Raw genomic sequence first — 72089 nt, forward strand, 5'->3', positions numbered from 1 at the left:
CCCTTTTGGGGGTCATCTTCTTATTAATTTTTCTAGATGTTGCAATATGCATTTTTATGTTATCACAGTTTATTTCCAAATAAAATTAGCAGTGTAGAAACTTTAATAATTTCAATTATCCTCTTCCATTATTTGTGCTATTATTGTTTTACATTTTATTTCACTGCATAGACTCTCTTCCTTCCAGTACATAGATGTTATTTTTATTTTAAATGGTCAATAGTTTTTTTTAATATATTTTTTATTGAAGTGTAGTTGATTTACAATGTTGTGTACAGCAAAGTGATTCAGTTACACATACATATACATTCTTTTTTAAAATATTCTTTTCCATTTTGGTTTATCATAGGATACTGAATATAGTTCTTTGTGCCACACAGTAAGGTCTTGTTGTTTAAATGGCCAATAGCTTTTAAAATTCAAAATTATATTAATATGTAAAATAATAGAATGAATTATTAACATATGCCTACCCTTTTGGTACCCTTTATTCCTTCTATGAGTCTGAGTTCAATCTGGTATCATTTTCCTTCAGATTAAAAATATTCTTTTATCATTTCTTGTGGTATATGTCTGCTGGAGATGAATTCTCTGTTTTTACCTGTTTGAAACATCTTTACCTAACTTTATTTTAAAAGAATATTTTTACTGGGTATAGAATTTTTGTTGTTTTCCCTTTCTATAATAGGAAAATTCTGAGTGAAAATTGTATTAAATTTCACATCATAAAAATAGAAGAGGAGAAAGAAACAAAGTTCCTTAGGATGTCTTGTGAATATTTTCTGAATTCTTATATTTAAAACTCATTTTATGACAGAATTGAAATTTCCATTTTAAATTCTAATAGAACTTATGAATTGATTAAATTTGGGTTTACTGTAGTAAAAGGTAAAATTTATATATAATGACAGGAATCCTTTCCATAGCAAGTAAGTTATTATTTCATCTATAGAGTTTAGAGGTAAGAAAGTAAAAATATCAGGAAATAAGGCAATGGATGCTTGAATATCCATAGGTTTTACTTATAGGAATCAACAAGGCCAGAACATTATTGTCGAAAAGTTCTTTGAAGTCTGTCTTAAATAAATACAGTGATGTCTTCCAGTTACAAAGAATATGAAAATATATGAATACAATTGAAGCCCATTTAAATTATTTGGCTTTTAGCTGAAATTTATTTAAAGTATGTTTTAGTTGGTTGTGGTAGAGATTGTGCCGTTGCGCCTAGTTATTTGTTGCCCTCTTTGTGTGTTATTTGTGTATTCCTACCTATTGGTATAAGAGCCACAGTGCCATTTTGTAGGAGGGGTATGCATTCCCATCCCACTGAGTCAGGTTTTGTCGCCGATCTACTTAAGCTAATGAAATGTGAGTAGCAGTAGAGGTGACTGTATGTGAGCTGAAACTTCAGGAGGCATTGTATGGTTCTTCCACTGCTGTTTCTTTCTCTTTGTCCAAAATTAGAATAATGGCAACTGTGTGCATCTGCTCACTGAATTGTTATTTAGAAACACCGCACCTGAAATTTTATTTGAGTATAATTTAAATATTTGGAAGCTATGGTTGACACCATACTTTTATAATTTTAACACATGTGTGGAAACTGATAATGAGTTGACAGTTATTTGGAGAAATAAGGCTATCGTATCAGGGCAAAGTTTAAGATGTTCTAATAAAAAGACCCCCATGATATAATGGCTTGAAGAGAGAGAAGTTTTTCCATTTCTCATGTAACTATCAGTCCAATCTAGCCTGGTGGGGAAGCTATGCTCCCTGAAATCATTAAGGGACTTGTTTTCCATCCATCTTATTCTTTCACCAAATGGGTTACAGATCTTTTCTGGATGATGGAATTGGGGCACTGATTTATCTCTATTTACAGTTCACAATAAGGGGAATGAGAAGAGTTCTGGGACATGACATTCTCTCTTAAATAAACAATTTAGAAGGGTGCACAGATGATTTTCACTCATATTCCACTGCAAAAGATGGTACAAATGTAGTCTCTAGCAAGTTTCCCATGATTCCAGCCAAAACTAAAAGAAGAAACTCTATTACCATGAGGAAGAAGAGAGTTGATAAATGTAGACAGCAATCCTCACCTCACTATAAGATGGGAATCCAGATCATTAGGGCTCCATACACATTGCATTTTTCAGAATTTTTGAGTTGAAAGACACTCTAGAAGCTATTACACTCAGCCTCCTGTGAGAGACAAATATCTATCTTAATCTTTAGCTTTCTGAGAACAGAAAATTTAAAGTTCCTCTTAGTTGTCTACTTTGTTACCCTGAGACACTAAATCATGAAGTTCTTTACAGTGCTTGGCACATAGAAGATGTCTGATTCAAAACAATATTCAATGAATGCATAATATATTTATTTGGCTTTTAGGAGAGGGCTTGTTAGAAAACATTCAATAATGTTTGTTGAATATGGAATGAGTGGGTGATTAGGTAAATTCTCAATTGTTAAGTGTAAATGGGCTTCCCACTGAAAATGGTGAACTGAGCATGTGGATTTATTTCTTCTGCCTCCAAAGACTGAATAAAAATGACAGTAAAAGAATAAAAATCAAGTATGATCTTAGAAAAAAATATAGCTTGGGCAATCTTAAGCGAGTAAGATATTTCAAACCTTTTCTTGAATGATGAAATATAGAACAGCCATAGACTTGAACACTCTTAGAGAAGGATGCAGCCAATAAGACTTTCAGGTCTCAGCGGCTGCAGGGATGAAGCATGGGAATGAGAAGGGGTTGAAAATGGAGGGGCTCATATAAAGTCTGTATATCGACCAATCAGCTCTACCCAAATCCCTTTCTTCCCTTACCTCCTAAGAGAAAAATAAATCAGTCGTGGTTTTTTTTTTTTCCCCAACTATACAAGCCACTCCCCTAAACTGAAGTGTTTGTTAAAGAAATTGAATCAACATCAACCTTAGGGCCTGTGGTGTGGAGTGAGATAGATGTCCCAGTGCAAAGCTTCCACACCCTGTGGTCTGGGCTCTCAGAACAGAGCCACTAGCCTCAAATTGGCAAAGAGCTTGTGAATCCAAGAGCCTCACAGCACACATGGGAAAGACATGGAGATACCGCCACAAGAATAAAACCACTTTTTAAAAAATTGAAGTGTAGTTGATTTACAATGTTGTGCTGATCTCTGCTGAACAGCAAAGTGACTCAGTTATACACATATAGACATTCTTTAAAATATTATTTTCCATTATGGTTTATCCCAGGAGTTTGGATATAGTTCCCTGTGCCATAAAGTAGGACCTTGTTGTTTATCCATTCTAAATGTAACAGTTTGCATCTACCACCCCCAAGCTCCCAGTCCATCCCTCTCCCTCCACCCCACCCCCCTTGGCAACCACAAGTCTGTTCTCTATGTCTATTAGTCTCTTTCTGTTTTGTAGAGAGGTTCATTTGTGCCACATTTTAGATTCCACATATAAATGATATCATTTGGTATTTGTCTTTTTCTTTTAAAATGGCTCTTAGGAATGGATAAAAGACAGAAAAGGAGCTGTTACCTTTTTCAATGGACTGAATTGTATCCCCCCCCACCCTCAAATTCATATGCTGAAGTTCAACTCTCAATGTGATTATATCTGGAGATACCGTCTTTAGGAGGTAATTAAGGTTAAATGAGACCATAATGGTGTGGCCTTAATTTGATAGCACTGTGGCCTTATAAGAAGAGGAAGAGCTCTCAGCCATGTGAGGACGCAGCAAGAAGACAGCCATCTGCAACCCAGGAAGAGAGCTCTCACCAGAACCCAACCATGCTGGCATCCTGATATCGGACTTCTAGCTTCCAGAACAGAGAGAAAATAAATTTCTTTATTGAAGCCACCCACAGTTGGTGGCATTTTGTTATGGGAGACTGACACACCTTTCCTTATGAATCCTTCTTTGCTCTTTGATTTTTAATAATTTGTAGATGTCTACATTGCTTTGAAAAGCCGTGACAAAACAACAACAACCAGAGCAACAAGAAGAAATAAGCATGACCTTCCAGCTGGTATAGAGTAGATCAACCAACTTCCCTTTTTAAAGTTGAAGGACAGTCCCAAAGAGCAAAGGATTTACCTATGGTCACCTAATTTGAAATACAGCCTGTTTAAAACCTACGATTTTTTGGTTCCGAGTCTGTCATTTCCAATGTTTGCTACATATTCTGTAATATACTTACATTTAAACACATTTACTAATTCAAATATTTTAGCCAGTTTGAAAACTTATACCACATTCTGATTTAAGATTGCTTGGTTATATACGATGACTGCAGAATATTTTGGTAGCTTGAAAGGGAAATTATCTGTATGGATTGCTTACACGAGGAAAATAATATGAGATATATATAACATAACATAAATTTCCAAAGAGTTTAGAAATAGGTGAGCATTTTCATGTGAATATTTATGAGAAATTGCCCAGTTTAGTGAAAACTTATGACAAAGTTAGGACTGTGGCTCTTTTACATATTATCTGTGTGACAATGGTACTCATTGAACTTTTCTGGGTCTCAGTTTCTTCATCTGTAACACGAGGATAAGGCTTGAACCCTACAAGGATGAACTAGGTAATGAATAATTTTTGATGAGGTGCCTCATAATTTTGTTTTTTTGATTGCTGACCTTATTTTTCTCCCTGCTCTGACAAGTAGTTAGTTTCACATATCCGTTCATTTCCTTCCTGAATCTGTTGAAGAGGACTCAGAAAAATAGATTGAGAATTCTAGAATATTTTACTAATGCAGCCCTCTTGATATTCCCTTAATTGGTCTCAGACGCTATTTGCTAACTCTTGAATTCAATATAGATTCTTTGCAAAAGAAATAAAATGAATTTAACATTATGTAAAAGTTGTGTTTTTCTTTTCTAGTGTTAGTTTAGAGGAATCATTTTCCTTATTTTGTATTACAAAAAGATCCTGTACTGTGAATAAAACTACTGTAACAGTCATACGAAAATATCAAGCAGATAACATTTTGTGTACAAATGCATATTAGTCACTATTAATTACTCGTCGGTTTAGGGTAACAGCAGTCCAGCCAAGCATCTCCAATTATCATAGAAAACGCTCCTATTTTCTTTCCCTTTGTCACTTTTACATCTCTTGTTGGAGGAGTTGCTGACACAACAGGGGATGCTTACGTCCCAAGCAAACTAAATTTTCAGGACCAGCGATCCCAGGGAGGTACATGATTCATTGCCTTCTCTGCATACCTGTTTTCTTTGAGCATGCAGTCAACTGTGCTTTTCAGTGTTCGTTGGGTTGTGCCAACCTCCTTGAACCCAACAATTTCCTGACTTGAAACCTCATATGATCTCTTTCCGTATTTACCCTTTGTATTGAAGGAATTTATGTGGTTGATCTCATTTCTGAAAATAGGAAACAAAAAGGAAGAAAGATTAGAGTTTATGGTAAAGTTAATTACCCACCTACCTGTTCCCACAGACTTGGCCTTCCCCTCCGACTTCTCAGGGTCATCAAAATACAGAACCTGTTGGGTTGCAGCATAGCGTAGCTAAGAACGAGGACTCAAGTGTCAGACTGTACGACCCTGGATATATAATTAAGTCCTTTATTAAGGAAGCATTTGTTTCCTTATTTGTGATATTTGGATAGTAATATTATTACAGCATAGAACATTTGTAAAAAGAGAAGAAATAATGGATTGAGGGTGCATGGCATTTTACCTGACTCATAGCAAGCAGTCAGAAGTGCTGGCTCTTATTGCCATAGCCCTGTGCTTAAAAGAACTTTTTATTTTTTAAATACGTATTTGTGAAATAAGAATGAATGCTGGCCAGGAGAATCCCACTATACCTTACTTGTGGGACTATTAATAAACGATTAATAAAAATGCTTAATATACTTCTCTGTAGAAGCCAATACTAATTTTATTTCACAAACAGTTGTGTTCCCAGCATCTATGTGTAGTGCTAGCAAAGTAGACACAAACGCAACCCTTTTGCTTTTCAGGAGCTCACAATCTAGTAGAAGTGATGGACCAATAAATAAGTTGCAAAGGTTTAAACAATGAAATAAATTACAATGACAAAATTCCTATTGGTGCTGAATTTGCCTCCTGGACAAATACAGAAAGTCAAAGTCATCAAGAACATAATGCAAATGTGAGTTTTATTTTAGTTTTGAATTGAATAATCTAATGAATCAGGATCAATCTCAACACATCTTAAATGCTCTATTTGAAGAAACTCATATTTTTTGGGTAGAAGACAGAAAACCACTGCATGTATTATATTGCATTGCCTTACATGGTTTAGGGAAGTGAGGCCAAAAAACATCTACCGGATATTCTACTAACTGTTGTTTATGTGAGCCAACAGAAAGAATTAGTTTGCACATCCATATCAAATGCCCACACTCTCCACTCCCCAATTCTTTATATAGCTGTCATGAAACAAAGATATGCCTAATTGGCTTTGCCAGCAGTAAGGGATAAGCTTTTTTTTTTTTCCATCTTCATTGGCCGCAATTCTCATTCCTAATTTGATACAGAACACTTAGCTTCCTTTAACAAAGATCCCTGTTCAAATGAATCTGTATACAGATGCATTTTTGCATGTAGTCTCCAAAAAGCAATGGCATGCTGGAAGTCTCTGGTGTTGTGGAAACTTGTGATTTAGGACACGTGACTGGCATTTCTTTTAGGGGTGTAAGTGGCTCAAGTGGCTCAAGATAGAATGCCACTCTATGCCTGGTATTACATTATGCACCGTCAGAAACCCTGACACTGATTTATTATTGTTACTGATGTGTATTACACCATCTAATATCTTACATGAAATAGACTCTAACTCAGTTCCAAACATTGTTTCACTAATAAGAAACAACCCAGACATATTAACATAAAGTAATTGTATTCAGCATAATTAAATTGTCTTTCTAACATTTTAGGGAACCCCACTTAAATTTTTCCTTTATTCTGTTCTCATAGCTTTCCCTTAGAAGTCAGACTTTAATAATAGGACAAGATAGCTGGGAGTGTGCATCCTAACTTCTATTGTTCTTTGTATAATAAAATTAAATTTGGCTGAATCTGTAAAATAGTGTTAATATGTAGTTAAACTGTACATTTGAAAATCTTGTGACTTTTTACCCAAGTGGTGGATAATGCTATTCCGGTCATAAATGAATGGGAACAACTGAGAATTTTATGATCACAAGTTAATTTTTTAATGTTGTTTACTACAGAGTTTGTTATTGAAGTTTATTTCTGAGCTATATATTTATTTACAGAAATATGTATGCAGTAGAGAATGAAGAAAGTAGAAAACCTTAGTGTTTCAGGAGGATTTTTATGCCACATTACACTCAGAGCACTGCATTCACTGTTTGTTCCTGTACTTTTTTGCACTTTTAACCACCTTTTTCCTTTTCTTCTTAGGATAGTCTCTTTTTTTTCAGGATATTCTTTTGAGAGTAGATTTATCTGTTAGGTCTCTTTTGGTTCCAAGGGATACATAGTTGAACCTAGCTTTCTTAGGCAAAAGGGGCAATTTATTGACTCATGAAATGCACAGTGTGTAGGGCTGCCTTCAGGTGAGGCTTGAGTCAGATGCTCAAATGATGGCATCTTCTTTTTCAGTTTCAAGATTCAGGTTCCACTTGGGTCTGTTCTCATACAGCTTCTCTCCTTGTACTATCAAAATGGTTGTCTAATGATGCGTTATAGTTTCAAGTCCAACTAAACAGAGGAAGAATCTTTTTCCTAGAAGATCCAACCCAAGTCCATGCTTCTGTTTCGTTTTGATTGACTGATGTGCACGTCTCTGAACCATTCACCATCACCAGGCTAGTGGTTTACAGTTGTCATATTTCCACTTTTGAGTGGAAGTAATAATACACTTGGCTAAGGGTGACCGGAAGGTAAATGCCCAAATAATATTCTGGAGCTAATATTGGAAAAAAGGGAAGGGTATGCAGAGCCTGAAAACAAGCAAACACAAAAAGTCCATTGCAGAAGGGGCTCTCGGGTGTTCCAGCCAGTGACAATTGAGGCTGTGGTATGAATGACTGGGCTGAAGAATGATTAAGTGTAGGTACCCTTGGAGATACTCAAAACTTTCCAACGTGTGCACCTAATATTCCTAGAATTCAGTTTACCAGAGTGACTGTGGTCACTCCCTGAGGAATATGATTTTGGGCCACAGAGGTTTTCTCAGTCTGGAATCGTAGCCTGAATAACATGCTACATGGAATGTCAGCTTCCCTTTCTTCTCTTTTCCTTCACCTCTGCTATTTCCCTTCCGTTCCTCTTTAAGGTGTGCCCTTTCTCACCCCTTCCTTATCACATTTAGTGCTCAGATAACCATATTGTGGTTCCTACTAGCCTAGTGCAAATTTCACATAAGCTTTTCAGGATATAAACGTTTGAAGCCTGATCTTGATTAGGGAAAGAATTGGCAAACTGATTTCAATGGCAAGAAGTGTAGTGAATGCAGAGGCCTCTTTCTAGGGTCAGTGGAAATCTTTTACCAAATCCACGTATGAAGCTCACATGTAAAGCCAGCCTTGATGAGAAAGAAAGAGGGTCTTGGTTGAACGCAGTTGAATACAGATCATATTTTAGAAGACTCCAGAAGATTTAATTTTGGAGTCATCCCTCTACCTTGATATCTCTCTAGGAAGGGTACTGAAATAATACTGTATTCTCTAGGTTTTTTATTCAAAAAAGTAAGCTTTGAGGTTTTATTCCCTTAGAGAGTCAAGAACAAATCAGCCTTGTAAAGAGATATTTTAAAGCAGCATTTCACAGATTTCGATGTGTATGCAGATCACCTGAGAATCTTGTTAAAATGCAGATTCTGTTTGTAGATCTGTGATTCTGCATTTCTAATAGAAATGCAGTGGGTGATGCCAAAGCTGCTGATTCCCAGACCACACTTTGATAGCAAATCTCTAGTAACTGTGCAGATAGAGTAACCACCAACCACATGTGGCTATTTACATTTAAATTAAATAATTTAGTTCTTTGTCTCACTAGCCACATTTTAAGCACTGAATAACCATCATGACTAGTGTTGCAGCATTGGGCTGCACAGAACAGAACATTTCCATAATCTCAAAAACATCTATTGGGCAACTTTGCTCTGGAGGATGGGCAGTCCAACTCTAGATTGAGTGCAATGCTGCAAACAGGACATGGCTTCTTGAAATTTCAAGGTAGCTCTATTTCCCAGAGAAGTTGTCTATGTTTTCAGAAGGTCCAGAACCAAAGGTCTAGCACTTACTAAGCCCTGGTGTAACCTAAGCTACAGGAGACTTCTCCTGAGATCTTTTCCTGCTCGTACACAAGATTCCCAGCACCCATCACCACACCCCAGCAAGACAAGTGCATCCAATTTAGTGCTTGGTTTCAGTTATTGGCCATGATTCTCATCTTGGTACTCTTGATCCATATTTTGATTAAATAATTAAAAAACTGTAGAGTAGCTCCTTATCTATCGAGAATTCTTATGTGGCAACCACACATATTGTAACACAGGTAAAAACTAAGAATTGAAAAAGGCTCTTAGTTATCAAACAACAACCACAGACAAAGACTTAGCAATGAAACAACTAAACATGTACCTATAAAACACCCTATGCATATGGCAATAAGTAGGTCTTGGTGGTAGGGGAAGAATCCAGTTTCTGTCCTCAAGGTGGGCTTATGAAGCTTTGACCTTACACACAGTTAGCTCTTGTGTTATTAGAGCTTATTAATTTCAGTGTCTTAGAGGAACAGGGTATGCAAATGTCCCAAGTGACGCTTAGCTGCTTCCAATTTAGCTCCGAAGCTCTTTTCCAGCGTGTAAATGTCAGTATCTTATGCATGGCACTTGAGAACGCCTCCTGAGCACAGGAGGACTTGTGTCATTCAACCAGCCCTGTGCTTCAGATTCGCTTCAACACGGACAGGACCTTTGTGGTGATGAGTACAGGACACACTTCTCAACACTTCTCTGTTATGGAGACGTGGTTTGGAATTTTGCGTCACACCGTCTCCAGTGCTGTTCTTCCAGAGCCACATGAATCTTTAGTATTTCTGTCTCCTGAGAGCTGGCATGACAAGTATACATTTGGCCTTTGAGTGTGCTTACGTCAGATCACTGGCCGCGTGAGAACATGGGGTGAATTCTCTCAAGTTCCTGTAAGGATAAGTGCAGTGCCTTTTGGTTAAGGTTAAGAGCCTCAGTGAGATTCTGCCTCACAATGGGATGAATGCACAATTGAGAAAGGAGTTAGAGATTAACCAGTGTTTCCTCCGCTGAAATGTTGTCCAGCCATGAGCTGAATAATCTCAGGGATGCATGTCGGTGACTTGAGGTGGGGGCCAATAAATATCATCTTTCTTCCCTCCTGAGATTGGAACCAATGGGCACTAGAGTCAGATCAATAAAATAAAAATATCACTTTTATGATTTTTGATAAGGCTGCTGGAGAGTGGGCCTTAAGGGTTGTAGAAGGCAGCTTCTGATATGACCGCCAAAGATACCCACCTCCTGGCATTCAAGTTCATGTGTAATCCACTCCCCTTGAGTGTGGGCAAGACCTAGTAACTTGCTGTAACCGATAGAATATGGCAATGGGGATGATTATAAACGTAAGATTGTAGCTTCCATCTGGCCAGTGGGCTCTGTCTATTGACTCTCTCCCTTACTGGCACTGATGAAGGAGACATTCAAGTGACAAGAAATTGAGGGCAGGCTCTGGACAACAGTCAATGAAGGATGGAAGCTCACAGTAAAATATCCTGCAAGAAACTGATTCTGTCAACAACCATGTGAGCTTGGAAGCAATATTTCTCCAATTGAGATTTCAAATGAAGCCTCAGCTCTGGCTGACCCCTTGACTGCAGCCCTAGGAGAGACTCTGCAGCAGAGGGTCCAAGTAACCCATGTCAAGATTTCTAACCCACAGAAACTGTGAGCCAGAGAGAGAAGAAGAAATATCATATATTAACACCTGTATGTGGAATCTAGAAAATTGGTACCAATAAACATACTTGCAAAGCAGAAATAGAGACATAGATGTAGAGAACAAACCTGTGGACACCAGGTGGGGAAGGAGGGACGAGATGAATTGGGAGATTGGGAGTGGCATATATACACCGCTGGGTATGAAATAGATATCTAGTGAGAATCGGCTGTGTAGTGTGGGAAACTCTACTCGGTGCTCTGGGATGACCTGGACGGGAGGAAAACCCAAAAGGGAGTGGATATGTGTATACATATGGCTGGTTCACTTAGCTATGCAGCAGGAGCTGGCACAACCTTGTAAAGCAACTATACTCCAATTAAAAAATAAACATTAAAATAAAAGAAACTGTGAGATAGTAAATTGTTTTAAGCTGCTAAGTTTTGGGTAATTCTTTCCTAAGCAATAGGTAACTAATACAGGTGTGTTTGCCAAGTGGACTTGCTAGTACTCTGCCCCTAAAGTAGATAAATATACTCCCTTACTCTCTGGGGGTACTGAGTGACTACATACCTCATCTTCTATAGCTTGTAGAAACAGAGAAGACAATATGCTTTTTTTAGGCAGGTGGATTCCAAATCAACTGAGGAAGAGAGGGGATTAGTTCCTTTTACCAAACTTACCTACTGATAAGTTTCTCCTCCCACTGGGGAAGAATGAGGGTTGAGAGAAGCCAGGACCTTTACTTCAAAGATGGTTTTCTCTCTATGCAAATGCAAGCAGATGAGCTTCCTTGAGTCAGTTGGTTACCTAGTGTTCAGGTAAGTAACTCCACTTTTACAGGTAGGAGTGAGTTGGAGTCATAAGCCAAGAGTATTTAGGAAAAATCTCTTCTCATGTAAGTGAGAGTAGTTAAAAAAATAAGTACTTTTCTATCACAGTGAGAAACTCAATGAGTCCCTGGCATAGAAAAATCTCCCTTGTGCTGATTTGAAATCTCACATTTTATTTTCTAGTCTTAGATTAATGTCTTTTATTAAATGAAAATTCTGAGCCCTGTCTCAAGAGTCAGGTCTCAGTAATGCTTTAAGATCCATCTCTTAAGATGTGGGATACAAACACACACACACACACATACACACACACACAGGAATATTACTCAGCTAACAAAAAGAATGAAATAATGCTGTTTGCTGCAACATGGATGGAACTAGAGATTATTATACTAAGCGAAGTAAGCCAGACAGAGAAAGACCAATATCATATGATATTGCTTATATGTGGAATCTGAAGAAAAAAGATACAAATGAACTTATTTACAAAACAGAAATAGACTCATGGATGTAGAAAACAAACTTATGGTTACCAAAGGGGAAGGAGGGGAGGGATAAATTGGGAGCTTGGGATAACATATACACACTGTAGTAATAACCTATAAGGGAAAATAATCTGAAAAAGAATAGCTGTGCTATACACTGAAACTAACATGACATTGTAAATCAACCATAGTTTCAAAAAAAAAAAAAAAAAAAGAACCATCTCTGCCCTCAAGTGACTTACAGCCTGGGAGGAAGATATATTTGAAAACAAACAACTAGAACACACTATTGATTCCCCTGGAAGCTGGCTCTGAGGTGAAGTTTAATATGTAAAATGTGTATTGGGAAAGGTCCTTGGAATCAATACACGCGGAAGGGAAGGGGATGATGCAGTACTGGGCAGAGGGAGTTATTGAGCTGAGAGGGAGAGTCTCAGCTGATTGCATAAGAGGCTCTGGCATGAGAATGGTGCACTGGAGTTGACCAGATAGGCTGAAATAGCTTGGCCTTATATGCCACTGGATCCTTCATTGGATGTGGGCCACCCTGACAGAGAAGTGATCTTGAGAAAGGTTATTATCTGCACCTGAGGGAATCCCTGCAGGGCTGACAGCTAAGAGCAGTGCGCCACCAGCCCTCCTAGTACCTGAGGCAACAAGTCCTTCCTTGATGAGGTAATTTAGAAGGCTGGACCCTCAAACCCCTCTCTCAAAAGGTAGGAGTAAGACTACATGACAACAGCTCTCTCCAGTGTAGACATCCCACACAATCCCCTCTCTCCACACTCAGGTCCATTTTTATTTACTCCAAGTGGGGGAAGTGGTTTAAAAAGCTCAGGTTGGTTATTTATTTATTTTTTTAATTTTAAAAAAATTTTATTGAAATAGAGTTGATTTACAATGTTGTGTTAGTTTCAGGTGTACAGCAAAGTGATTCAGTTATGCATGTATATATCAGGTTGGTTATTTCCTTTGCTTCTGTCTTCTAGCCTAGATCAGCCACACACCCTCTATGGCATCTTGTGTCTGTTGAAGGGGGTGAAGTTCCCATTGGAACATCCTTCTGTGCATAATTAGGTGCAAAATGGCCATTCAGAGGAAGTCCCTGGCTGTGAGACTGAAAGGTTACCTGGGGTCAGTCTGCAAAGTAAGCTGTATATTACAGTAAGAAATCTGCGCTTTGGGGTTACTGAGACACTATTAGAAGATTATTCTCCACAGCATCTATGGGCCAGGTCACTGGTTTGACCCAGGTAATGGGCGAGAGTGTAGAACATGCGCGGAAGGAGGGAGAGATTGGAAGCATGGAGACAAAATTAAGAGACCAGAAAGCTGTGGAAGAGAGTGGTGATGAGGTCCAGAGCAGAGCAGAGGCAGAACAAGAGCAGGTATGGGGGTTCTCAGGGGGGATTTTGGAGATTAGACTGACAGGATTTGAAGACTGAGTAGGTATAGGAGGTGAGAATGAAGTTAGACTGAATAAGTTTTTCAACTTGAGCTAATTTGTCTGGGGGTAGGAGCATTGAAACTCTTTTCTATTTGGCAAAAATGTATTTATTCTAAAAACATGTAAGATATGCTATTAATGAGGTAATATTATATTGTTTTCATGTGCACATTTGTTTCCAAACAGTTTTTCAGGCATAGAAAATTTGAGTGGACATTAAAACATTCCAAAAAATTAACTCACAGTTGATAATAAGAATGGCAATCATTTCCCGGGTATTTTCTAGGCATTGGGGCACTCTCCTTAATTCATCTTATGATACTTCACAATCACACTACTATCCTGTAGATTATTATTACGCCACTTTACAGATGGGAAAAGGAAAATGATGTATCCACAATTGGAATGACCATGGTCTGACTTCAAAGCTCATGCTTTCTTCTTATAAGCAATTCAAAGCCTTACTCAAGATGGTATCAGTCTTTTCCCGGGCCTATCCCCTGGGCTACTCCATCTCTGCTGTTAATGTGTATTCCCCATTACTGGCAACCAAAGGGTTAAGGGTGAGGTAGCTGATTCTGCAGGCAGTCTACGCCAGTAATTTGTGGTATGGAATGTTGATGTGCTGAGAAAAAAAGATGTTGTAGTTGCCAGGATTTCTTGCATAGAAACAAAACTTCCATTCACATCCTACTGAATTTTTCAGGACCTAATTAGATGTGCGACCACATATTACAGTTTGTTCACTCAGTAAGAGCCCAGATGGATACTGATAAAGGTTAGGAATAGGATTTTCAGCCTTTTTAATTTTTTTTTGATCTTAAGAATTACAGATTTGTTCAATGTTAAACTTTGATTTAAGTAGTACCTTTCAAACTCATGTGTCCTCTCTCCGGTTTACCGTATAATATGTTACCTTTGAATAGCACTCTGTGTTTTACCAATAACTCCCTCACATGGAGTCCCACTTGATCTTCCAATAATGTAAGACTGAGTGACTCAGAGGGCTGAGCTGTCAAATCTCACCCAGCTACTAAGAGTCAGGACCAAGTTTCATACTTGGCACTTCCAATTTCAAGTTCAGTACTCTGAAAAATTTTTTCACCACATTTAGGAATTTTGTTGGCCAAACAGTAACCAAAACCACATGATGTTAATTTTATTTTTCTCATTTGTTGTATATCAACGTATAGAAGAATTATTTTAATTCTATTACTGTTAAAAGTAGAGTTTGAGTGGAGTGAATGAAAGTTTGGGTGTTTTTTTTTTTTAATTTTTTTGCTTGACCTAGAAAAACAAAACAAAACAGAGAACAGGAAATAGATTCATTTTTTATAGTGCCATGGTACTGATGACATCCAGTTAACTCAAGGATTTGCATAGAGTTTGCATTGTTTTTGTGAAATGTTGTGGAAGGCTATGCTATTGAACTGAGTTATGACCTTAGAATTTGGACTTTGAAATAAAGACAAACAGATAAGTCTTGGTGATATACAAAGGCTGGCCTCTTTTGCCTTAGATTTGCAGACAGGGATTTCTGTGTCATTCCATGATTAAGGGTGCCAAATGTAGCCAGGAACTGTTTCAGCAATCATAGATGTTGTTTTTCCAATTGGGCCAATCTGCCAGACTGGCAGACAGAAAACTAACAGAAATATTAAATATAGACAGCTTCTATAGCTGAATCTTGTTTTTCCCTCTCTCTGCTGGAAGCCACGATAAAATAGTAGCCTGTGTGGAGGTCATTAAAAGCATACACAGATACACACACCTCGTTGTGTATTTGTACCGTTAAATTAAGTCTTTGTGGACTCCATAACTGGATGCCAAAACAGTTGTTGCAGACGTACTGGGTGACTGAGGCAGTCCTTCATTCACCATGTTCTGCCCAGATTCTCTCTCCTGGCTCCCAGTCACACTGTGAAGGATTCCATTCTCTGTTGATCCACACACCTTGGGGAACCATTTCAGGGGAAGCGCCATGCTTGAATTTCCAAATTCACACTCTTGAGGTCTTGTAAATTTGATGGATGTGTGCTTGGAGAACTTGATAAAAGAGTTGGTTTTATTTCCAGGATTTGTTTCCACGCACGGTCCACAAAGATGCATAATTATGTGCAATTCTTTTCCTGGCCACAAATGTAACAGAAGTGAGCTCAGTTAGTTTCTGTGACCACAATTTATGTAGAGCAAAACCCTCTCCTCAGATTCAGAGAAGTGATGATGCAATGATATGGCAACATACACATGTGGCTTCCCCAGATGCTCCTGGAATACAAAAGGGCCTTATGCAGCATGCGTGGCACCTTGATCTTCCTTTTTTTTTCCCAGCATGTAGGCCTCTCACTGTTGTGGCCTCTCCCGTTGTGGAGCACAGGCTCCGGACGCGCAGGCTCAGTGGCCATGGCTCACAGGCCCAGCTGCTCCGCGGCATGTGGGATCTTCCCAAACCGGGACACGAACCCGTGTCCCCTGCATCAGCAGGCGGACTCTCAACCACTGCGTCACCAGGGAAGCCCTGAGCTTCCTTTTTAATGAATATCCTACTACTACTTTCTCAGCTTTCTTAGGAGGAAAAGAGTTTTAACAATATGATGTAAAGAGAACTTCTGTCTGGTAGAATTGATCAATATTCCCTTAGGAAAAATATCTTGCAAATAATTTTATCTCATAGGTAGAAAGCATACAGAGAGCAGTGGGTTCCATCATACCTGATTAGAAATGACATTTTCCACCTCCTCTTTCCTTTCCATCAGTAAAACTGGCAAATGAGAGGATGATATATTTGGAAATCTGTCTTCTTTACATAGGGCTTGAGAAATAGTACTCGCCAATACTAAAAGTAGCATTTAATGTACATGTTTTTATAAGGATTGGGAATTAGGACTTTTTTCTCTGTTTAAAGAGTTTGGATTATCTGATCCTTTGATCAAAGTAATGAGTGATTTTCAGGAGCAGTAAACAATGTCGTTTTTCATGTAGAACTCTTTGCTTCTTGCCAGGCTTAGAGATGTGACTCTGAATTGAAAAAAATTCCTCCATTTCCCCTTTATTATGTCTGAGAGGTGGAGAACAAGAAGAAGGGGTTAGAAAAATTTTATGCCTCAAGCACTTCACACACCAGAATAAAGAGGATAATCATATGTTGGCAGTGTTTATTAACTAGTATGGTCCGATTTCTCAACCTAGATTCTTTACTGTTTTATATATATACATATAATATATGTATTATATATATAAAATATATATATACACACATATATAAAACAGTGTTTATATATATATAAAACACTGTTACGTATATATATAGCAATGCACTCCCTATACTCGAAAGGGCATTTGTGGCCTAGTCATCCTACACATGTGGGAAGACACCACTGCAATCGTTCTCTTCAGTATGGGATATTCCCTTTGCATGGAAGACCCCTTCTGCCCTGCATATAAATGCTTGGTTGGCGGTGTAGAACCATTTGGTATATTTTAGAAATTACTACTATTAATTTTCTATGGAAGTTTAACATATTACCACAGTTTTGTGGCCTAAAACAGCATAAATTTACTGTCCTACAGTTTTGCAGACCAGAAGTCTGATGTGGATCTCACTAGGCTAAAATCAAGGTGTTGGCAAGCCTGGGTTTCTTTCTGGAGGTTTTAGGGGAGAGTCTGTTTCCTGGTCTTCTCCAGCTTCTAGAGGCTGCTGACATTTTTTGCTTCATGGCTCTCTTCCATTTTCAAAGCCAGCAATAGAGTGTTAGGTCCTTCTCACATTGTATCACCCTGACCTCAGCTTCCATCATTGCATCTCCTTTTCTGACTTTGACTTTTCTTTTGCCTCCTTCTTCCATTTCTAAAAGTCCCTTGTGATTACAATGGGCCCACCCAGATAATCCAGGATAATCTCAAGGTTAGCAAACTTAATTGCATCTGCAACCTTTATTCTCCCTTGTCATGTAACATGACATGTTCATAAGTACAGGGGATTAGAGTGTGGACATCATTGGTGGGGGCATTATTCTGGTTACCGTAACCTCCCCTCATTTTAGATTTCCTAATGAAGGACAAAAGTTGAATTCTTGAACTGGATTAGCAAAAGTTAGCTGATCTTGGCAGAACTGAAACTGGTATTTCTCGGGTAAATGCTCAGGAACCTCGTATCAAGCCTGGGAATCATTGTATAGAGTAGGTATGTATGACTTCGTGAGGGCATTCTGCAGAATCACGTCAGAACCAAGACATGTGGTCTCTGGGATTCCCAGAAGACTGTTGTAAATGACACTGCCCTTTTCTAATACTAGTACAGTAGCCTTAAAAAGGAGTAAGTTGACAGTTACTGGCTACGTATTCTTTGGTTCTAAATGCATTGTCATTATTATTATTTATACAAATGATTATACTGCATGAACACTAGTAATTTACCAGCATGTTTGTCTTTGAAAAGACAACATGGTTCCTGAGAGGATGCTCCAGGCCCCTGGGTTTCTACCTTTGCTCAAGCACCCACCGAACCTTGCCCATCTGCAGGAGGAACGCTTCCATTAGATTGGACCATTTTAGAGGGTGTTTCAGACCAGGCAGCTGTCTTGGTCCAGTTGTTGAGATGCGCTTTCAAGTCTCCTGAATTGTGCAATTTCCCCTTTTCTCATTTGAATCTTAAAATTCTAGCTGTGTATTCAGATTTTAGATTTGACCTCTCCCCCTCTGCCCAGACTGGACTCTCCTGGACTTGGGTACTGAACTCAGCTCTTTTGGGTTTACCCATTATCTGTGATTGGGCCAGTAATCCCAAATTGGATTTTCAATATTCTTTTGTTTTCTCTATTCTTACCCCTTCTTCTACCTTTCTTCACACATCTGGGACCTCTTAAGGCATATAAAACTCTCAGTCGGGTCTCACTGACCTTGCCAGATTCTATCTCAGCCTTTCTAATCTTTCCCTTGCTGATTTCCCTTAACTTTGACCAGACAATGGTAAATGACTCATTAATGTAGAAGAAGATGCTTTAATAAGAGAAGTGAGGCAAATTCTGAAAGAGCACAGTACACGTAATTTCTCAGAAGCACTTTATAAGGAATTGGGAGTACAGGGAGTTACTTTCTCATATGTTTATATCTGCAACAGCTACAGCAGGGCTGTGATAAAGAAGGAAATCTCAATACCATTCACTGAATAGGGAAATGGTCATGATCAGGAAAGAAGATTTTGGCCACAGAAATTTGAGTCACTGTATTAAAAAATGTCTCCCTTTAAACTGACAGGTTATTGTTTTTTTAATAAAAAGACATTTTTTTTTGGCTTTTAGATGGAAATGTTTCTCAGATTTCTAATTACCTAGAAGTAGTTTTCTCCAGGATCTTTTGGAAATGAAATGAAGGATACAGAGAGGAAGAGAAAAATAGCTGAAAGCCAAAAAAAAAAAAAAAAGCTAAGGGAGTGTTGTGTTTCTTTGGAATCTTTTTAAAACTGTCAACAGTGTTTGGGGCAGTTTGGGGACACAGAGACACACTCTTAGCAGTAGCTGGAGTCCTATTGCCTGATCTTGTCCTACCTAAGGGTTAACTTGCAGATATAAACAAGCTCCCCTTTCCACTACCCAAGGGATTGACTTCAAAGTTGAGGTTCTCTACACCCTACAATTTGAATTTGCACTACTTTTGGTTCAACTGTGAAATTGTGGTATGCTAGAGCTTAACTCAGCCAGGCTTACTTTTCCTGTTTTTCCCTTGCAGTCAGTTTGGCATTAGCTACATCTTAAAACTGGTTTCACACTCCATTGTATCAAAGGTTAGAGGTCAATTTGAAACATGGCAGGAGTGGACAGTAATAGCATTTGGCACCTAGATCCCCCTTTTATACACTGTGAAGAATTTTAGAAACACTAACCTCAGTGGGGTTCTCAGATTAGTTCTGTTTTGAATTAGTCCCTCCAATCTGGGTGGTAAAATGCTAGCAGGGAGTTTAAATGAACTTATTCAAGCTCAGAAACAGAGCGCTTTTCGAAACTGATATGCATATTTAGAATGTAATTCTTCATTGCTTTTCTATCACGCTCCCTTCCTATTGACCCTCTCTGGAATCAAATGCATTCTCTGACATTTGTAAATCTTCTATACCTGGAAGGAAATGTCATTTAAGTACAATATTTGTCTATATTCTTCCTCTGTTTGGTGGATGGAGATTTTGTTACTGGACAGAGTGCATCAGGACGGGAAGAAGGGAAATATCTTGTTCATGATTGTTTATAAAGTTATTGGAATAAAAGGAGCTGCAAAGACTTCCTTGGGAACTAGTCATCGGTGGTCCAGGAGGGGGATTCTGGAGGCTTGGGTTTGGAGGGAGAACAGTTCATAACTGATGCTGAATATTCACATAATAATTTCTCACTAGGAAATGATGCTGGACAGCCCCCGCCGCCGCCCCCACCTCCCGCCGCGCCCCACCCCCCACCCCCCGCCGCTGCCCTGCAAATTAGATAGGGGCTCAAGACAATCTGAAAAAAAAAACCTCTAAACTGGTATCTGGCCCTGAAAGTTTCAGCTGGAAGGGAAGTGGCTTGGTAAAAGATGCTCTTTTTTTTTTGAAGATGAAATGTAAAAAAAAGTCTCAACATTCTTTTTGATGCTTACTGAGCAGTAGTGGTGGTATCTCTCCTTCTTGATGGATTACTCATTCTGGGAAGAAGACTTCAAACAGTGGGAACTCCTGAGGCAACCATCTACTTTGTGTCTGAATAGTTCTTTTTCAGAGATATGCCGTCCCTAGTGACACCCTGGATGGCTGCAATCTAGAAGTGCCTCAGGGAACACTTCTCAAACTGTATCTATTGTGAAGGACTAGGTTTTACTCTTTAATCCCAAAGAAAGAAAAGACACACAAACACAAGTCTGCTGATCAGGCAAATCAATTCACTAAAAAGTTTCTAAATAGTTTCTTTCAATTTTTATACTTCCACCACTATGGACAGGTAATAACAGTTGGAAGACCAGCGTTAGTGCCTGGAACAAACTTTGAATAGCACTGACCTAGGTCCCTTGGTAGAAGGTCATCTTAGTTCTACTCTCTGGACCAGCTAACATCCCTGCTGAGCCATGTGATGGAAACTGATATTCAAAGTCCTCTCAAGTTGCTTTGTGAAGGAATTTTCAGTAACAGTCCTGCATGCCACCTTGCTCACAGACCAAAGTGCCCTGAAATAAGGGCTTGCTTCATTGCATTCCTTTCATTAGGATGTGTTTTCCTGCTCAGAGGATACCCTTTGGATTTCCTGTTTCATCTTGCTTAAAATGTTTGAATTCAAGAATTTAGAGAATTTGGCAAAAGTCCCAAATTCCTTTTGAATTTCTCCCATGTGACATAAGGACAAATATGCAATTGAGTATCAGAAAGAATAGGGGTACGTAGTTCGCCAGGGTAGATATGTAACTCAACATTAATAACAATTCTGGGTTATATTAATTCGCGTTCATATATAGGCAATGGGACTTCTGAGCTGAGGGAACAATTGCACAGTTTTAATACAGGAAGTCACTTGTCTCCATATACATAGAAACGTTACTTTAAAAAGGGTGACAATAGCCACAAAACCTGATAATAAATAAACCTGTTCTTAGAGTTTTATTCTGCAAAACCAACTACTACAAAGCTGTGTCTTTCCAGTGTGTGTTAGTCCTATGTCTTAATTGTACAACTTGAGGAGCTTTTAATTTTTGTTGTAACCTCTTTTTTTCTTTCTACTCAATTTTTATTCCTCCTAGCTCTTTTTGTTGTGAAATTAAGAACTCAGTGTTAGTCAACAGGGACGTATTGGGTCTTTGAGGGATCTTTCTGAAGTCATTTTTGACATTTAGGACAAATCCTATTCTATGATTACTGAGAATTTGACAGAGTCAAACTCTCCCTCATATGTATTTATAGAATAACACGGGAACTGATTGATTGGATTTTCATCACTTAACTAAATATAGCTTCGACTTAAAAACAATGAACATCTACTTGGCAGTTAATCTTATCCTAAGGCAAAATAGAGTTGGTAAACTTGCAAGAATCCAAGGAATAAAAAGGAAAACTTGCTAGTAGACAAAGCAAAAATGTACTAATCTCTCATCTTTTATTGGAAGGTAGGTTTCAGGTGGCATGTCATAAAATAAGACAATTAATTGAATTAAGGGTCTCTTCACAATATTCAACTAACATTTAGCTACCTCTAAGCACTTTAAGGAAAGAGAAATAAAAAGTATTCAACCTATCAATTTCCAGAAAAATAATCTCTGCCTAAACACAAGACATAAAAATTCACTTTAGGAGTGACTTGCCTGTCATGTTAGGAAACTTATCTGGATGCCCTTAATTCTTTTCAGATGAATACAAAATAATTTTCTACATCTGTGGAAGGCGTAAAATGAGAAAGTCTCATAAAACACCATTAATAATCAGCCCAATGCCCTCCAGTTATTGGCAGAGTTTGATAAAATGGAGCTTTTTGGTGTTTTCCTCTTCTTTTACTTTTAGAGAGGAGAGGAGCGGAGAAGTCCTTTTGCCTGGCAGAAGAATGGGGAATGGATCAAGGCAGGGAGGTATCAGATTAACACTGACCCCACCCATGTGTGGGTGGTGACCCCACCTCTCCATGAATCAGAACACCTCACCTTAAAAAAATCCAGGTGTAGAAATTAAAGGAGAGAAACCTGTAAACCTCACCCTGTGTTTCTGGAAGCCTTACAACAAAATAAAAGTTTCCATTATCTAGAGTAACTTATTTAGGGAAGAAGCTTATCCAGAGGATATTTCTACCAATTTTAGTTTCAATAAAACAAGGCAAAAAGGAAAGCTAAGGTTCTCAATTTTTGCATCATACTTTAGGGGAGCTCCATGGTGGTCAATAGGTTTATTGATTCCCCGAAAGATTAAAAGTGCTGACTCTTTCATTAAGTCCCCTTCCCAATATCCCATCCTACTTTTCATCCTAGGACCTGTGCTAGGGTTGTGGGACAATAAAAGCAAGCCCCTTCGCTTCATCTGTACCCAATCTGGTGAAGGGAGGTAGACAATTACATACAGCACATAAGAAGAGGTAGGGATATTACAGGAGTACCTAGGAGAGGCATATAATCCCAGGTTTAGAATTTCCAAGATGGCGCCCAGGAGGTGGTGATATCTCCGTTGGAACCAGATCAACAGAATGCAGTTTTTAGGTGGGTATCTTGAAGGATGAATGGAAATTAACCACATGAAGACTTCACACTGGAACATAGCTGAACAAATAGACATACTGAAAAGGCAGGTTGGGTTCTGGGAACTGGATTGGAGGAAAACAAGGCTGGAGGGAAGCAGAGTATGTCCTAAGTCTACAAAACTAGAGATCTTAATCCTAATAAAGAACCACTGAAGACTTTTAAGGAGGAGCAAGACACAGATTTGTGTTGTGAATAGATTATGTGAATGGCAGGGTGGAAAATCGATACTGGGGTGATATTAGTCCAGAGTTCTCACCAACTGTGCATCTCTGAATCCCATACCTATTTTGACCTGTTTCATGTCAGTGACTTGTGACCAGTAATCTTTCCCAACTTTTCAATAACGCACACAAGGAGGAGTGGGAAGAAGAGGAGACAGCAGAGAAGGAAAGGTAAGCAAGCTCAGTCTCTGGTAGAGAGAACTACAGTCGTCCCTTGTGTTGGCAGGGGTTTGGTTCTCCCCCGCCCCATATATCAAAATCCACGAACGCTAAAGTCCCTTATGTAAAACGGCGTCATAAATCAACCCTTCCTATCCGCGGGTTCCACAACCTAGAATTCAACCAAGCGCGATTGATTCATTGAATGTTGGATGCAGAACCCTCCAATAGGAGGGTCTACTGTACTTTAGCCAGGGTCTATGGCTGCAGGCTCCTCACGCTACTTGAGCAAGCTGAGAGGGAAATACAGGGCTATAGAGTTCATTCACCATGCCCTTAGCGGTCTAGTCTTCCTTTGAACGTGGATTGTGGCCGTCTCTCTAGGCTGCTGCGACCCAAAGTGTGATCCCCTGGATCCGCAACATCAGAATCACTTTGGATTTATGGAAATGCCAAATGTATCATTAATACCCTAACCTGGACCTACCAAATCAGAAGCTGCATTTTAGTAAGATTCCCAGGTAATTTTTATGCTGTAAAGTTTGAGAAGCAATACTTTAGAGCAACGTTTTTCAAATTTTTAAACCAAGACGTTCTCGCATAGCCAGAAATTCATTTTTCATTGCGGCCTAGAAAATGTGCACATGTGCACACATGCAGCTGAAGAAACAATTTTCAGGACGTTAATGCTGTATATTTTATGCTATGCTATCCAAACAAACAAACAAAAATACAAAATCTCCCCCCAAATCTGCTCAACATCTACTCCTGTGACTTCATAATTCACGAATAGTTTGTGACTTATTTGGTTTTTGCTCCCAAAGAAACCAAAGAAGTATAGCCCTGAAATAGAATATTGGAAGTAGTTTCCCTGTTTGTAGGAAAAATAAATTAAATGGAAAACAGTTTGTCAATTTAAAGATTTTTTTCCTATGCATTTTTTGTTTTTAAAGAGCTGGCTTTTGCCAGTAAACGTAAAGAATAAAGGAAGAGGAAACAAATATTTATGGGAAAAAAATTAGTAGAGCCATGTTTAGTTTAATAACTTAAAACATTAGTGATGTGCTTTGGGTTGAAATTTTATGTATCATAAAATTATTGTTTCTTGCTGAGACATTTTTCTGGATATGGAAAAGATTTGGCCATGTGATATCATTCCATGTATTAATATTTAATACCACCAGATTACAGTTGAGAGTCATTGTTCTAGAAGAGTATTTCTCAAACCATTTTTGATAATGGTGTGGATTGGCAGAGCAAAAGACCCCACAGCCCACTTATTCTGTCCATTCCCACTCTACAGAGGGAGGAGAATATAGTAATAAGAGGGAATGTGTCACTGTACAAGCAAATTTTTGTGGTTTGCCTTAGCAGAGTGGTAGAGATGACTCGTCTTTGAATCACAATGTATACATGACTTAAAGTCTGGTGATTGAAAAATTATGGTCCTCAAATACCGTTGATGGAAGCATATATCACTCTACACTCTGGGGTTAACCAAAAGATCCACAACAAAGTCCAATGTAAATGAAGAAGCGAAACCAAAAGTAATTCGTAAGTACACGGCATTTGGAAACCATGACCAAGTTAAGACCACATCGATAACCAAGTATGCTTCCTGAAAACTGCAGACACTCCACAAGTTGTGCTCAATTAGAGTTACACAACCTTGCCTGCATTACATGGCAATGTAGGACCCTGAATTAGAGTCATCTAATTATGAGTTTAGTAGAGTAAACCCTACTAAAGCAAGAGCTTAATTGTAAATACACCATTTCAATAACTTTAACTCATTCATTTAGTAGGTGGCCAACATGTAATCTTTGAATGTATGTAATAACAGTATGTGAATTATGCATCTTTTAGCTGTAAGAACCAAAGAAAGAATGTACATTATCAATGAGGCCCAATGTGGATTATAATCCAGATTTTCAGAACTACCACTAGAGAATCATTCATTATCAAGGCCCCAATGAGCTATCTAGTGACAACTCTGCAATTTCATGGCTTTTTAAGGTCTTTTTGTTGTTGTTTTTTTAATTTTATTTTCTGTTTTTCAGAGAATACAGGAAAACCCACTGAGATTTGCCTGGGAACTAAACCTAAGTAATTCCACATAGTTCCACACTCTTCACCTTGTCTAGGCCAGGGACTGCTAAAAGGTTTCATCTCACGAGCGAAGTCTGATTGATTTGTAATGGATGTCTGAGGGGTTGTGTTGAAGCCAGAAAGGGGTATCTTGTTTGATTAAGGATGTTGGCCGTGGGCATGGGACAGCAGAAGGGCAGCTGCATGCCTTGTCTTGCCCTTTCTGCTCCAGACTTTCTTTTCCTAAACTCTGAGGCAGGACATTGGTCCTCTCTCACTTTGTTGAGGTCTGCTTCTGGCATATTATTGATTAATTAAACTTTGACTTTCTCCTCACCGTGTCCAGATTCAGCTAAGGTTGCCAGATAAAAGACAGGATGCTCAGATAAATCTGAATGTCAGGTAGACAACAAATACATTTTGGGATAAATATGTCCCAAATACTGCAAAGGACAAACTTATGCAAGAGACATTGTTTATCTGAAATTCAAATTTAATTGGTTACACTGTATTTTTATTTGCTAAGTCTGGCACCTTAAATTCCGCAGTTAGGGTACTTGACAGTGTCTGAGTATCTGAATTTATATGTTACTTACCTTCAACTTCTTCAGGGTATGCAAACTCCCTTAGCACCAGAATAGTTTTGTGTAGCCCAGAGTGACCCAAGGTAAATATGCAAACTAATCCTGAATTACAAAAGTTTGATAAATCCTAGGAATGTGGCAAAGGAGAGTGGGGGAGAGATTTAAAGGATTAGGGGTCAGTGGAATGTACGAGTCAGGAATGTTCAATATTGTAGGCTGGGATTAAGCTATTTGGAGGAAGCTGAGGTGGGTGAAACCAGTTGGTTTAGAGGTGACTGTCAGGGTGGGATTTAAAAGGAGAAAAGCAGTGCAGCATTGTGTTTGATTCTTTCAAAGCTGCAACTACTTCCACATTAGGAGTTTCTGGGAAAGGGGGAGGGAGTAGGAACAAGGCATTTCTTAAGATTCAGGCTGGCACTTGGACTGGAATGGAGATTATAATTCTATGTGTGATTCTGAAATACGGCGGCGATAATCTTTGGAGTCCTGCCAAAGCATTCCAAAACATATTCTTAACACTTTAGAAAAGAGGGATGGGGAGAAAACATTTAAGCACAGAATGCTCGGAGAGATTCTTTGTACTCTCTTCTCTCTCCTTTTTTTTCTTTCTATCTCATCTTCATTCTATCAGTTTTCTGGGAGTAAAATCTAATTGTTGGTGTTTGTGTCAAATGAATTATGTGTATGCATGTATGAATATAGTTTAATTTAAAACCATGATCGCTTTTGATTATAATTCAGAAGCATCCTAAGCTTTTAATGCAAAACAACAGAAAAACTGGGAACCAGAGTTTAGCCAAAGATTAAATTTGTGACTAGCCATGGGAAGATTTACAGTTAAGCACTACTATTAAGACTAATTTCCCCAATGGTTCCACTAGATTTTCTGCATGCTGAAGAGTTACACTGGAGTATGTCAGATCTTAGTCATCTTGGTAAATTGCATGAAATCAACGAGGTATGTGACGACTGTAGGTTGGAACAGTGATTTGAGTTCTGTATTATGTATCTGAATTTGAAATTAATGTTTGACTTTAAGGCTTCTTAGAAAATCCAACACATCTTTCTTTTGTCTTATCGGTTTGTTTTATTAAGCCTTGAAATAACCTGCAGAGTGTCCAAGGAGTGCAAAGGAAATGGGGTTAAGGATATTCATCTGATCACTTTCACATCAAGTCTAGATATTCAGCAGTTTAGGAGGAAATGCAGCTACCAGCCCCCAAATGAAGCTGCTGGTAAACTGGCTATCTTACCTTGCCTTCTAAGAACTCTCTTCCCTCTTCTCCTTTTCCCTCTTCACTTTCTCTCTCTCTCGGTAATGTTTTCGCACTATGTAATGGTCATTTTTGCATTACTTACTGCAGGGTCCCCAGGAAGGTGAAGGCAGAGGAAACAGATTATGTGCCAGGGAGCTGGATTTCCTCTAAAGCCTTTTCCATCGAATGAAGCTTCCTCCTTTCACAGGTTTATAAACAGCCCTTCCTGTGATTTTGCAGCATGGAATATGGTGAGTCCTCCTGTCAGCTCAGTGCAGCCAGGTGCTCAGCGTCTGCTGCAGTGAGCTAGTGCCTCTGCAAGCTGCGTGTTTGCTATCATACTGGCATTCTGTCATCCTCCGGGGAACCAGGAGGCTCACTGTAACGTACAACGCTCCCCACTTGGTCATGCAGGTAGCAAGAATATCACATTAATATGAAATGCTGATGCTCTGCTTCTGCGTTGCTATTTTTTTCCCTGATAAGCCTATCACAGTGATATCAAAAGCAGCAGGAAGCCCAGCCTTGGTGGTACATTACTGCTTTGTGGCCAAGAGGTCCTGGAGGATAGAGCAGAGAGTTTTTCTTTTCCCGGAGGAGTGAGGGCAAGTCCCCTTTTCTTCACATGATTTCGTTTTTCCATATAACTGTTGAATTTCTGGCATGGTAGGAAAAGCATAGTGATAGAAGTCTTTCTGGATGGAGAAACTTGCTAAGCCCATGCAGATACATGTATAATGGAAAGCGTTAGCAGTCAGTCCTTATTCTAAAGGTAAAAACAAATATTGGGGAAATCATCCCATATGCATGATTACTAAATTCTGGATTGTCCAACTACTGCATGTGGCATGAAATTTAGATCAGTGGAGGGCAGAGCAAATGTTCTACCTGAATAATTATGAATTTCATTTGTAAATTACATTAATGAGTTTTCACAAATGGCAGATTTGGTGATATCAAAATTAACCCTGTCTCATATTTCTTCATGATTGTATCCCAATCTAAGTGTATGCCAGATACACCTCATTTCATATTCTTTATACAATAGAAAACTGTGTACGTTGAATTTTAATAAAGCAAACTACATTTTAACTCTGTGATGGCAAAACAGATGTGTGAAGATTGATATTAATTTAATGATTACTATGTGCCAGGCACAGTGCTTAGTTCTTTATATGAATTTTCTAATTCGAATCCTTACAACTCCATTATTTAGGTACTATAATAATTCCCATTTGATACATGTAGAAATTGGCCCAAAGGTCGAATAACTTATCAGTACCTAGTGATGAAGTTCAGATTTCAACTCAGACAGTCTGATATTCCTGGGCCCAGGCTATAATGGTGAAAAGTGATCCTACATAGTTGTCACTATGTAGGATGTATGTTGTAAACCTCAGGCTTGCTATGGTTCAGACTGCATAGTTGTTCCAACGAGATAGTTCCAACTAGATATTCCATTCTAGGGAATTGGGATCTCATTCTACCCTCATTGCCAAATCTCCCTTGTAGGACTTTGGGACTTCCCTGGCAGTCCAGTGATTAAGACTTCGCCTTCCAATGCAGGGGTTGCCGGAGCTGGTCAGGGAGCTAAGGTCCCACATGCCTCGTGGTCAAAAAACCAAAACATAAAAAAAAAAAAGAAAAAAAAGAACAATATTGTAACAAATTCAATAAAGCCTTTAAAAATGGTCCACATCAAAAAAAAACTCTTAAAAAAAAAAGACTAACATCCATTTGGTCAGGCTTTTGTTCCTAATCTCTGTATTTTGGACTGCAGTTAGCTTGGACACAGGAGGCAAGGCATTCAGTAGCTTTGCTGAATAAATGAGTAGGGTCTTGATAAACGTAAATTAATTTTGTAGTGTTGTTTTTGTATTTTGCCAGATGTAAAGGGGTTAAAGTAACATTACTGTAGTTAGCAATAGTATTCTCTCTGGAGTCTTTATCCTGACATAGTAGCAGAAAAAGTACCTTAGTTAATTTAGGTTTTCCCGTGCTTTTCTCATACACTGCAGCTATACTGGGGGTGAGTTGAAGGCCCTAACCAGCTAAAATAGAACTGGGGGACAATGCCCAGATTCTCCTTTCAGGACTGAGGTATCCATTCTCCCAGCTACCAAGAGTGTTGTCTCTTGACAGCTCACAGCTGCACTCCACCCTGGGACTTTCCCATGGTTGTTACTTTGGGGACCTCCTTTCAGCCATATTAACTGATATTTTATAGATATTTATGAGTGTTTATTTCTGTCCCCCGTCTTTTACCCTCTCTCTGTTCCAACCATCTAAACCTTCTTCATTCATTGCCTCAGGGGAGGGCAGCAGTCAGACCAAAAGCACAAGTGGTGAAGACCACCCACCGTCTTTCTACATTGAAAGACCACACCCCAGAGGGAGTAAAAAGGCTTCCGATTTTAGTTAGGAGGCTAGTTAACCCTTATGGTGAGGATCAACCCACTTCTCTCTTCTCATCATGTCTCTTCTGCTCCCTTCTCTTCCCTTCTCCAGGGGAGAAGAGTGTTGGTTGAAGAATTCACTTCTCAAGCCCTCACAATGACTAATATGATCTTTCAAAGATGTAATCTCACTACATCTAGCACTTTATTGTAGTTGAAATCTCTTTGCCGGCCACAATTCTGTTAAAGCATCATCAATCTCTTCTTTTTTTTAAAAATCTAGGATTAAAAAAAAATACACTGTTCTGCTCATGGGGTGTTAATAATTATTTGTTGTTATTTTTCTTCTTATTATTGAACTTGTTGACTATAGCCAGGACACAAAATAATAAAATGCATATCAAGTATAAAACTGACATTAGATTTTTGAAACTCATTGTTGACCATATCAGCCACACTGATAAGAATATGCAGTCCTCTCCTCACAGCTGCTTGACTTAGGTTTCTCTTATATTTTGAAACTTATAAACATCTTTCTTAGTATCCACAAGAATCTATTTATAATGTTCACACACTTCAATGATTCACTGTAGCCACCACTTGTAAGTAAATATCTCACTTCCTGGATAGATAATGAGATATCATGAATGAAGCTGGTACTATGAATGAAAGGGTTACCAAGGAGAGGAGGCAAACCAAATCCAGGATTCAAGTATACCTTCTTTCCTTTCATTGGTCCCTGAGATGAGTAAGGAAACTGCCCAGGGGATTTGAGGGAACAACCTTTCAGCTTTATCACTAAAAGGGAATACTTGATCAATAGAATTAAGGTGTTCAACCATGGTGATTGTTAAGGAAGTGCATGTAAAACTAACAACCATGTACCATGTCATGGCTCTTAAACTGTCAAAGATGAATACAACAGTAATTTCTATGGGTTCAGGAAATGGACACCTTTTGCTCAGCTAGTAGAACTGTAAGTTGGTCTTCCCTTTCAGAAGAGTAATTTGTAATTTGGGACACAAAGCCTCAAAATACTTGTTTTCCCTTTGATTTAGTAATTTCATATTCAGGAATTTATCCTAAGAAAATTATCAGAGATGAGGCAAAGAGTTATGTACAAGGATGCTTATTGAATATTTATTTATAACACTGGAAAATTAGAACCAACTCAATGTGTGGCAATAGACAGATGGTTAAATATTATCATGATTATGCTATGAGATAATATGCATCAATTCAAATTTTTGAGCAACATTTAATGACACAGAAGAAGCTATGACATTACATTAAGTGAAAAGTACCATATTTAGGATAATCCAAATTTTATAAGTAAGGAATAACTATTTTGGGTATAAAAAAATTCCAGAAGGAACCAACTCTGCCAACACCTTGATCTTGGACTTCTAGCTTTTAGAACTAGGGGAGAATAAATTTCTGTGGTTTAAGGAAAAAAAAATTCCAGGAGGAAAATAAACCAAACTGTGAACAATGATGTAGTAGAGTTGAGGAGTTTTAATTTTTTCTTTGTAATTTCTATACTTTCAAAAATTTCCAGATCAGCTATGTATCACTTATAATTATGAAGGAACAACAGAAGTATTCTCATACAAGTGATATTTGTCTTTGGTGATGACATTAGTGCCTTCACATGGAGAGGAAGAAAGCACTCCATATGTACACAGTGCCATTCAATGATAGACGTATCTGAGGATCACTTCCACAAAGTGCCCCACCAGTCTCTGTCCTGCTCTCAAAGTCCCAGTTCTGGGTTTCTTTGGCATGCATGTACTGTGAGTACAGCATTAAAAGCTCAATCTCTTCCTTTGTAGGGTGACAATGGGAATTGATCTTTTGTTATTCCTTGAGGATTACTTGCTAAAATGCTTTGTTCATAACTATGCATGATTTGGAAACTTCCTTCTCTTCAGAAACAGCAAACATGTTAAACTGTAAGCAAAGTAAAGAATTTTGCAGACCATAGTCTTTCTCAACTGCTGTGGCACGAACTTAGACTTACACTCACGGGGATATTTTTGAAAAAGGAATTTGAGCATCATGGAGTGGAGAGAGAAAACGACCACTTCCATAGAAACAATAACATAAAGTTCCTGATTTCTGTGTCTACTGAATTAGAAAAAGAATTTAGTTACTGTTAATGGAAACTCATGCAGTTATGAATGCAATGTCAGGTTGCAATGTTTAGTATTTCTCCAAGGAAATTGTTTTCTTTATCCCTTTTTAATTTTTTAAATTGAAATATAGTTGATTTACTATATTATATTCAGGTGTACAAAATAGTGATTCAATATTTTTATAGATCATATACCATTTAAAGTTATTACAGGGACTTCCCTGGTGGTCCAGTGAATCCATGCTTCCACTGCAGAGTGCACGAGTTTGATCCCTGGTCGGGGAACTAAGATCCCGCATGCCATGTGGTGTAGCCAAAAAAAATAAATTAATTAAGTTATTACAAAATAATGTCTATATTTCCTTGTGCTGTACAATATATGCTTGCTGCTTATTTCTTTTATACATAGTATTATGTTCCTCTTAATCCCTTACCCCATCTCACCTCTCTTCCCTTCCCTCTCCCCACTGGTAGCCAGTAGTTTGTTTTCTGTATCTGTGAGTCAGTTTCTATTTTGTTATATTCCTTCATTTGTTTTAATCAGGTTGTTGGTTTGTTTGATATTGACTTGTATGAGCTGTTCATATGTTTTGGATACTAACCCCTTATTGGTCATATCATTTGCAAATATTTTCTCCCACTCAGTAGGTTGTCTTTTCATTTTGTAGATGGTTTCCTTTGCTGTGCAAAAGCTTTTAAGTTCAATTAGATCTCATTTGTTTATTTTTGTTTCTTTGGCCTTAGGAGACTGATCCAAAAAAGTATTGCTACAATTTATGTCAAAGAGTGTTCTGCCTATGTTCTCTTCTAGGAGTTTTATGGTTTCAGGTCTTACATTTAGGTCTTTAATCCATTTGGAGTTGATTTTTATATATGCTGTGAGGAAATATTCTAATCTTATTCTTTTACATGTAGCTGTCCAGTTTCCCTAGCAATACTTATTGAAAAGGCAGTCTTTTTTCCATTGTATATTTTTGCTTCTTTTGTCCTGGGTTAACTGACCATGGGTTTATTTCTGGGCTCTCTATTCTGTTCCATTGATCTATGTGTCTACTTTTGTGCCAGTACCATGCTGTTTTGATTACTGTAGCTTTGTAGTCTGCAGTCAGAGAATGTGATATCTCTAGTTTTATTCTTTTTTCTTGATTGCTTTGACAATTGGGGTCTTTCATGGTTCGATAAAAATTTTAAGATTATTTATTCTAGTTTTGTGAAAAATGTCACAGGCATTTTGATGGGGATTGCATTAAATCTGTAGATTGCTTTGGGTAATATGGATAATTTAACAATATTAATTCTTCCAATCCAAGAACATGGGATATTTTTCCATTTCTTTGTATCATCTTCAATTTCTTTCATCAGTGTTTTATAGTTTTCAGAGGATATAGATCTTTTATCTCCCTGGTTAAATTTATTCCTAGGTATTTTATTCTTTTTGATGTGATTTTAAATGGGATTGTTTTTTGCTTTCTGGTAGTTCATTTTTAGCATATAGAAAAGCAACAGATTTCTGTATATTAATTTTGTATTGTGCAATTGTGTAAAATTCATTTATTAGTTCTAAAGCTTTTTAGTGGAGAATCACTGGTTTTCTATATATAGTATCATGTCATCTGCAAATAGTCACAATTTTACTTCTTCCCTTCCAATTTGGATGCATTTTATTTCTTTTCCTTCTCTGTTTTCTGTGATTAGGACTTCCAATACTATATTAACTAGTGGTAAGACTGGGCATCCTTGTTTTGTTCTTGAATTTAGAGGAAAGGCTTTCAGCTTTCCACCATTTAGTACGATATTAGCTGTGGGATTGTCATAAATGGCCTTCATTATGTTGAGATATCTTCCCTCCATACCAACTTTGATGAGGGTTTTTTTGTGAAATGGTGTTGAATTTTGTCAAATGCTTTTCCTGCATCTATTGAGAAGATCATGTAATTTTTATTCTTCCTTTTGTTAATGTGGTATATCACATTGATTGATTTGTGAATATTGAACCATCCTTGCATCCATGGAATACATCCTACTTGATCATAGTGTATGATCCTTTTCATATATTGTTGGATTAGGTTTGCTAATATTCTGTTGATTTTTCTGCCTATATTCATCAAATATATTGGCCTGTAATTCTTTTCCTTTGTAGTGTCTTTGTCTTTTTTTGGTTTCAGGGTAATGTTGGACTCAAAGAATGAATTTAGGAGTGTTCTGTCCTCTTTAATTTTTTGGAATAGTTTTAGAAGGATGGGTATTGCCTCTTCTTTATATGTTTAGTAGAATTCCCCTGTGATACTGTCTGGTCCTGAACTTTTGTTTGCTGGGAGTTTTTTCAATTACAAATTGAATTTCAGTACTGTGATCAGTCTATTCAGATTGTCTGTTTCTCCCTGATTTGGTCTTGCCAGATTTTATGTTTCTAGAAATTTGTCCATTTCTTCTAGGTTGACCAATTTTTTGGCATATAATGGTTCATCGTATTTTCTGACAATTTTTTTCGTGTCTCTGTGGTATTGTTTTTATTTCTACTCTTTCATTTTTTAATTTGTTTATTTGGTCTTCCCTCTTTTCTTCTTGGTGAGCCTGGCTAAAGGTTTATCTTTTCAAAAAACCAGCTCTTGGTTTTATTGACCTTTTCTATTGTTTTTGTTTTTTTTTTGGTCTCTATTTTATTTATTTCCTCTCTGATATTTATTATTTCCTCCCTTCTGCTGACTTTGGGCTTTATTTGTTCTTCTTTTTCTAATTCCTTTAGATGGTAGGTTAGGTTGTTTGAGTTCTTTCTTATTTATTGAGGAAGGCCTGTATCACTGTAAACTTCCTTCTGTTTTTGCTGCATTCCATAGATTTTGGTAAGCTGTGTTTCCATTTTCATTTGTCTTGATGTATTTTCTGATTTCCTCATTGACCCATTTTTTTTTTTTTTAGTAGCATGTTTAGTCCCCATGTGTTTGTCCTTTTCCCATTTTTCTTTCTGTGATTGAGTTCTAGTTTCATACCACTGTGGTCAGAAAAAATGCTTGATATAATTTTTATTCTCTTAAATTTGTTGAGACTTGTTTTGTTGCCTAGCGTGTGGTCTATCCTTGAGAATATTCCATGCACATTTAAAAAGAATGTGTATTCTGCCGTTTTTGGATGGAATGTCCTATAGATATCTACTAAGTCCAACTGGTTTATTTTGTCATTTAAGACCACTGTTGCCTTATTGATTTTCTGTCTAGAGGATCTGTCCATTGATGTAAGTGGGGTGTTGAAGTCCCCTACTATTATCATATTATTATCAATTTCTCCCTTTATGTCTGTTAATATTTGCTTTATATATTTATGTGTATCTCCCTTTAATTTTGATTTACTCCTTCCAAGATTTCTCCCAGCACAAGTTTTGCAAAGTATCTTACAGAAAATAAATGAGACAAATAAAATGCTATAAAATCACCATATGTTTTCTAGGAATAGAGGAATTAATGTTTTTTCCATTCATTTTTCCCTCTGTTCCCCCATCCTTCCCTTCCTCTATTGCTCTCATTTACACTCTTGTTCTCACTCTTTCACCCTCTTGCTCTCTCTTTCTTTGCTTCCTGATTTAGGTTGTTACATAAAGTCTGATCCTACTTGGCCCTTTCAAGGTAAGAATATATAAAATCATAGTTTTAAAAACAGTATTTTAACATGCATAAGCCATAACTGCTGTAATAGGAACATGTTCTCCTGTGTAAGATGGCATCATCTTTTAAGATTTAACTTGTGATATGTAACTTTGCTTGGACAAGGATATTCATAAAAAAAGTGCCTTTCTTAATTTTCAGATTTGGAGATGCCTTGTGGCTGTTTTTAAATGGTTTACTCACTGTGGATGCAAAACTAGGGAAAGTCTTATTTCTTGTTTCTTTCAATAATTTTAGCAAACATCTGCTAAGAGCTCCCAGGGGTATATTTTGCACAGAACTGGTAATGCTAAGCGCCTGCTACTTTCAGAATATGTAACCCAGCTAATATGCATTACAATTTAATAAATCCATGAATGGATATTACATGGAGATTGTAGACCAGCTGTTCCCTGCTAAAACAAGCCAGAGGAACAAGGGTTGTAGCTAGAGGGATTCAGGTTCAATATAAGGAAATTGAAGAAGTTGCTGGTGAGATTTTTGAGTGCACTATGAAGATCCTTACTCAGAAGGTTGAATGTTGTCACTGCTGGCCTGTGATTTCCAAGTCTTGCAAGTTAAAAAAAGAACAAAAATATCTATTTGGATTTTAAACTTAGATGAAAATTGTTGTATTTACTGAAACAAGTTCTCAAGCAGTACTGAAAATAAGGAGGAAAATCTCCTTTCAAAATTTCTAGAGTTAAAATAGAACCTATTCACCCTCTTTGTCTCTGTCTTAACATAGCAAAAACGGAATCCCTGCAGATTGTAGAAGTGATTTCAGGCCTTGTACCAAGCCTCTACCATCACAATTTTCTCACTGGACTTTTCAATAAATTCCCTGTCCGTTACACTGACAACCAGAGTCAGACCTGGAGTAAGACTGAAGCAACAAGTTTCCTTCAATTTCAGAGAAAGGACTCAGACTGGAGCTTTCCAGAAAGCACCCGTGATGCAGAACATTCCTACTTATCCAGTCACTATAAGCATTGACAGTCTGGCTTTTCCACTCATCAGTTGTGTGGCAAGTTATTTAATATCTGTATGTCTCGGTTTCCTCATCAGTATAAATGTAAATAATAATAGTACCTACCTCAAAGGGCTGTTGTGAAGGAAAACTAATTTAACACCTGCAAGGTGTCTGGAGCAAACTGTGCTTGGAACAAAATATGTGGAGTGAAAATGTTGGCTAATATCACAAATTTGCCATCAACTCTAGATGCCAAACTTGGCTTCCAAACATGTGACAAGATAGCTAAATAATTTTATAAAAATAATCTATAAATATACCTCTTTTTAAGGTACTGGAAGAATGCAGGGATGAATAAAAAGTGATATCCAAGAGGTTTGTTATTCAGTGGAGGAGATATAGAATATATGTACATTTCTATAGTCCAAGGCACAATAAATAATGTAAGACCAGAGCACAAAGGAAGCAGACATTCTTAATAGCTGGAAGAATCTGATAAGATTTGTAGGCGTGGTGAAACTTTGAATATCTTATTTGCCTGGAGTCTTCACAGTACCTGGCTCAGTGGCTGCTGCATAGAAGGTGCTCAGTGGATATATAAGGAATGACTGAGTGTGGCAGGTAGAGGTCAGAGGTTTGGGGAAAGCTTCTTTGGAGGGGAAAGAGTATAAACCAAACACGGAGGCATGGAAAGGATCCAGTTAGGAAGTCCATGACTGGTGGATTCATACGTTGGGGGTCCGTGATGAAGCAATCATCAACATAGATTTAGTTTTAGATATTGGACAGTCTTGAATGACATTCTACTGATTTAAATTATATGTGATACCAATGGAGACAAGCAGAACATCAGATAGTTCCAAGAAGGATCTGGTGTGATTGGATATGAACTATAGGAATGTGCCTTTTATGATTTTGAGGAATGTTAGGACAGTGATCTTATTAACAATATTAACAAGACCACAGCCACTCCTCTCATAAGGTTGCCCATGTCGTGGGTTAAAAGTTATTAGTTGAAATTTTTGTCCTCAACACCCAAGGACTCTAGTAAGATGGGCTTAGACAGTGGCATGTAGACCAGAAGGAGCGTCTTTGCTATCCCTAAGCCTAGATTGTAACCTGGGGACTGTGCTCCTGCTGTCCTCCAGAAAGGACAGAAACTTTTGAGATTAGTGGACTGAAATATATATGAAAGAGAATTGATGAGTAAGGCAACTAGATGACTCAATCTCCCCCATGGGGGAGAAGTCCTGGGCTACTTTGCCACTCCTGGTCCATAAAAGGAGAAAGCAAAAGAATGAGCCATGCCAATGTGTGTGATCATTAATCCACAGTGACCCTGCTCATTAGTAAATGCAGCCCAGGCACATGCCTGAAATCTGACTCATTAAATGAGTGTTCTTCCTCCTGGAGAGAAGAAAAGAAGGTTCAGGGGAAAGTAGGTGTTTGTCTTTTCAGAATCCTGCCTGGAATATGAACTAAAGAGAACTGTTAGAGACAGAGAGAATCTGAGCAAGGTCAGTGTCGTGAGGAAAGAGAGTTTGATTTCAAAGACTTCAAAGAATCTGATCTGATGTTGGGATGAGCAATACAGAGGCATTGAAGATGATTATCATTTTGCCATCTCTTGTGACTTGGAGGATGGCATTGCTGCCATTAACTGAAATAAGCAATGAAGAGACCAGGATGATTTCTCTTCTTTTGCAGTTTTACTGTAGCTTAAAACAAAACATATCAGCTTGTACCCAGAGACTACGTTAAGGCTGAGAAGAGCTATAAGTTAATTAACAAGTAATATTACAGTGTTAGGAGAAAGGAAAGGATGAAATTACTTTTTTTCTTTTTCTAGAGAATAAGGAATAGCAAAGTAGAATTCTTCAGGAGGCAGGTAGACTCAGTGTCCTGAAACAAATGGCTGTTTGTTTGACATCTTTTTGTGTCTCAGAGGATCTCAAGAAACATCTAAGAGGTGCTGAAAGATTTTAAAAGGATTATGTAAAAAAATTTGTGAAAGAAGGGAGTCATAGAAATTACTCTCTAGGCAATATTTTCATAGTTGAACAGAGAGCCTTTGCTTTTGGTATTGTTTTTATGCATATGAAAGAAAAGAAGAGATTCCTCTTTAAAGCCAGCAATGATATTTTAAAAAGAAGGGCAGGAACAACATAATGATTCTAGGCTCATGAAGAAAGATACACATATGTAACTTAGTATTTGCCCTAATATCACTGAAGGGAACTGGTGAGGGGTCTAGGATAGACAACTAAGATAAGAAGTGTTGAAATGTAGTTAATATTCCAGGTTAATATTTAGAGAAGACAAGAAAAAGCTTATGACAGAAAAGGGACTCAAACTCAGTGACTGCTAACGAGTCATGCAATTTAAGAGAACACTCTAATTAATGAGGATCAACTCTCAACAAAGATTGGAAGGCCCAAGAGCTGGAGACTTATACAATTGTCAGAGGCAAGAATAGACAATGTCCAAGATCCAAGATGGTAGTTTGAGCCACGGGGACAGTGGTAATAGTAGGGCTGGAACTCTGGTCAGTGGCTGGGGGAAAAGTGTAGGAACCCACTGTAGTAGTAGGAAGAAGGACCGTGGTAAGTTAGAGTATTTTCATTTGGGTTCTTGTTAGGACAAGAGTCAGTTCTCAGGATGGGTTATCTTGAGTCCTTATGGAAGAATGAGTAAGCTCTTCATGTACCTATATGGAATGATCTCTCAGAATAAAACAAAAGAAATACAGAGCACTCGGTATAGTATGCTAGCAATTGTGTAAAATAAAAGGTGCATGGCTGTATATATCTAATCTATCTTAGAACTTCTGGAAGAATCCACAAGAATCTGTAATTTCTTGGTAAGTGGTAATGAAGAACTGAGGAAAAGAAAAAAGGAATGGAAAGAAGACTTTAACTTATACCTATAAATTGTTATATGACCTTGGAAAAATTAAAGATATATGTTTTAAAAAGAGGGCTGCTGAGGGCTTCCCTGGTGGCGCAGTGGTTGAGAGTCCGCCTGCCGATGCAGGGGACTGGGGTTCGTGCCCCGGTCTGAGAAGATCCCACATGCCGCGGAGCGGCTAGGCCCGTAAGCCATGGCCGCTGAGCCTGCGCGTCCGAAGTCTGTGCTCCGCAACGGGAGAGGCCACAACAGCGAGAGACCCGCGTACCGCGGAAAAAAAAAAAAAAGTGCTGCTTGGGGATTTCATGTGAGACAAAACAGGATTACATGTGTTGGGAAGGGTAGAGAATGAAGTGGCAGTCATCTCACATGATGGAAGGACATTTTTTGTTTTAATAAGTTGTTTCAAATATTTATCATCCATAATTTAATGTGTTTAATGTGTAAGTTAAAAACTTTAACTCATAGAAATCCAATGTGTGAAGTGAGTCCAGATTAGAGATGAATTTCCTTGGAGAATAGAAATCAATCAAAACACCTACTTTGGGGGCTTCACAGATCTCTGACTCTTTCTTGCTATCTTCAGCAGTATAATTAAAAATCAGGGGCAAACCTAAGGGATGAACAAACTTCTTGTATGTGAAATTGTGAAGTAAACTCCATGTGGCAATAGCTGAGTGATAGAGCTCTTCCTACTTGCAGGTATTTTTGTTTGTTTGTTTGTCTTTTTTAGTTGGTGTCGCAATGTTTTGGTTTTAAAAACACCAATGAGTCAACTCACTAACTGAACCAAACCCAACAAAACAAACCAGAAAAGAGAGACAAAGATGATGATGTTGAAGAGAAACACTTGTATTTCACAGTTCTGCTCAGGACTAGTTTTTCCTGAAACATTTTTCCATTTAGTCACACAGCAGCTTATGATATCAATTCATGGTTCATTAAAAACCTTTCTCCTGCCTGGAGCTCTATTTGCAGTCAGTGGGAACAAAAATGGAAAGAGATTTTAGAGTGATGGTGTGTGGGTTCTTACTGTGAGTGAAATCCCATTCAGGATGACTGAAGGATTGATTTGTGCAAGTTATGGATGCAGTATTGACTCTAAATAGGTGCTGGGTTCAACTTTGGGAAGAACTGGAAAACCTGTGGGAGAATAGATTTATATTCAGGTGTTACTATGTCAAGGCAATGCTTTTAAGTTATGGCCAACCAAATTGTTTTAACAGTGTGCAAAGAAATAATTTAGTTAAGTAATTATAAAGAAAATGTTGGGCTTCCCTGGTGGCGCAGCAGTTGAGTCTGCCTGCCGATGCAGGGGATGTGGGTTCGTGCCCTGGTCTGGGAAGATCCCACATGCGGCAGAGCGGCTGGGCCCGTGAGCCATGGCCGCTGAGCCTGTGCGTCCGGAGCCTGTGCTCCGCAATGGGAGAGGCCACAACAGTGAGAAGCCCACGTACCGCAAAAAAAAAAAAAAAAAAAAAAAAAGAAAGAAAATGTTAAAACCAAAGATTTTTAGATTTAATCATGTTTCTGGGATTTCGTCGTTTTATTTTCATCTTCTACAACCTCAGTGCCTCAGTTCTTATCGTCTCAGAAATGGGGAGATCAATGCTGCTTTACGAGGTTACTAGAAGAAATAACTTAAGAAATAGGTTTGGGGGATTAAGAGGTACCATCTTCCAGTTACAAAATAAATGAGTCACAGGTATGAAATGTACAGTGTGGGGAATATAGTCAATAATAATGTAGTATCTTTGTGTGGTGACAAAGAGTAACTAGACTTCCTAGTGATCATTTTGAAATGTATAGAAATATCAAATCACTTTGTGATTGAACTAACATAGTGTTGTCGGTCAATTATACTTCAAAAACAAACAAACAAAAAAAATAGAAAAAGAGACCAAATTTGTGATTACCAGAGGCAGGGGTGGGGAGAGGGGGAATTGGATGAAGGTGGTCAAAAGGAACAAACTTTCAGTGATAAGATAAATAAGTACTATAAATTCAATGTACGACCTGAATAATATAATTAACATGGTTGTGTATGTATGAAAGTTGTTCAAAGAATAATCATGAGTTCTCCTCATAAGTAAAATATATATTTTTTCTTTTTCTTTTATTATGTATCTATATGAGTTGCTGGATGTTCACTAAACTTATTGCAGTAACCATTTCACAATGTATGTAAGTCAAATAATTATGTTGTACACCTTAAACTTATACAGACCTGTCTGTCAATTACATCTCAATAAGATTGGAAGAAAAAAATGTTATTGCAGTCATTCTGCAAGGATGAAATATTAAAATTTTGGAAAAATTAGTTATATCAATGCAAAAAAGATTGTCGATTGGATTTATTGATAACTCTGATATTTCACCTGTTCTTTTGGGTTATGTTCCTTTGACATATCAATAGTTTACTTAGCTGCTCTTTTGGAGATGTTCTGATTGAAAATTTAACCAACATTTCTTTCCTTATTCATATAAGTTCTTTCAGTTTTTAAACGTCTCTTCTTTGATCTAAAGCTTTTTTGGAGGCTTTTATTTCTTCTAGAATGTAAGCTAGAATCATGGAGAAGAATTTTCTGCAGTACTCTAGTCTTGTTTATAATAGTAAGTTCTTTAAAAATTTCATAACTGATGTTTCCAAGGGTTCACAATTAAATATTAATACATTGGGGTTGAACTACAAAACACCAATTTCTGGAGGAAAGAGTCAAATAGTCAACAAACCAACAAATGGTGAGAGCTAGTGAATACTCTGAGCTAGCTATTTATCATTGGTGTTTGGTAATTGTGATTTATTGGGGAAAGTTACAATTCTCTGAGTTCATCAGGCTTTCACTTCTGTATTGTGGCCCAGGCTTACTGCATTTGTTTGTAACATAAATCATGTCCGGATACCAAAGACTACAGACCTGCTAACCTTTAAGCTTTTGATTTTTTTTTTTGTTTTCTTTGTATTCTTTGTGTTTCCTTATTAGGAAATCTTGATGCTATGCTCTAATGCATATTATTTTCTTAAAAGAAATGTCATCCAGCAATATTATTTGATATAAGGGTTACTAGAAGACAGGTGAGCTTCAAATTTATGGCATTTGACATCTCTTTTTTTTTTTAAAAAAAAAAACCTCTTCTTGGTGTCATTTTGGATCAGAATCACCTACTCAAAGACTGTTGTTTCTTGAAATCCTGACAATAAGAAGTTCATTAGCTCGTATTGTGGATAGTTAAAAAATTAGCATACTAAATATTGCTTTAAGTTACAGGTTACTGTCTCCCTTCTTTTATGAAATCCCCTCAGAATGCTTTGCTCTTAAATCTTTACTTGCTAGGTTCCTTCCTGTCATTCAAAGTTCACATCAAATGTCATTTCCTCAAGTAGGAAATGATGTCTAAAGCTCTAATGCTTTCTAAAGTGGTCCCCTGCCATTACTCTCTATCACATTACCTTATTTTATGTCAATATCTGAAATCATCTTACCTATCTGTTTCCTTTTTTATTGTCTGTATCCTCTTAGTAGGAGGAAACCTTTGTGAGGGCCGAGATCTTGCCCTTCTTGTTTTCAGCTGTATCCTCAGAGCTATATCCTCAGTTTGGGACTCAGGATGTAATAGACACTCAATAAATACTTAAAAAAATTCAATAAACAAATTAAATTGGAGTTACCAAGAGATTTTTCCCCTGCAGTTTACTATGTGTATAATCTTGAGCACATTCTTTGATCCCATTCATCTTCTTTCTTTCTTTGTAGAATATTGAGTTGAGGAACATGACTTAAAAGGTTGCTTTAAGGTTGAAAAGTGTGACAGCTTTCACTTTGACAATTCCATTTAATTAGTGCAGTTTAATGTCAAGAAGGCGCTTTGCATTGGGTTACTCTACTAGCAGACATCTGTAATATTTCAGCCAAATTATTGTTTTCCTTGGATTTTGAGAGGAAAGTTTCTTACCTTATATTTTTTCCTCTCTTGGATACTTCCTTTCTGCTATAACATTGACTTGACATCATGGTATGGAAGAAAAAAGGCCACTGTTTAAAAGGACACCTATCATCTCTGGCTGTGCTCTGTCAGGACTTGATCAAACTTGGCTTAGTGTTACTGAAGTTAAGCTCAAGAGATGTTCCTGAATCTCCAGTTCATTCTGAGTGATCAGGGGTCTTTGAAAGGGCTCAATATCTACTCTTCGTTTTTTCCACAGTTCAAATTCAAAGCCCAGATTTCAAGTGACTAAGACAAACAGATGACAAGTGGCTTTTTTCGCCTCCTATATTTGACCACACTATGTATTCTTATGATATATTTTAATAACCCTATTTAAAATAGGATAAGAAATCTGATCCTTCTTATTCTCTTCTCATGTTAATTTTCTCCTTGGTACTTACCAATTTATCACCATCTAATATCACACACACACACACACACACACACACACACACACACCCCTTATTTATTTATCTTCATTTTGTTTTTCTTCAGTAGATTGGAAGCTCCACATGAGAATATTTTTCTATTTTTGCCTGTTTCCTCCCTGTGTGTCTATGGTGTGTCATGTACTAGAAATATAATAAATATTTGTTGAATGAATATTTACATATATAATTTCTAGACACTTTTTTTTCCATTAAATCTATTATCAGAAAAGCAGGACCTATGATTTCTCATTAAAAAAATCAGTCATTATTTTGGAACTTAATTTTGTCATTGATTAGTGTTCACTGTATATGTTAAACTCTACAATTTTTCCTTTGGAATGGGAATTGAGAAAAAGTCCATAAGAAGATATTCAAATTAGCTTGCATGCAAAAAGTCAACCTTACAAGATTCTGATGAATAGAAAAGAGAGCATTTAAGAAAAAAAAAGCTTCCATGTGTATATAGTTTAATGATCTCACACAGAATGCTTCCTATTTTTTAAATCTTCATTAAAGAAGAAGAGAGAAATTTTGTTTATTCTTTTGATCACCGTACTTCTTAGTTTCTACACTATGAAGTAGGAGGAAAAGGTTTGTTTTTTACATGAGTTAAAATTTCCATAAATTTCATTTTTTTTTCAGGATAATTTGAGCTTTTTGAGTGCTAAGCACCCCGTTCCTTTCTCATACTTAACTAGATTAATCTCAGGAGGGAAAACATGTTGAACAGCATTTTCTTCTTTCCAGTAAATCAAATTAAGGGTTGTTCAACATGTCAAGCAGGATGGGGGAGCTCTGTGAAGTGTTTTTTTCCCAGAAGAGCAGGCATCCACTATTCATAAGACTCTAGCAAGCAGAACAACAAAGAGAACTAAATAGCAAATTGCCAGGACTCAATAAAAATCTGAATGATCTTTCCTTCTTAAAGGAAAAGGGTCACTGATCCAAAGCATGCTATTGACACGAACAAGAAAGAAAAATGAATACACGGACTTGGAAGAGTGAATTTTAGGTTAGTTAAACTGAACCCACCTGTTGTCCCCAATTATTTTATTTTTCAAAAAGTGAACCCAAAGTGTTAGAAATCCCAGATTATAGAAAGATCTTTTTTTGGAATTAAATGAACCAAAAGCATAATTTCCCCTTCTGAAACGCATCCCAACCATTCAATTTCTCACTATTCATTCATACATTCCAGGGGCCTATTGTCTACGAGACAGACCAACCTGGAAATAATTACAGTGGTATGACAAATGTCCTAATAAAAATGTGGACAATGTACAGAGAAGGATTTGGTTAACGCTGCCTGCAGAATTTAGACAAAGCTCTTGTCAGAGAGTGACATTTGAACCACGTTTTAAAGAATAAGGAGGATTTTTCCAGCAGGACAACGTGGAAGGAACATATTGACCAAAAGAAGATGACTTTTTCAAAGCAATCAGTATGAAAAAGAGCAAATAAAAAGTGTGTAAGTCCTTACTTGTTTCACAAAAGGCTTGTAGTTCATTTTCCTGAAGGCTAATATTACTTTTTTTTTTTTTTAACAATTATATACCTGCTTTTCATGTCTAGCCCAATAAAGTCTCCAATAACCAAATTTAGATGACTAAAACCAGAGTGTCAGCGAGACATACTTTTAATGGGAATCATTTGTTTAAATCACTATGGTGAAGAAATGTGTTCACTTGTCAGTTAAATAGCCTAGATGCTCTGCAAGCATTTCCAGGATAGCTATTCATAATGATTGGTCCTCTTGTGGGTAAAATGCTGCCGTTTCCCCATTGCTGGTGATGGAATGTCTTGATTAATATCTCTCACTTTTCTTCGGTCTCCCTCCTGGGTGTTTTGGCCATGACTTCATGGGAATTCAACCGTTGCTTGGTAGAAATATTTGTAGAGTTGTTAGGACAGCTCATACACTCCTTGAAACAGATGTTTGTTTGCTCCCATTACTCCTTCGGCCCTCTTGCCTCCTTTCTTAGCTGCCTCGCCTGTTTCCCATCACCTTCTTCCTGTCCCCTCAAAAGGAGGTAAGACTTGTCCAAGCTATGATCTCTCTACTCATTTTTCTTAATCCTTATCATTTACTCAATACTGTAGATGTTATAAAATTAAATAACTATCCCAAATCTGATTATTCTTGCTTATACTTTAAGTAAATGTACAATTATTTGAGTTTTAAGGTTGTAATAGAAGTATTTTTGGAAATATTAATAATGCTTTCTATTTTATGATAACATATTTTCTATTATGTTATGATAATATTAAATTTGATTTAATTAATCTTTATGAACTGGTATAGCATCATGAAAAATTATTATAATATTTAATAAAGTAGAATATTAGTCTTTACATATAGCTCTTAAGTGTATACGTACACATGGGTGATGAAAAGAATAAAAATCTTATTGCACAGACTCTTTTATTTTTCTGTTTATGATACTTGTCACATCTAAATATAAATTATGATAATTATTACTTAGGCCAATAAGCATTACGCTCCATAAATGAGACATTCATCTTTTCACTTTTCTTACACATGCCTAAAATATATGAAACAAAGTACAGCCAACATATTAATCGCCCATTTAGCCAAGAAAGGAAAAATAAAACTTTCTCAAAATATAAACAAAGATTTTAAAAAAGTTTTTACGTTTTTAAAACTAATAGATATCGATAATATTTAAGATGGGGGGTTTAAGTGATCACCTTTTTTTTTTTTTGCGATACGCGGGCTTTTCACTGTTGGGGCCTCTCCCGTTGCGGAGCACAGGCTCCCGACGCGCAGGCTCAGCGGCCATGGCTCACGGGCCCAGCCGCTCCGCGGCATGTGGGATCTTCGCGGACCGGGGCACGAACCCGCGTCCCCTGCATCGGCAGGTGGACTTTCAACCACTGCGCCACCAGGGAAGCCCTAAGTGATCACCTTTTGTATCTATATTTAAACATGATTTAATGAGAGTTATTGGTTTGGAATGCATAGTTACATTAAGGGGCATTGTTTAGTTGGAAAGAAATTGAATTATCCTGTAAACACGACTTTTGTGGGATGCAATTTGATCTCAAGTGTTGTCATTTCCACAGAATTATTAATTTTTGATATCACATGATGATAGTTAACACTTACTTTGTATAGGCATCATTCTAAGTGTTTTATATTTATCTACTTATTTGATAATCAGAACTGTCCTATGGAGAAAGTACTGTGGATCATCCCTGTTTAGCAGATAAGGAAACTGAGGCACTCAGTGGTTAAGGTCCAGGCCACATAGCTAGTGAGGAACTTCTGGCTTCAGCCCTCTGCAGTTTGTGCTAGTAACCACTGAACTCTATTTTTTTAAATAATTAGGTGTCCTGTTGGACTACTCCTTCTACTAAATTAGTTGTGTATTAAATGTTTGAGGAACATTTAATGAGTGACTGAAAATTACATATATAAAATCATGATCAATCAAAAGCCAGCCATCCTGGAGGTAGGAGTGGAGAGAAGCCTTTTGTGCTAATCCAGGTGACTTGTGATGAGGGCTGGAGAGGAGGATGGATAGAAGAGAGGTGAAAGGTGAAATCCTTTTGATTTGGTGACTGATTGATTAAAGGTGGGGGAAGATTGAAAGGGTATAGTCTTGAATGGTTCCTTTGATTCTAGTCTGGCAACTGGGTATGGACAGTGGGATCATTAAGATAGAGGACACAAAACGTGAGAAGTGGGCATATTCAGGAAGATTGGGTTGTTTGTGTCTGGAATTCAAGGTTGTAGCTTGGTATTTAGATATATGTTTGAGAGCATATTTGATTGACCCTCAACTAGACAAGGAAAAGAGGTCCCCTGAAACACTAGATGTGTCTCTCTTAACCTCCTTGTGTCTCAAGTGGACATTCCCCTTGAGTCACACTTCTGATTTTTCTAGGGTGTTTAATATCAGCTGTATTTTCCCTTGAGGATAGAATCAAATTCCCAAGGCAACAATTTGCTAATTCTAAAAGACTGATCTAATCTTTGTGGAGATATGCTTCACTGGCCAACTATAGACAGGGTTTCAGGTAAGAGGACTTTAGTTGTTCGTCTTAATTGGTACCATAAATGGAATCAGAAGCAGTTTAGATATAACATAATTAATGTGGGGTGGGCATAAGGCAGAAGCAGAGTCCTGTGTTGCCTGTTCTTAGAGACAAGCAGAGGAGACACCAGAATTGGGATAGACCAATGCGGTGGTCATGGAGTTGCATTTCTCATCTGTCCCATCAAGAAAATTGCTGTGAGGAACAGAGCTGTCTACCTAACAATCTCCAGTTACCACAACTTTGGGCTCCATAGGGGCATTCACACCGTGGCCAACGACTAAGCACGGCGGTAGTGCTAGATATAGCAGTCCTGCCATAAATGGGAGTCCATTCATGGACGTTCTTTGCTCACGAGCTTCCTATTAACCTGACCAAGACATTTTCAAAACTTCACTGTAGTCTGAGACTTTTTTATCCAATTCTCTTCCCACTCTTCTTGCACAAATGTCTGACCTGCACTGTGGTTGGAAAGTTCTTCCCGTCTATTCCTGCTTCCTTTATCTTAATTCTACATAGGCCTTTCTCACAATAAAGCTCTTACACATCTAATCCCATCTTGGCATCTATTTCTCAGAGGACCCGAACCCGGTTATGGGTTAAAATGACAAGAGTTTCTATGTGACATATAAGCATATATTACTTACCATGTCTCAGATGATACTCCTATCCTCACCTTTGGGCTAAAGATGATCTATTACTGGTCATCCCTGGATAAGAGGCCTTCTGTTTAGCCTGGCCAAAAGAGCACATCTACATACATTCTTGAAAGTCACAGAAAGATAAAGATATACATAAAACTAGTTTTGAGATTATTTTAAGCAAACGGTCGCACAAATTCTTGAAGTTGGCAATTGTCTAAGTTTCTGAAGGATAGATAATGGAACGACGGGAGTGAAAGTTGACAGCTGATCCCTGTGGAACACGAACATAAATGCAAGGGGAGAAAGAGGAATTCACAAGGGCAACCGAGAGAGAATAAGTAAAACGATAGCAGTAAATGGGAGAGGTGACATGCAGGCCACTGGATAAGAAAGGGTTCAGAAGTAAGGAGCAGTCAGCAGTGCCAACTACCAAAGAGAAAGCAAAGAAGAGAAGGACAGAGTCTTTTCACCGATCTGATACTATGGGTGTTATTAGTGACCTTAGCAGGAGCAGTTTTACTGGAGTGGGGAGGACAAAAGTGAGTAGCAGTATATTCATGAATAAGAGCTATGGTAGTGGATAGTATGAATATAGATGTTTATTTTTTAAAAAATTATTATTTCGTAAAGGAAAGAAGAGAGAGAAGAAACAGAAAGAAATGCGAACTTAGGGCCAATTTTTTTTTTAAACATAGGAGAAATTTTCTGTTGGATGAGTGGTTTTGGGCCCATCTTTTAACTATCCCATGCTTCAGTTTCTTCATCTGTCAAATAAGGGGAGTAATTATGCTTTCTTGGTGTTCTTTTGAGGGATAAAGGAGCTGATATACATAAAATACTGGAAGAGTGCCTGTATTGCACATCCTAAAGCCAATGAAATGTTTGCTTGTACGTAAAATTGCTTGTATGTAAAAGTAAATGAAAAATATCTATGGAGAGGGAAGTTTGGAGTTTTAGGTTTTCCTTCAGAGACAAAAGGAAATGAGGAATAAAGTTTCAAATTAATGAATAGAATTTTTCTTTTTATCCTGATAGTTCCCATGTTCTCATGGAGGAATGAAGGTCTCTGTATGAACAGTAGATCTTCTTAATCTTTCCGCTAGCTAGTGTCAAAGCTTCCATGAATAAGCTAGCAGGTAATGGGTTGGAAGTTTTGAGGAAAGAAGTGAAGTTTAGAGCATCTGCTGAGAAGCAAAGGAAAGATGAATGGGGTAAGGATAGATAGAAGGGCTGCTGGGATTATTAATGTACATGCTTAGAAATTATTAATTCATATGGGCTTTCATCATCAAGCTCTCTGAGTGATATTCTTTAGCAGGGTTCAGTCATCTGGGATAAAGAACAGGCAAGTTAGGCAACTGGATTTATCCAGATCTATACTATTCCAGGGCAAATGAGGTGGAGAAAGCAAGAAAGCAAGAAAACAAGAGTTTGAGGAAAGGACCAGGAAATATTTATGTGATAGGCCTAAGAAAATGGGTTAGAAAGGTATGGAAGTAAGACCTGGAAAGTACGGGCAATTAGGAAGCATTGATGGGTACCACAGCCAGACAGTCTCTGTGAGGGTAAGAAATAGAGAGGTTTGGAAAGATGAGTTTGTGAAATGATCTTTGTAGTGGGAGAGTGGAATATTGGAATTTAATGAACACTATGTGGAACTTTACAAAATATCAGCCATGTTTTATAGGAACTGATGGTGTGAAGATAAGAAAATTACAGACATGGAGGAGATCAAGAAGCAGTTGTCTAACATAGTAAAACTATCAAAATGAACATGGATGTCAGCTAGGATGATGGCAAGACCATGGGTCTATCCTCATGGAAGACCATGACCTACTGATAAAAAATCATTAGTGGGTCCAGCCAAAAGAGGAACACAAATTTGCCCAGGATCTCCTGTAGCACTTTTAAGAGAGCCATTATTCTACTCTGATTAGAGCTTACATTTCTTTATTTTCTTTCTCTTTTCTCATTCTTTTCTTTACTTTTTACACACACACACACACACACACACACACACACACACACAAACACACATATAAACAGAACAAAACAAAAACCAACCAAATTTAAAAAAAAAAAACTAATCTTCTAGGATCTGGGGCTAAAATATTGAGAACAATAAAGTTTATTTATAGAGAGTGACATTTTCAGGAGCCTCCAAATGCATTCATTAAAAAAAAACATTATGGGGCTTCCCTGGTGGCGCAGTGGTTGAGAGTCCGCCTGCCGATGCAGGGGACGCGGGTTCGTGCCCCGGTCTGGGAAGATCCCACATGCCGTGGAGCGGCTGGGCCCGTGAGCCATGGCCGCTGAGCCTGCGTGTCCGGAGCCTGTGCTCCGCAACGGGAGAGGCCACAGCAGTGAGAGGCCTGCGTACTGCAAAAAAACCCAAAAAACATTATGTACATTTCTGCTCATTAACAAAATAAAGATTAGTGTCCCTTACGAAACATTTAAATTTTACTGCCAAATTATTGTAATGATGTTTTTCTAGGCCTAGACATTCTGGAAAATACAGCTTCTAATAAAAAATTCTAAAAGCATCCAGAGAGAAAAATTCCAGATTTCCAACTGAAGTGCATCCCTGAAGCTGATTAAACATTAATATAATATGAACACACACCCATATATAAAAAGTAGACCATCAAAGGTCTTTTTTTTTTATAGACCATCAAAGGTCATTTTTTTTTTTTTAAGCATAGGTCTTCTTAGAAGCCCATATGATTTAAATTTATTTATTTATTTATTTATGGCTGCGTTGGGTCTTCGTTTCTGCGCGAGGGCTTTCTCTAGTTGTGGCAAGCGGGCACCACTCTTCATCGCGGTGCACGGGTCTCTCACTATCGCGGCCCCTCTTGTTGCGGAGCACAGGCTTCAGACACGCAGGCTCAGTAATTGTGGCTCAGTTGCTCCGCGGCATGTGGGATCTTCCCAGACCAAGGCTCGAACCTGTGTCCCCTGCATTGGCAGGCAGATTCTCAACCACTGTGCCACCAGGGAAGCCCAAAGGTCCTGCTTTTGAAGGTAGAAGATTAAGGAAACAGATATCCTGAGGGCGACTGGCTGTTACTGCTAACTTCAAAATACTCTTGGTTTCAGTTATTTTTTTCAAGATGTCATAAAATCCTGTAGTCATTCCAATCATTTCATGCCTAAAGTTTTCCCCATAGAAATAACCTATTTTTCAGGACAGTGTTATAAAAGGAATGAAGTGAAGGTCTGTTAAACATCTGCAGAAGATCTGTGAGATGAAAGACTTGGTTGCTTTGTGATATGTTTATTCCTTTCTCCTGCTAGCTTGCTGGAGTTCCTTCTGACCAAGCATTTTCTTCACTGAAAAAAAATGAGCTCTCTGAAATATATCTAACCTCAGGAAAGACACAGTCTTTGCTTGAAGTTGATTAAACGGCCAAATATGACCCCCAGAAAAATACCTATCATTTAGACCAGTGGTGGGTACATTGAATGGTGTAATTAATTGCAAGCAACTGAAATAAACTAATTTAAGTAGTAAAGAAATTTATTAGGGAATAGGTGACTGGTCATAGAGTCTCCAAGAGGACCACAGGACTGACCTGGGGGAAGGCAGCCAGCGACAATATCTCAGATTGTGCCCCCCAGAACTACACATAAACTGTCACCACAGGGTACAGCCAAAGTGGCCAGTACCATCCATGCCATGGCTGAGCGCTTGTGTCCCTGTGAACTGGATGCAGTTGCTAATTCTGCTGCCTCCCCTACCTTATTACAATGGATTGTATGTGCACTCTATTTGCTTGTATCCCCATTTCAAAATTCAAAGTTCAGGGAAGGCACATGTGATTGCAGAAGCCTAGGTCTTGCCCTAGCTTCAGGGGAGGCTGGCATTCTCCAGTTATACACTGGGAGGTAGTCTTTTCCATAAGATAGGCATAGACTTATACATAAAAGGATGATTGGTTCACAGATGACCTGAAGGAATAAAAAATGTCTGCTACAGTCAATATTTGTTTGACTTCATGTAGATTGTGTTATAAAAGAATGTCTAATTTCTTAAGTAGTTAGTAAAATCAAAATGCGTTTGGAGTAAGAAGATCTGGGTTCAAATCAAGACATGAACATGTAAGCTCATCAAGCCTTAGTATTCTCTTGTGTGTGTGTGTGTGTGTGTGTGTGTGTGTGTGTGCGCGCACATACATACACTTAGATGGAATAATAATTTGTCTTTTTTTTCTGCCTCACATTATTATTGGGGGAGTCCAATGAGATGTGTGTGAAAAGAATTTGAAAATATGAAGGGATTTAGAATCATGTAAAACCAGATTCAAATCTAGGCTCTACCTCTTATTAGATGTCTGACCTTAGGCATGTTATTTAAATTAACCAAACTTCAGTTTCCTAATATGTTAAATGGGGATAAAAATTGCTACTTTTCAGAGTTCTTAAGAAGCTTGAATCGGATAATGTAATTAGAACTCAGAACACACATGACACATAAAAAGCACTCAGCAAAGGATCGTATTTACGTACACAGGTACACACGCAGACACAAAAACGTATGTCCTTTACCCAACTAAATCTATTACCTAGTTGACATGGAAAAAATATATTGTTTATATACTTTCGAATATTTTCTTGTTGCTGCAAATGAATACGTCTTAGTAAACATTTAACGTGCTTTAACTTAACTTGTATCTATCTATCTCATGCTAATTATGTAACTTCATTTTACACAGAGTGCTCATTAAAAAATCCCTAAACTCTCTTTCAGACTCTCCTCCCATCTCTCACCTAAATATACTCTGTGTTCTCCATGTATGGCAAACATTGTATGGTAACATCATGTGTTTACCTGTTCACTTAAATATTTATGTATTATACCAGGTACCACGCTAGTCAATGAATACTGAGTGGTGAGTTAAGAGGCCATCATATACTGAAGGAGACAAGAAATACACAAGCAAACAGGCACTGTAAACATAAACCGGATCATGCCACAATGCTGAGAAGCTGCCAATGGCTTCCCATGTAATTGAACATAAAAGCTAAAGACCTTCTGAAGCCCCTACAAAGCCCACTTCTGACCTCCTTACTCACAGAACTAATTTTTACTAGTCTCCCCAACTTGTATTTTGTCCCAGCCATGCTGGCATCCTTGGGTTCTTTGAACACAAAAGCTGTGCCCCACGTTAGTGCTTTTATACTGGCTGTTCCTTCTGCCTAGAGTATATGCTTCCCTAGTTATTGTAGCTAATCCTTCAAGTCCCGCTTAAATATCACCTTCCTAAGGTTACCTGAACCGCCCTACTTAAATGCAACTCTCCCATTTCTCTACCTTGCTACTCCTGACCCTCTTTAACTTGCTTTGTTTTTTTCCATTGCACTTATAAACTTCTATAATATTGTATAATTTACTTATTTATTATCTGTTTCCCCTTACTCTTGGTGTTGCATGTGGGCAGGGAACTTTGCTTGGCTTCACTGTTATATCCCATGTGATTATCACATGCCCTGGAACACAGTAGACATTTAATAGAAACCTTTTGAATAAGAGAACAAAGAAAAGAAGTAATTTTAGTATACAGAATTGGGAAAGAAATAAGCCAGATACTAAGATAAAGACTAACAGTCTAGGAGAGGCCTATTCCAGATAGGAAGGCCAGAAGAGGCATCCTTAAAGCTACTTTTAAGCTGCATTGTGAACATCAACTGAAGGATGTGAAGGGAAGATGTTGCGGGTGGAGGCCAGACATTCATTTATTCAACACGTATTTTTTGAGTTCCTACTTGGTTCCCAGCACTGCTCTAGGTGCTAAGAATTCAGTGATGAACAGAACAGATAGAATCAGTGATCTTATGAAGCTGATATTCTGGTAGTGGAGGCAGAAAATAAAAAAGGTAAGGAAAATATATAGCATCTTACAAAATGATAAGTGTTAGGGAGAAAAAGAAAGCAGAGGAGGAGGACAGAAAGTGTCAGTGGCACACGGTGAAGATGAAATTGAAGGAGAGGATAATACTAGAGATGAGTGGCTATCAGATGACTGTGGAGGTGAGGGAAAAGAAATGGAAGGAGTTAATTCTTTATACTTGTTTCTTGGCCAAATTATGTGCTGAAGATACAGAGTATGGCAGTGGGGTTGACCTGTGGGATTGAAGGAGAGGTAACCCACTGTAGGGAATGGAAATATTGCTGTCAATAAAGTCAATTAAAATGTCTGTTTCTACCCTGATCCAGCAATGTGCTTTCCATTTGCATATTATTTTTGGTCATACCTCACTCAGCCACTGTCTGTTGTAGCCATTAAGTGGAAAATATTACTAGAATCCTATCGAAGTTTGACGGTTAAGTTGATGGATTTTGTGAACTGATATCTAACTTTAATTTCTTTTTATTCATGGAAAAAAAAATCACATAACTTGAAAACCAGATGCTAAATTGCTAAAGAACCCAGAAGACTATGTACTTGCATAATTGAAGAACTCAAGCAGAAAGGATATTTCAGTTACAGAATAGAGTCCCAAGTTACGTTCTTAAATAAATTTAAGGGAGTTAACAGAGCATTTCAAGATTTTTGTTCCATTTCCCTTTACTTAGGAAAAATGAATATATTCATAAGCCACTAAGGTGATTCAGAAAAACAAATTAAAAATGTATTTTTCAGTTTAAAGATTAGAAGTTAAATTGTCAATAAAAGGAGCCAACCTTTAAATAATGATACTTGTTTGATATCATATGAAAGATTCATCACTTGATACTCTTGATGAAATGAAAGGCGGACCACTTTCCCTAAACAGTTGGAGTTGTGGAGTGCTGTAAAACTAATCAGATACCATTTTCTCTTAGAAACAGAGTCAGATTTTTACAATTTAGTAATCACGCTGGAAATTTTCACAGAAATGACTTGAGGGAAAAAGAAACATCTGGAACCTTTGTAGCATATGTCTGGAGAGCAGGGAGGGACTGAGAGATCTGTCAGTGGAGTAAATGACTGCCTGCCTGGGAGATCCTGTCCCCAAGTATTTCCCCACAGGCGTGTCTCTATTGTGAAATTCCACCATTAGCAATCCATTTCTTTGTTTAAGCTTTGTGCTTCTATAGGGTCTAGAACTCGTTCTATCTCCCTCTCTTCCCTTCCCAATCAAATATCAGTGTTCTTCAGGGTTAATACTGTGATCTTCTCTTCTGTGTATTTTCTTTCACTGCTGTCATTTTGAGCTACCTGTGCATCGATGATTCTCCAAACTTGATTTACTGCTTTAGACTTAAAACCAAGTCTATTGGATATAATAATAATGATGATGATGATAATAATAATGTTAATGATAATAAGAAATGTCACTTATGAATGACTTTACAGACAGCATATATCAGGAACCAGACTAAGAACTTTAAAATAGGATTCCATTTGATCTATTAACTCTGTGATGTTTACAGAGGAGGAGACCAGAGCACATTAAATCTAGATAATTTGTCCAGGATCTCATGGCTTACAAGGGGAACAGCTGTGACCTAAACCCAGATCTTTCTGATTCCAACATGCTTGCTTTAATCACCACCTTATACTAACATCCCACTCAGATGCGCCACTGGAACTTCAAAATCAACATAGCTAAACAAATCTCATTTTATTCCTCCCCCACCTCCTCCTTCTCCCACGTTCTGGACCCTAATTAATGGTCCCATCGTCTACTCGAGTACCAGTCAGAACCTAGGAATGGGGCCAGCTTCACAGACGTGTGACCTGTGCAGTGGAGTGAACGCCACTCCAGAAGCGCCCCATGCTTTGCTTAATGCTCAGCTGTTGCTGTCTTGAAACTCCTAATAACTTTTGAACAATTTCACTTTGCACTGGGCTCCATAAATTACATAACCAGTCTTGCCTGGGGGGTGGGGATCATCTTTGATTCCTTCTTTCCTTTCACACATTTCTCTCACTCTTTCCTTCATCTTTAATTCGTCGGTAAATCCTGTTGATTCTCCCTCTTAAATCCCACTTGAACCTCTCCCCTCTTCTTCATATCGACTTTCCCTGCCTTAATTTAGGTCCTCATCATGCTTTTCCTGGATTACTGTCAAGTCTCCTGTCTCCCTGTCTCCTGTCTCAACTTCCTATGATTGGTCCTGAACATTTTTTGGAGGGATCGCTTAAAAACATACTTGTTAATACTACTCCTCTGCTTGCAACCCTTCAGTGACTTCCTACTTCCTGTTGGAATAAAGGGCAAACTCCTTATTACGGCGTGTAGGGCTCTCTAAACTCTGCCCTTTATCTGTTTCCTTAGCAGCACCTCTTACTGCCTTTCTGCTCACTCCTTGTTTTGCAGCCAAATTGGGGAAAAGAGGCAACTGGCAGCCCTATTCCCTACACCAACCAGGACTCGTAATACACCTTTATTATTAAAGCAAACACCCATATGAGCCGAGGCCATAAAAACGGCTGTTTCTGTAGTTCAGTAATGGTTGTACATCTGCACTTTTCTGTGGTTCGACTTATATTTTGTTGAGATTTCTTGACACTTTTACTTGATTGTGAGTTAAGGGCAGGAACTATTTTGTATTCAACTTCATGCTTCTGTCCTTGAGGATAATTCCTGGCATAAAATAGGTGAACGAACTTCATGGGAGGAACCACAAAACAGAGCAAATTGTGAGAACATGATAAACTTGAATTGGAAATGTTCACTTTTAATTATAAAATCCTTTCTTCCTTATGTTTATAGAGTCTTGTTGGTTTTAAGTAAAGTAGAATCTCTGACTCAAAGGGAAGTAAAGTATTTCAATATGAGCTCAATCGATCTGGACTGTTTCTTATACAGTCATTGTCAGAACTTAGTTCATAAGACCAGTTACTAGAGCTTAAAATTTCATTAAAGAAAAATTGTGAGACAGGGGCTTTTGCAGATTTGAAGTGACTAATCTAGGCTGATACACCCATAGGTTTAGAAGAAAAGCATTGGTGTCTGACCCAGGCACCCAGAACCTGTGGGCAATAAGGACCCTGGGGCTGGCTAAGGAGTACAAGGACCAGCTTAATAGGCTGTCAGGGCAATTCTGGTGCCACTTTCCCAGAAATGTCTTTGAAATCTATTAATTTTCTGTGGATCACCATGTATCCCCCTAGAGTGATTCCTGGTGTTTCCTGCTTCTGGCTCTAGATTTATCCTTATGACCCGCTTCAGGTTCTGTCCATTTTACCACCTTTGAGGAAATTGGAGCCCAGAAGTTTCTCAGTCTGAATACCCTTGTGGGAAGCCCTCCTTAATATCAGACCTCTGAGACTTCTGGCTTTTGAGCTGGCCTCTCACCACTATGGTTTGGCCTTGCCCAGGAGGAGGGTGCCTAAATAAGGGAGATGCTGTTGACTTGTCTAGGAAGAAGGAAAATATACTAAGTGAGAATTTTTAATTCTCCTGACTAATGGAATTTCTATTTTTATTCCTTTTAACCATTGATTATCTTCATCATACACAGAAGTTGTGCCCACTGAGGGGCTCTACATTGTGAAGTATGAAAAATAAAAGATCTGGTACGTTACTTTGTAATCTCTCTGAGATGTCAAATTCAGCCCTACAACAACTCAATCAGAGAATGATTAGAGGCAAGCTAATATCTGTATAGGTTTCTCTCAGTTACCTTTGGGTGTGATTCCTTTGGGTGGGAGTATCAGGAAGACACACGGAGGAGTTGAGCCTCCAGCTGAGCCTGCTGGGAGCAGGACTAACAGCTTCTGTGGGATTGCTGCCACCTTAACTAGTAGAGGCTTTGATGAGAGGATGAAAGCTCACAAGAAGGAGAGGAAAAAGGGGAGTCCAGGGAATCATTTTATATAAGGGAGAATAGAAATATAAAATTAGAAATAAAGAAAATAAAAATCTAATATAAATATGAAACATAAACATAAAAAATAAATATAAAAATCTTTTTTTTTTTTTAATAAGGGGAAAGTAAGTCTCGTTGAGAAATTGAATCCAGGAAAGTTAAACAGTGAGAGTCAAGGTTTCTAAACTAAAGCCTGGAAGAATGGTAGTCTTGCTGGAATTATTTGGAAATGGTAATTGATTGTATTTTATTTGGGGAATGGAGGGAATCAGAGAAGGCAGAGAGGATGCTAATATCTAACTTTGAAGAGTTAGTATCCAATACAGAGCAGTGTTTCCCAACATGTGACCTGAGAAACACAAATCTTGCCAGGATGTTCACAGATGCTAGAAAGAAAAAGAGGGAGAGAGAGAGGGAGAGAGAGAGAGAGAGAGAGAGAGAGAGAGAGAGAGAGAGAGAGAGAGAGAGGGAGAGAGAGAGAGAGAGAGAGAGAGAGAGAGAGAGAGAGAGAGAGAAAGGAAGGAAGGAAGGAAGGAAAAGAAAAAGAAAGAAAGGGAGAAAAGGAAGAAAAAAAGGAAAAAGAAAGAGATCAATTGGTTATAATTAATTAATTACAAATAAATAGTTGAGAAAGAAAGTCATCTATGGTTAAACATGCTTGAAAAATATCGGGTCAAACCAAAGGAACCCAGTTTTTTTTTTTCTATTGTAGGACTTATTGGATCCTCTCTTATAAGAATGTTCAATGTTTGGCAATTCTACATCTGTGACTCTACTTCTGTTTTGTAAATAAAGTTCATTTGTATTAATTTTGTTTTAGATTCCACATATAAGTGGTATCATATGATATTTGTCTTTCTGTGTCTGACTTACTTCTCTTAGTATGACAGTCTCTAGGTCCATCCATGTTGCTGCAAATGGCATTATTTTGTTCTCTTTTATGGCTGAGTAGTATTCCATTGTATATATGTACCACATCTTCTTTATCCATTCATCTGTTGATGGACATTTAGTTTGTTTCCATGTCTTGGCTATTGTAAATAGTGCTGCAACGAACATTGGGGTGCATGTATCTTTTCAAATTATGATTTTCTCCTGGTAGGTTAATTTTTTCCCTTCTCCTGACTTCACTCCAAGATTTATTTTGAAGGGTAGATGATGCTGAAGTCTCAGTGTATTTCTTCTAGGGCAGCATTGAAATTACCTTTTACAACATTTATCTGTGTGCCCAATCCAATTTGTTCATAGGTGCACTTGTCTCCATATGAGTCATAAAACATATTGTACCTATCATTGTGCAAACATACACACACACACATGCACATGCTCCTAGCTCATGTAGAGGAAGCATGATTCCACCGAAATGAAATGGATTTAACAAATCACATAAGATTTTTATTAGTTTGTATCCCTTTATCGTTGCTAAAAATTTTGATATAATTATTAATGTTATTCAAAATCAATTTAAGTATCTAAAAAGTATTTAAATACATGCTTACATGTTAGTGGGATAAAGCATTATAAAAATCTGGAATTCTCTTTTCACTTCTGTTCTCCGCAAATATTCCATTTTGTTTTCTACTCTATGGTTGATGGAACCTGGCATTCCACTGATCATTTCACTTAATTTAGCAAATTTATTGCATACTGGGTGTGTGCAATGAAGTGAACTAAGATTCTCAGGAAATACGGATGACTAGTACATTTTCCCCTCATTAACATACACATAGATGAGTGGTCAGCAAGTGAGGGGGCTGTATGTATGTGCCTCAACTACACAGCCTGTTCTGGCTGTCATGTTGGGGATGCTGTGTACAAAGGAGAGAGCGTAGGGGAGGGTCCCTCTAACCAGGTGGTGGGGTGGTTGTGAAGGACTCCTTCAATGAGCCAGTTCAACCTTGAATTTGGAAAAAGAGACTCAGAGAAGCCAAGGAGATTTCTCCTAAATTTCTGCAGTAGGAAGTAGCAATATAATGAAGAGTCCAGATCCTAGCCTGTTTTTGAGATAAGGCTCTTTCATGTGATGTCTATTTCCCTTGAGCAAATATTTAACATTACTGAACATCAGTTTCCTCTCCCATGAAATGGAAAAAAATAATATCTTTGAATGTGAGAATTAAAAAATCATAGTTACCATTAGTTGAGCTATTTCTATGTGTCAAGTACTGTTCTTAGCACTTTAACTGGGTTAATTCATTTAATGCTCTATATATTTTTTTTCTTTGATTATTAGGTATTATTTCTTGCGTGCCAAACTGAGGCTGAGAGAGGTTAAATGATTTAGTAAAGTCACACAGCTAGAAGGAGGTGGAGCTAAGATTCAAATCTTGAGCATGATGCATATTGTTTTCATAGTTTCCAAAAGATCAGTAGATCTCAATAAATGGTGACCTTGGTTATTATTACTGGCTTCCACTCTCTGTGTGCTAAGATATCCTCCCTCGCTCCCAGATACAATTCCTTAAGACTCTACTTTGATCGTTTTATTCTGAAGTTTTCTTTCCGATTTCTGTTAATTAAGTCCAAACTCCTTAGCATGGTATTAGATATTTTGCATAATTTGGATTCTTTCTTACTTCCAAATATTATCTATCACTATTTCCCTAAACATCTCTTCAGATGAATGGGTTTATATATGAGGTCATCTATTCATGTATAGTACCCTTTAGGTAATGGAAATTAGTATCCTGGTTACTGTGAGACTACAGGGAGAGGTGAGGACTATGGTAAATAGGAGGGTGTCTAAATATTTCTACTAAGCCCCAGCCAATGGTGTTCATGGGGAAATAAATATTTGCTGACTATTGCTGAATCTTTAAAGTTTTAACAAAATGCTAGTAATTTGGACTTTTATGTGAAATTTACCAAGTGTTAAGTGTTGTCAACTGATTTAAAAAAATAATGTGTTGGATAATAAGCAAAATGTATCTGTGGGCTGAATCTGGTCCGTGAACTGCTATTTGGAGATGTCTTTTTCTCAAAGTATGTGCAGACTCCTGAATATGATTTGTGTTCCTGTAGCCATGTACTTTTATTCATACTCTTCCTTTTGCTTATAATGCTTGGTTGTCATCTCATTCTATCAGAAATATTCCCAATAGTTCAGTGTCCAGTGAAAAGGCCGCCGTGGACTCTTCCTTGCTCTGTCAGCTTCCTCTGAGTACCTGTAGTGCTTGTTGTGTATGCCTCTTCTTTGATTCTTACCAAATCCTATGTTTTATCATTATTATTGGATATGTCTTATACCTGATCTTTAAAATCTGTAAATTTTGGTAACCATGACTGTATATTGTAGACTGTATATTTTAGCCATAATAGCAACATCTGTCATGGCATCTTGTATGTAGCTCTTGTACAAAACCAAGTAGTAAATGAATGAAATGTTGTATCTCAAAGCATTTGGTTAAAATTATTTTTGCATGTATACAAAAACAAAGTTATAGATATAAAACTAAAGTTTTATTTCATTAATCATGGATGTGGCATTACATTACTTTTAGACATAAACCTTTATTGGTAGAGGAAAATAATTTTACTCTCATAAGTCTGAGAAAATAGATGGTCGTTCAGTATCACTTGCTAAATAACATGTGGTATTTAGTATTTTTTAAACTTTTTCCTTCAGGATTTTTACATAATGCACACTCCTTGAGCTTAGGGGTATTTTCAGGTATAATTGCTTTGGAGATGTTGAAAGGAAAGTTGTTTTAAAACATTCTGGGACTTTTGTGGGCTGCTTACTCCTCTCTGCTTCAGATCTATTAGATAAATGTTGTAAGATCTTAAACTTACCTTATAAAGATATTACGTTCTCAAATTACCTAGAGAAAATGAAAATTTTAAAGTATTCTCAGAGCAATTATTTGAAAGGTCTCATATTTAATCCTAGGTTATGAGTATGGACAGACAAAAAACAAAACAAGGAACTGTAAGAGTGTCAAAATAACAGATCATTTTATTGTTTAGTCAATCTATTGTATGCAAGACAGGCATATACATATATCTATATCTTCCTAGGGATACACACATACACACACACACACACACACACACACACACACACACATATATATATACATCTTTTATTTTTTTATTATTATTATTTTTTGAGGTGCGTGGGCCTCTCACTGTTGTGGCCTCTCCTGTTGTGGAGCACAGGCTCCGGATGCGCAGGCTCAGCGGCCTTGGCTCACGGGCCTAGCGGCTCCGTGGCATGTGGGATCCTCCTGGACTGGGGCACGAACCCGTGTCCCCTGCATCGGCAGGCGGGCTCTCAACTGCGCCACCAGGGAAGCCCTATACACATCTTTTAAAAGTTTAAAATATCTTTCTAGTCTAAGGAATAACATAACACATTCATCTAAACCACATTATGAAAAGGGGAAAGATTCCCCACATCTGTTGGAAATATTAGGGCAGAGATGTTTGAGCTGGTCAGACCTATAATATTTCCTTTGTACTCTACGTGATATCATGCATGTGGCAGTTTGCTGTGTGCTATAACAAGCTCCCTTTTTGACTGCGATTTGTAAATGTTTCCAGGGGGCTGATCACACTTGTTAAAACAAGGGGGAAATTCCTCTCACCTGAAAGAGTGTATTACCTTTAGGACTGGTGGGATTGTTCTAAGCCCTTAGATGTGAACTTCTAGAAAAGGCCATGACTTTGAGAGGGTAACTGCATGACAATATCTATTGCCCAGCAATACCTTTATGCTCAAATTTTTGAGGACAAAAATGAACTTGGGTCCAAAAATCTTGTGATATTTTTCTGTCTGGGAAAAATGCCATCACTTTTCATGCTTCAATGCAGCAAAGTTTGAGATAAAAGAATATGACTCTTCTCCTTTATTCAACAGCATTTATTGAATTCTACTATATTCTGGTCATTGTTGGCTCTAGGGATAAAATACAAATTAAATTAAAAACTACCTCCTTTCATTCTAGGAGAATGAAACAAATTTCTTAACAATTATAATACAAGATGGTGACTTTTATAATTGAGTCAGATAAAAAGGGGAAAGAAATCCACACTTCCTTTGGGAAACCAGGAGAAATCACAGGAGCTAGGACCTGAAAGTTACATAGACTATGGAGAACAGTATGGAGGTTCTTTAAAAAACTAAAAATAGAGCTACCACATGATCCAATAATTCTACTCCTGGGCATATACCCAAAGAAAACCATAATTTGAAATGATACATGCACCCCAATGTTCATTGCAGCTCTATTTACAATAGCCAAGCCATGGAAGCACCTAAATGTCCATCGACAGAGGAATGGATAAAGAAGATGTGGTACATATATACAGTGGAATATTTCTCAGCCATAAAAAGAATGAAATAATGCCATTTGCAGCAACATGGGTGGACCTAGAGATTATCATACTAAGTGAAGTAAGTCGGACAGTGGAAGACAAATATCATATGATATCACTCATATGTGGACTCTTATTTTAAAAAAAAGATACAAATGAACTTACTTACAAAACCGAAACAGACTTACAGGTATTGAATACAAACATATGGTTACCAAAGGGGAAACATGATGTAGAGGGATAAATCAGGAGCATGGGATTAATATACACACACTACTCTATATAAGATAGATAACCAGCAAAGACCTACTATATAGCACAAAGAACTCTACTCAATATTCTGTAATAACCTATATGAGCAAAGAATCTGAAAAAGAATGAATACATGTACATGTATAACTGAATCACTTTGCTGTATACCTGAAACGAACACAACACTGTAAATCAACTATATTCCAATAAAAATAAAGCCATTGGAAAATCCCTTTAAGTGTTACCTTGCTCCTAGATAAGATCTTTGTAATTTTCTCTGGTGATTATATTCTAAGAGGTCATTTTATTTGGCTTGTTAATTGTAAAGCAAATTGTTTAAAAGATAAATTGTGAATTGACAGGTTTGCAAGTGTAAAGAGTCTAAATGGTTATTAGAAAAGATTTCATTGAGCGGATGCGATAATAACTGCTTATATTGGGATTTCTGTTTAAAATGTGTTCTTATACAATAAAAAAGAAAGTTATGTAGAGATATTCTTGGGAAAATGGGCATGGGAGGACAATTCAGGCAGTGGAACTTTACAAAAGCCTAGCGGCTTGGAGTCAACATAGGTCTAGTTCAGAGAAGCACCAGTAATCTGTGTGGTCATGTGAAGTGGGTGGTGGGAGATGAGATGTGGTCAGAACACAATGGGTATTATATGCTTGCTGAGGGTTGCTAAATTTTATCCTGGAGGGGAATATTCTAATTGCCTTTGACTAGCTCTTTTAGACCAATGATTTAACATTATGTTGGGTAATAAAGGAGGAAAATTAACTGAAATTTTGAAGTATGTCTTACTGAGTGTCAGATACTGATCTGAAATTTAATCTTTACAACTCCTTTTTTGGGGTAAGCAACATCTGCTATCTGAAGACTCTGACACTTAGAGAGGTTATGGACTTGTCCCAGAGACAGACACCCAGTGAGCATCAAAGTCAAGTTCAAATCCAGGAAGTCTGGTTCCAGGGGCTACACTTTAACCTCTAATGTTCTGCCTTTCCAGACAGGTCCTCTATTCCTTTGCAGCCTTAGCTGATATAGTAGACTGTTTTGTTTAGTGATAAGTCACTGATATTTACCAATGGATTCATATGTATAACTGAATCACTTTGCTGTACACCTGAAACTAACACAACATTGTTAATCTACTCTGCTCCAATATACAATAAAAATTATTTTTAAATTAAAAATTAAAAAGGGGCATGAATATGAAAAAAAATTTTCTTTGTAAACACACACAGAAGAGTATGATCTTAACTGTAAAAATAAAAGGTCTAAAAGGAAATATAAGAACATGAAATAGAAGTTACCTCTAAATGGTAGAGCAATAATGGATGTTTTAATATTTATGTTGTTTAAACATTTTCTAGAGTACATGTGTGTTGCTTTTAAAATTATAAGGACATTAATATATATTGCTTTAAAATTATAGAAAATATACAGGAAAACTAATCACTGAGACAGTTGATCTTAAACGTTCTCACCAGAAAAAAGAAATGGTAATTACGTGATGTGATGCAAGTGTTATCTAACGCTACGGTGGTAGTCATTTTGCAGTATGTGAGTGTATCAAATCAACACGTCATCCACTTTAAACTTACCCAATAGTATGTCAGTTATATCTCCTTGAAGCTGGAAAATAAATAAATAAAATTAATCAATATAAAAAAAAGTTCAAAGGCTTAATGGATATGATGGTTAAATGTCACATGTTAAGTTAGGAAGCTGTCTTTTGAGTGCTCTTCAAATGTAACATCTTAAATGAAAAAGTATTCAGGCCAATCCTCATCCTTCACTTGGATATTAAAAACTGAATCTGGGAAAGAGACAGCGATCTTTGCTCTTTGGTCGAAGGCTGTAAAGATGTGACTTCAGAGCTGTCAGTGGCCATGTGCCACCAAGTGGAGAAGTGTGAGAGCAGGGACCCAGCCTGCAGACAGATGGAGAGCTGAGGTTTGAGAAGAGAGAGAAGGAACTGACTGTGTTCCAGATCTGAATCCTTGTCATGCTTTAGTTTAGAGGCCCCTCTGTCTTTCTAATATCTGACTATGTTAAGCCATGAAGTCCTCTTTTTTTTTTTTAAACTGAACAACTTAGGGAGTTAAATTTTTGTATCTTCGACTTTGAATATATGACAGCATGAGTTCCTCATTCTTAGAATAGTTCAGTTCTTAAAATGTAGAGTTTCTTTGTATAAATTGATATAATACTACTAATTGTACCTAAATTAATATCAAATCACTATACTCCAAACTATCTTCTTTCTTTGATATCATACAAATAAATATTTATATGCTTTTGGCATTTAACCACGCAGTGCTCAATTTTTTTTTCTTGATCCATAACAAGTGAGAACGTAAAATAAGGGTAATGAATATATGATTCAGAAAGAGAATAAAGGAGATAGCTTCTAAAAATGGTGCTATGAACCCTCTTTAAATAATGAGTCTCTTTTGAGGCCCTCTCTAGCAAGTTAAATTGGTAGACAAATTAAGCTTTATGGTGCTGAGAAATTTTAGAGAACCCTTGTTTGTTGTGATATTAAAAATAGGTAATGAACTGTCACTGTTTGCAGATGACATGATACTATACATAGAGAATCCTAAAGATGCCACCAGGAAACTACTAGAGCTAATCAATGAATCTGATAAATTTGCAGGATACAAAATTAATGCACAGAAATCTCTTGTATTCCTATATACTAATGATGAAAAATATGAAAGAGAAATTAAGAAAACACTCCTATTTACCATTGCAACAAAAAAGAATAAAATACCTAGGAATAAACCTACCGAGGGAGACAAAAGACCCATATGCAGAAAACTATGACACTGGTGAAAAAAATTAAAGATGATACCAACAGATGGAGAGATATACCATGTTCTAGGATTGGAAGAATCAATATTGTGAAAATGACTATACCACCCAAAGTAATCTACAGATTCAATACAATCCCTATCAAATTACCAATGGCATTTTTTTTACAGAACTAGAACAAAAAATCATAAAATCTGTATGGAGACACAAAATACCCCGAATAGACAACGCAGTCTTGAGGGAAAAAACGGAGCTGGAGGAATCAGACTTCCTGACTTCAGACTATACTACAAAGCTACAGTAATCAAGACAATATGGTACTGGCACAAAAACAGAAATATAGGTCAATGGAACAAGATAGAAAACCCAGAGATAAACCCACACACATATGGTCAACTAATCTATGACAAAGGAGGCAAGGATATACAATGGATAAAAGACAGTCTCTTCAATAAGTGGTGCTGAGAAAACTGGACAGCTACATGTAAAAGAATGAAATTAGAACACTCCCTAACACCATACACAAAAATAAACTCAAAATGGATTAAAAACCTAAATGTAAAACCAGACACTATAAAACTCTTAGAGAAAAACATAGGAAGAACACTCTGACATAAATCACAGCAAGATCTTTTTTGATCCACCTCCTAGAAAAATGGAAATAAAACCAAAAATAAACAGATATAATGAAACTTAAAAGCTTTTACACAGCGAAGGAAACCATAAACAAGATGAAAAGACAACCCTGAAAATGGGCGGAAATATTTACAAATGAATCAACAGACAAAGGATTAATCTCCAAAATATACAAACAGCTCATGCAGCTCAATATTAAAAAAACAAACAACCCAATCGAAAAATGGGCAGAGAACCTAAATAGACATTTCTCCAAAGAAGACATACAGATGGCCAAGAGGCACATGAAAAGCTGCTCAACATCACTAATTATTAGAGAAACGTAAATCAAAACTACAATGAGGTATCACCACACAACCAGTTAGAATGGACATCATCAGAAAATCTACAAACAACAAATGCTGGAGAGGGTGTGGAGAATAGGGGACCCTCTTGCACTGTTGGTGGGGATGTAAATTGATACAGCCACTGTGGAGAACAGTATGGAGGTTCCTTAAAAAGATATGAATAGAATTACCATATGACCCATCAATCCCACTACTGGGCATATACCCAGAGAAAACCATAATTCAAAAAGGCACATGCACTCCAATGTTCCTTGCAGCACTATTTACAATAGCCAGGTCATGGAAGCAACCTAAGTGTCCATCAACAGATGAATGGATAAAGAAGATGTGGTTCATATATACAATGGAATATTACTCAGCCATAAAAAGAATGAAATTGGGTCATTTGTAGAGACGTGGATGGATCTAGAGACTGTCATACAGAGTGAAGTAAGTCAGAAAGAGGAAAACAAATATCGTATATTAACGCATATATGTGGAGCCTAGAAAAATGGTACAGATGAACCGGTTTGCAGGGCAGAAATAGAGACACAGATGTAGAGACCAAACGTATGGACACCAAGGGGGTAAAGCGGCAGGGGTTTGTGGTGGTGGTGTGATGAATTGGGAGATTGGGATTGACATGTATACACTGATGTGTATAAAATGGATGACTAATAAGAACGTGCTGTATAAAAGAACAAATAAAATAAAATTCAAAAGTTCAAAAAAAAATAGATAATGACTACAATGCATGAGCACTGGCCAATCAGAATGGATACTGCCCTTCCACAACAGTTATACAGTCATACTGATGTGGTGGGTACTTGCTGAATACAGACTGGTCCTCATTCCAGGTTCTAATCTGGTCCCTAAACATTATTGTGCTCCTCTGCCCATCCCTGTTTTCGCTGTTACTCTGAAAACAGCCCCCCAAACACACTTTATTGACTTAAGCAGGAATTCCGGATTTTCATTGAAAGCAGAATTGGGCCCATGGGCTTAACAAACACATATTTTTCCTATTACATTGAAGGCGGCTTGTTTTAAAATTTAAACACGGGCTCTGTTTTGTATGACTATCGTTTGACTATTTTCTGGCATTTTAATAACCTTTATTTATGGAATTCTTTTCATATTACAACTTCTTCTATGTCTTTCAAGAAAACGTAAGTTGCTATGGTTCCGAAGAAAACCCATTTGACCTCAGTAACACTTTTTCCCACAGGAGTTCAAAGTGCTTTGACCTTCATGCTTCACCTTTGAAGGTGCTGCTGTGCTGAGTTTAGGTTCTGGACTTGGCCTGCTCACTGGCGGGGAGAATTAGGCATGGATTGTCAAAGGCAGGGGTGACTTGGATGTCTCAACTTTGACCCTACAACCAAGCACTCCCACAGTGAGGGTCAGTTTAGAGAGTCATGTAGTGACTAACGGATTCTCTGTGTAGTTCTTTAGCTGTTACATCAACATGTAGCTCAGAGGCTCATGGTCTTCCCTTAAAAATCCCATTCCACCCTTGACTGTTAGTCATTATAGAGAATTTTAACATATGCATAATTCTGAAAGTTAAAACACAACCAGGATTTTGAGAAAAATATCTTAAAGCGGAGGGAGACTTTTTTTGAGCAGAGAAAAGGGTATCTTATAGGAATTGGGTAATATGGGGAAAAAGGTCTAGAAACAGAGTAGAAAGAGATGCTGTATGCAACAAAAGAATAAAAGGACAAAATATATAGATCAGCAAGGGTGGTAGAAAGTAAATAGGGTGATATCATATGACAAGGACAAATTTGTTAGATTTACAGGAGAGCTATCAGGAATTCTTCATTTCCTTGTCAATGAATCTCTCCGAAGTTGAGACTTGGGTTATTCAGGCTGATGGAGGAAGAGACAAAGTTATTGAAGGCTTTGATGGAAAGTCAGTAATTTACTTATACTGCTTCCCAGACTTCTATTAGGACAGGAAGAACATGAAAGTTCTCTGACTATATAGAGGTCTAGCAGAGATCCAACATTTATTTTTTTACTACAATCTAGAAACGAAAACGTACTCAAATCTAGAAACAACTGTGATAGAAAAGAAACTCAGATTTTCCCATAAACCCAACAGCATAGGAAAATTACTATTGAAAAGACAGCAAACAAAGCTTTCATTCATACAAATTCTGATGTGATTAGTCAACAAACACATGGTGAATCAGGTCAGCAGTAATGAGGTTACATCCCTCACTAATGTGCTACAACAAATGCTCAAAATTTGCAATTTTCTCTACATATGTTTACATTTTCAAACAGCTCCAATGACGAAAATAATTTGTATTACTTCTTCATTCATAAGCGACATGAAGGTTTGTAGAAATAGGAAAGTGTGACTTATGGATGGAAAACTACACCTTTTTTCCTGTGAGGCTGGAATTACGGGACACACTGTAAAATTTATAGTTACTGTTATTGAGAATCTGAAGACTGAATATAGGAAAAGAAAGAGGAGCATTTAAAAAACTAAAAAATTAAAGCATTTTATGATTTGGGCAGTTTGTGCTTCACACGCTTACATACTGGTACGATACTATGTTAGATTGGGCTTTAGACCAGGGGTCAGCAAACTCTGGCCCATGGGCCAAATCCAGCCTACCATCTGTTTTTGTCAATAAAATTTTACTGGAGAAAGCCATGTTCATTGGTTTACATACTGTCTATCTGGGGTGCTTTCCCACTGTAATGGCAGAGTTGAGTAATTGCTATAGAAACCATATGGCCGGCAAGCCTAGAATAGTTACTATCTGTCCATTTTCAGAAAAAGTTTGCCAACACTTGCTTTAGAGAGTTAGAGGCTTCAATACTTAGAGGTATTCCTAAAGACCTATAGGCATAGGGTGGACCACAATGAGTAGCTCTTCCCATGCTTTTTAGGAAATATTGAAATTAAGCTGAACTTTAAGGGTAGGTTTGAAGGCAAAAAGAAGAAAACACTATGTGTCCTAATGGTGCACGTGGAAAGGGCTGCTGCCCTCAGGGTCATTATGATTCGTCCACTGGATGTATACCAGCCTTGGATCTGTTTTCCAACCAGTTGGCAGCTTTTACCATTCAATCCTGTCATGTGAAACTTTAGCCACCTGGTACCAGGAGCTGTGAGGGCCCCCCAAAGTGAGGGGCTCAAACTGATTAGCTCAATTTGTTATACTCTAGGATTTGGTTGTGAGAAGTTATACTAAACTAAATTGGGACCTTGTGAAAAATAGGCACTTATTGAAAGGGAGTTAATGTGATAAAATTCCCATCACGTGATGCACACGAAAGACATAAAATGTGTAACTTGAGAAAGAAAGAGTCACCTGTTGGCGTCATAAGTCAAGAATTCCCAAGGATGGTGGGATTTGAGGTGGGCTCTGAGGAACAGGTAAAATGCTGATAAATGGAGAAGGGAGAGAAATGCTCCCCTGTGGAATGAGTGGAGGTTTTCTCTTCTCTGCCTGAGCAGAGCAGAGCGACAGCTGGCTGACTTCCGGCAGTGAACAGCCTTTGTACACAGGAATGGAAGACAAAGTCCAGGCTTTAGGCTCTAGGATTAAGCTACCTCAGACCTTAGAGACAGGGCATCTCTCGGCACAATACTCACTATTGTTCATCTGGGAATTTTTATTTGTCTTATCAAATTTCTCTCCAGTGCTATCACAATGGAAAGCCACAGGAAATATTTTGCCATTTACACATTGAAAAAGAAAGACATGCTTATACATAAATCCTTTTAAATGGAATTCACATGGAATGAATTAAGGAGGAATAGGGATAAACTTACTTTCAAAGTAGGGGAAATTGAGGTGTAAGAACAATTTCCCAGAGTGACAATTAGTGCTAGATTAGTTATTGAATTTCAGCCTATTAAATTCTAGTGTGTGGTGCTGATATGTAGTCAATATGCACGAAGGAGGCTTTGTTAACATACGTTTTAAAAATTTCCCTTTTGATTGGTAAATAGTCACTGTCTTGAGTTCCAAAAGACTGGTGACCATAATTCCTGCTTTGCCTGGACAGTCCTGATATACCCTTGTTATCTAGTATAATTAGTACAGTGCCCTTTATCATTCCCGAAACTGTTCCAGTTTGGGTGATAAATTATATGGTCACCCTGCCACTGTTCCCTCCCTAGAACCCCTTGGACCTCCCTATAAACCAGCAACAATGGGCTAATGACAATGCAACCAGGGTCTGCAGAAAGGAGCATGGCTCAGCACTAAAGCTGGTGTCCTTGTCTAATCAGTTAGTAAATACTTTGACTTTTATCCTTACAGGTTTGGCCTTTTTCAGATTTTCAAACTCTATAGATGGTTCAGAGAGATTCTCCCTCAGCCTGTGGCTGTAACTGCCTGGTGCAGAGGGGAAGACTCCAGTCCTCTTGTGGCCTATGTGGCCCTGGATGATGTAGCCCAGCCTCCACACCACTCTCCAGCCTCGCCCTCATTCCCTGTCCTCTTGCCACGTGGGTCTTCTCTCAGTTTTGTGAGAGCAGCTCTTTCCTCT

The sequence above is a fragment of the Grampus griseus genome (genome assembly GCF_964374135.1).
Source record: "Grampus griseus genome assembly, chromosome: 7".
Lineage (NCBI taxonomy): Eukaryota > Metazoa > Chordata > Mammalia > Artiodactyla > Delphinidae > Grampus > Grampus griseus.